We start from the raw sequence: 72089 nt of genomic DNA on the forward strand, positions 1-72089 counted from the left end.
CATAACTTTCCTTCCAAGGAGCAAAGGTCTTTTAATTTCATGGCTGCAATCACCATCTGCAGTGATTTTGTAGCCCAAAAAAATAATCTCTGACACTGCTTTCACTGTTTCCCCATCTATTTCCCATGAAGTGATGGGACCAGATGCCATGCTCTTAGTTTTCTGAATATTGAGCTTCAAGCCAACCTTTTAACTCTCCTCTTTCACTATCATCAAGAGGCTTTTTAGTTCCCCTTCACTTTCTGCCATAAGGGTGGTGTCATCTGCATATCTGAGGTTACTGATATTTCTCCCAGCAATCTTGATTCCATGCTCCAAGGCCAAATTTGTCAGTTACTCCAGGTGTTCCTTGACTTCCTACTTTTGCATTCCAGTCTTCCAATCACAAAGAAAGGCAATGCCAAAAAATGCTCAAACAACTGCACAATTGCACTCATCTCACACGCGAGTAAAGTCATGCTCAAAATTCTCCAAGCCAGGCTTCAGCAATATGTGAACTGTGAACTTCCAGATGTTCAAGCAGGTTTTGAAAAGGCAGAGACACCAGAGATCAAATTGCCAACATCTGCTGAATCATGAAGAAAGCAAGAGAGTTCCAGAAAAACATCTATTTCTGTTTCATTGGCTATGCCAAAGCCTTTGACTGTGTGGATCACAATAAACTGTGGAAAGTTCTGAAAGAGACGGGATAAAAGACCACCTGAGCTGCCTCTCAAGAAACCTGTATGCAGGTCAAGAAGCAAGAGTTAGAACTGGACATGGAACAACAGACTGGTTACAAACAGAAAAAGGAGTACGTCAAGGTTGTATATTGTCACCCTGCTTATTTAACTTCTATGCAGAGTACATCATGAGGAACGCTGGGCTGGAAGAAGCACAAGCTAGGATCAAGATTGCTGGGAGAAATATCAATAAGCTCAGATATGCAGATGACACCACCCTTATGGCAGAAAGTGAAGAGGAACTAAAACGCCTCTTGATGAAAGTGAAAGAGGAGAGTGAAAAGGTTGGCTTGAAGCTCAACATTCAGAAAACAAAGATCATGGCATCTGGTCCCATCACTTCATGGGAAATAGATGGGAAAACAGTGGAAACAGTGTCAGACTTTATTTTTGGGGGCTCTAAAATCACTGCAGATGCTAATTTCAGCCATGAAATTAAAAGACGATTTCTCCTTGGCAGGAAAGTTATGACCAATCTAGATAGTATTTAAAAAGCAGAGGCATTACTTTGCCAACAAAGGTCTGCCTAGTCAAGGCTACGGTTTTTCCCATGGTCATGTATGGATGTGAGAGTTGGACAGTGAGGAAAGCTGATCGCCAAAGAATTGATGTTTTTGAACTGTGGTGCTGGAGAAGACTCTTGAGAGTCCCCTGGACTGCAAAGAGATCCAACCAGTCCATTCTAAAGGAGATCAATCCTGGGTGTTCATTGGAAGGACTGATGCTAAAGCTGAAACTCCAATACTTTGGCCACTTCATGCGATGAGTTAACTTGGAAAAGACTCTGATGCTGGTAAGGATTGGGGGCGGGAGGAGAAGGGGACGACAGAGAATGAGATGGCTGGATGGCATCACCAACTCGATGGACATGAGTTTGAGTGAGCTCCGGTATTTGGTTATGGACAGGGAGGCCTGGCGTGCTGCGATTCATGGGTTCGCAAAGAATCGGACATGACTGAGCGACTGAACTGAACTGAATCTTGATTCCAGCTTCTGTTTCTTCCAGCCCAGCATTCCTCATGATGCACTCTGCATATAAGTTAAATAAACAGGGTGACAATATACAACCTTGACATACTCTTATTCCTGTTTGGAGCCAATCTGTTGTTCCATGTCCAGTTCTAACTGTTGCTTCCTGACCTGCATACAGGTTTCTCAAGAGGCAGCTCAGGTGGTCTGGTATCCCATCTCATTCAGAATTTTCCACAGTTTATGGTGATCCACACAGTCAAAGGCTTTGGAATAGTCAATAAAGCAGAGATAGATGCTTTCCTGGAACTCTCTTGCTTTCTCCATGATCCAGCAGATGTTGCCAATTTGATCTCTGGTGCCTCTGCCTTTTCTAAAACCTGCTTGAACATCTGGAAGTTCATGGTTCACATATTGCTGAAGCCTGGCTTGGAGAATTTTGAGCATGTCTTGACTAGCGTGTGAGATGAGTGCAATTGTTCGGTAGTTTGAGCATTCTTTGGCATTGCGTTTCTTTGGGATTGGAATGAAGACTGACCTTTTCCAGTCCTGTGGCCACTGCTGAGTTTTCCAAATTTGCTGGCATATTGAGTGCAGCACTTTCACAGCATCATCTTTCAGGATATCAAGTAGCTCAACTGGAATTCCATCACCTCCCTGTTTTGTTCGTAGTGATGCTCTCTAAGGCCCACTCGACTTCACATTCCAAAATGTCTGACTCTAGGTGAGTGATCATGCCATCGTTATTATCTTGGTCATGACGATCTTTTTTGTACAGTTCTTCTGTGTATTCTTGACACCTCTTCTTAATATCTTCTGCTTCTCTTAGGTCCATACCATTTCTGTCCCTTATCGAGCCCATCTTTGCATTAAATGTTCCCTTGATATCTCTAATTTTCTTGAAAAGATCTCTTGTTTTTCCTATTCTGTTGTTCTCCTCTGTTTCCTTGCATTGATCACTGAGGAAGGCTTTCTTATCTCTCCTTGCTATCCTTTGGAACTCTGCATTCAGATGCTTATATCTTTCCTTTTCTCCTTTGCTTTTCTCTCCTCTTCTTTTCACAGCTATTTGTAAGGCCTCCTCAGACAGCCATTTTGCTTTTTTGCATTTCTTTTCCATGGGGATGGTCTTGGTCCTTGTCTCCTGTACAATGTCATGAACCTCCATCCATAGTTCATCAGGCGCTCTATCAATCAGATCTAGTCCCTTAAATCTATTTCTCACTTCCACTGTATAATCATAAGGCATTTGATTTAGGTCATATCTGAATGGTCTAGTGGTTTTCCCTACTTTCTTCAATTTAAGTCTGAGTTTGGCAATAAGGAGTTCATGATCTGAGCCACAGTCAGCTCCCAGTCTTGTTTTTGCTAATTATATAGAGCTTCTCCATCTTTGGCTGCAAAGAATATAATCAATTTGATTTTGGTGTTGATCATCTGGTGATGACGATGTGTAGAATCTTCTCTTATGTTGTTGGAAGAGGGTGTTTGCTATGACTAGTGCGTTCTCTTGGTAAAACTCTATTAGCCTTTGCCCTGCTTCATTCTGTGTTCCAATGCCAAATTTGCCTGTTACTCCAGGTGTTTCTTGACTTCCTACTTTTGCATTCCAGTCCCCTATAATGAAAAGGACATCTTTTTTGGATGTTAGTTCTAAAAGGTCTTGTAGGTCATCATGGAATCATTCAACTTCGGTTTCTTCAGCATCACTGGTTGGGGCATAGCCCTGGATTACTGTCCTGTCTAAACTCATCTGCTTTCATTTCCTGAAACAAGGCTTCCTCCTTACTGCTTTAAGATCTTCAAACATACTGTTGTCTCTTTCTGGAAAAGTAGTTTTTCTTTATTTTTAGTCTGACTTGAGCATTTTCATCCTCCAAGTTTAATTTTATTGCCATTCCCACAAATGAATTTTTTCCTTAACTCAGGACCCTATCTCAATTCAATTCTCTCATAATATCATGTGCTAATTTGTTTTCCTTCTCTATAATTATTAAATTTTACACTTGGAATTTTCTTGTGTGATTATGTTCTTAATATGAGGAGTCATATCTGCTTTATTTAAAGTAGCAGACTCTATATACTATAATGTCAAATATAGTAAATATTCATTAAATATTTGACATATATGACTGACTAAATGGGTTGAATAACTAAACTTGCTCAGAGACACTGAATAACTTGCCCAAAGTAGAACATGTACCAATTAGACAGTTGCAGACCTGGGAATGAACTTGTCATTTATCTGACTATCTAAGCCATGCTATCTCCTTTATATTACCATTAGAATGAAATAATTACCTTTTTTCTCTTTGTCTAAAATGTTCTCATTTTTTCTCAATTTATTTCTCCCTAAAAGAGTCTGATGCTAGGAGGGATTGGGGGTGGGATGAGACGGGGACGACAGAGAATGAGATGGCTGGATGGCATCACTGACTCGATGGACATGAGTTTGAGTGAACGCCGGGAGTTGGTGATGGACAGGGAGGCCTGGCGTGCTGTGATTCATGGGGTCACAAAGAGTCGTACATGACTGAACGACTGAACTGAACTTACTGAACTGATATATCAATATTCATCCAATTTTTTTTACTGGCTTTTCTGATCTGTTTGAGTCTTGAAATATCGGAATTTTTGCTTCTTCAGTCCCATATTCTTCTGCATACAGTTTGAACATATTCATCAAAGTTTCCATTCCATTTTTTAAAAATTCATCTTTTTAGTTACCAAGTCTTTTTTAACTTTGAATTATATGAACCTTTAAAGGTCATGGCTTCTCTTAGATTTAATTGAATACTATGCTACTTATCGGAGAAGGCACTGGCAACCCACTCCTGTACTCTTGCCTGGAAAATCCCATGGATGGAGGAGCCTGGTAGGGTGCAGTCCATAGGGTCGTGAAGAGTCGGATAAGACTGAGTGACTTCACTTTCACTTTTCACTTTCATGCATTGGAGAAGGAAATGGCAACCCACTCCAGTGTTCTTGCCTGGAGAAACCCAGGGACAGGGGAGCCTGGTGGGCTGCCGTCTATGGGGTCGCACAGAGTTGGACATGACTGATGTAACTTAGCAGCATGCTACTTATGGGAGCACTGGCTTGTGCCACTCAGATCTCCCTTCAAGAAAGTGCTTGTAATTCGGCTGCAAGGAAACAATTAACTAGCAGCATTCCGCTATTAACATCTTCTGGAGCTGCTTCAGCTTTCAAGCCAAGGGTGCACTGTTCCCAGGCAACATTCAGCCAATGACTGAGCAGCCATTCCTCCAAAGCTGGAATCCTCGTGTGCACCATGCTTGATCTTGAACCCTCCTGTTGGTTTGTTGACACTGTCAGATCTGTTTGAAACTGAGCCTCTCCAGGCCCAATCTCGCATCTCTCTTTCCTTTCATGGGTTTCAGATATGCTTTATGGTCATAAGGCTTTCTCTGCTCAATAAAATTCTTCCATTCCATCTCAGTGTCCACTTCCAGGAGGACTCAAATCACAGATGAGTAAAAGATTACACTTCTATGCCACTGGGCAACTCATTTTGATCCAATTCAATAAGTATTTATTGAGTACCTATGTGCAAATGAAGTGAACCCATCTTGTTTTAGCAGCTTACTGTGAGCAGAACTTATATGCTAGTTTTGCAAATCTTTACAATAACTTATTGGAAGTGGTCAAACAGGAGATGGCAAGAGTGAACGTAGACATTCTAGGAATCAGTGAACTAAATTGGACTGGAATGTGTGAATTTAACTCAGATGACCATTATATCTACTACTGTGGGCAGGAATCCATTAGAAGAAATGGAGTAGACATCATGGTCAACAGAAGAGTCCGAAATGCAGTACTTGGATGCAATCTCAAAAAAGACAGAATGATCTCTGTTCGTTTCCAAGGCAAACCATTCAATATTACAGTAATCCAGGCCTATGCCCCAACCAGTAACGCTGAAGAAGCCGAAGTAGAACAGTTCTATGAAGACCTACAAGACCTTTTAGACCTAACACCCAAAACAGATGTCCTTTTCATTATGGGGGACTGGAATGCAAAAGTAGGAAGTCAAGAAACACCTGGAGTAACAGGCAAATTTGGCCCTGGAGCACGAAATGAAGCAGGGCAAAGGCTAATAAAGTTTTGCCAAGAGAACGCACTAGTCATAGCAAACACCCTCTTCCAACAACACAAGAGAAGACTACACATGGACATCACCAGATGGTCAACACCAAAATCAGATTGATTATATTCTTTGCAGTCAAAAATGGAGAAGCTCTATACAGTTAGCAAAAACAAGACCGGGAGCTGACTGTGGCTCAGATCATGAACTGCTTATTGCCAAATTCAGACTTAAATTGAAGAAAGTAGGGAAAACCACTAGACCATTCAGATATGACCTAAATCAAATCCCTTATGATTATATAGTGGAAGTGAGAAATAGATTTATGGGACTAGATCTGATAGATAGAGTACCTGATGAACTCTGGACGGAGGTTTGTGACATTGTACACGAGACAGGGACCAAGACCATCCCCATGGAAAAGAAATGAAAAAAAATTCAAAATGGCTGTCTGAGGAGGCCTTACAAATAGCTGTGAAAAGAAGAGAAGCTAAAAGCAAAGGAGAAAAGGAATGATGTAAGCATCTGAATACAGAGTTCCAAAGAATAGCAAGGAGAGATAAGAAAGCCTTCCTCAGTGATCAATGCAAAGAGATAGAGGAAACAATAGAACAGGAAAGACAAGAGATCTCTTAAAGAAAATTAGAGATACCAAGGGAACATTTCATGCAAAGATGGGCTCAATAAACGACAGAAATTGTATGGACCTAACAGAAGCAGACAATATTAAGAGGTGGTAGCAAGAATACACAGAAGAACTGTACAAAAAAGATCTTCATGACCAAGATAATCACGATGGTATGATAACTCACCTAGAGTCAGACATTTTGGAATGTGAAGTCAAGTGAGCCTTAGAAAACATCACTACGAAGAAAGCTAGTGGAGGTGATGGAATTCCAGTTGAGCTGTTTCAAATCCTGAAAGATGATGCCGTGAAAATGCTGCACTCAATATGCCAGCAAATTTGGAAAGCTCTGCAGTGACCACAGGACTGGAAAAGGTCAGTTTTCCTTCCAATCCCAAAGAAAGGCAATGCCAAAGAATGCTCAAACTATCACACAATTGCACTCATCTCACACGCTAGTTAAGTCATTCTCAAAATTCTCCAAGCCAGGCTTCAGCAATACGTGAACCGCGAACTTCCAGATGTTCAAGCTGGTTTTAGAACAGGCCGAGGAACCAGAAATCAAACTGCCAACATCCACTGGATCATGGAAAAAGGAAGACAGTTCTAGAGAAACATCTATTTCTTCTTTATTGACTATACCAAAGCCTCAGACTGTGTGGATCAGAATAAACTGTGGAAAATTCTGAAAGACATGGGAATACCTGACCACTTGGTCTGCCTCTTGAGAAACCTGTATGCAGGTCAGGAAGCAACAGTTAGAACTGGACATGGAACAACAAACTGGTTCCAAATAGGAAAAAGAGTACATCAAGGCTCTATATCGTCACCCTGCTTATGTAACTTATGTGCAGAGTACATCATGAGTAACGCTGGGCTGGAAGAAGCATAAACTGGAATCAAGATTTCAGAGAGAAATATCAATAACCTCAGGTATGCAGATGACACCACCCTTATGGCAGAAAGTAAATAGGAACTCAAAAGCCTCTTGATGAAAGTGAAAGAGGAGAGTGAAAAAGTTAGCTCGAAGCTCAACATTCAGAAAGCTAAGATCAAGGCAACCGGTCCCATCACTTCATGGGAAATAGATGGGGAAATAGTGGAAAGAGTGTCAAACTTTATTTTTCTGCGCTCCAAAATCACTGCAGAAGCTGATTGCAGCCACGAAATTAAAAAACGCTTACTCCTTGGAAGGAAAGTTATGACCAACCTAGATAGCATATTAAAAAGCAGAGACATTACTTTGCCAACGAAGGTCCATTTCAGTGGTCATGTATGAATATGAGAATTGGACTGTGAAGAAAGCTGATCGCCAAAGAATTGATGTTTTTCAACTGTGGTGTTGGAGAAGACTCTTGAGAGTCCCAGGACTGCAAGGAGATCCAACCAGTCCATTCTAGAGGAGATCAATCCTGGGTGTTCATTGGAAGGACTGATCCTAAAGCTGAAACTCCAATACTTTGGCCACCTCATGCGACGAGTTGACTCACTGGAAAAGACTCTGATGCTGGGAGGGAATGTGGGCAGGAGGAGAAGGGGTCGACAGAGACTGAGATGGCTGGATGGCGTCACCGACTCAATGGACATGAGTTTGAGTGAACTCCGGGAGCTGGTGATGGACAGGGAGGCCTGGTGTGCTGTGATTCATGGGGTTGCAAAAAGTCGGACACGACCAAGCGACTGAACTGAACTGAACTGAACTCATGAGGTAGGTATTAGTCTCATTTTAGAGAGAGGGAAACTGAACTTTAAATATGTTAAGTACTTTGTCATTTTCACCTAGGAAGTCAGTAGCAGAGTTATGGATGAAACAAATCGCTATGTCAGGTCAAAATCAGGGACTCTGGGTATTATACAGAAGATCCTCACAGTAAGGTAAGATTTAAGTCACTATGAATGATACAAGAATTTCAAGATACTGTGCCCTCAAGCACTTGCAACACCACCGTTCTAAAAGGGTATGATTCTGTGAAACATAAATTGAATGCTCTTTTATTGTGGATAAGACCCAGGAAGCTGTAGGAACCTCCATGTTTAACAGAATGCCTTTTTCTATATCAGCCTTACAGAAGGAGTTCGCCAAAATATATCCCAGATTTTAAATTGAATGTCAAATTTAATTTGCCTGTGGAAGCCTGAAACTCAGAGTCTATCACAGATCAGAGCTAGACCTGACAGCTGCCTGATGAATCAGCCTGATAAAGAGGATAGGGGAATGGATGATAAATCACTGTTTAGGGCATTCTTGCCTCATATTTCCCTCATCCCCTAAACAGCTTAGCATACCATTTGTAAGGATTTTGTCTCACTAACATAAACACCAAGAAAATGTACCATTCCAGATAATGAAAAAGGCTCAGCCCACAGACTTCCAGTTCCATGGGTTCTCATTACCATTTCCCAGTCTTTCCAAAGATTTATTTTAGAAAGTTTGATTTCAATCTTACCTATAAGAGGAATGCTCATTTCACTATTTAGCCTTCATTGATCTCTCTTTTTTCTTAATCCAGAACTACTTAAAATTTGATAATGAATATTAATATTTTATTCTTCCATTCTTTTATTCAACACACACCAACAAGATCACCTGTTATTGCCAACCCTTAGCAATCATGAGGGCAGACAGACAGAGACAAAAGCATCTGCCATCAGAACTTGAAATCTAGTTGAGGCAGCATAAATTCAAATAACCTAAGGAAGCATGAACTACAAGAGCTTGGATTTAGATTCAACCTTGCCAGTTACTGTTAAGAGATGAATGAGCTAGGCTGTCTTTCTAGCTAACGTTTCTTGAAATATAAAAGACAGAAAACAAAACACCTTCAGGCTCAAATGAAATAATATATATAAATATTCTTTTGAATAGTAAATTTCTTTACAGTTGTTGTTTAGTCACTAAGTCATGCCCAAGTCTTCTATGACCCCAAGAAATGTTCCCCACCTAGTTCTTCTGTCCATGGGATTTCCCACAAGAATACTAGAATGGGTTGCCATTTCCTTCTCCAGGGGATCTTCCTGACCCAGGGGTTGAACCTGCATCTCCTGTATTGCAGGCAGATTTTTTACCCCTTGATCCACTAGAGAAACCCCTTACATTCTTAGCTGCTTATAATAATGGATTATTAATAAATTATCATAAGACAAAAGAAAATAAGTGACATGGTAGAGATACAAGTGAAGTATCATTTGAGTACAGCTGATGGTTTGTGAAAATAATATTTAAATTAAGCTGATAAAGATGAGTAAGATTTTGGTTTTAGAGAATGGAAAGGTGGGCAATAAAGATTCAGAGAGTATTACAATTAACTCTAAGGCTATGTGAAAATGTGGCAAGCTTAAGCAGTAAGTAAACAGATGGGTTTGGACTATTTTATGTAGGGATAAATATCAGAGAAAGCAATAACCCACTCCAGTACTCTTGCCTGGAAAATTCCATGGATGTAGGAGGCTGGTAGGCTGCAGTCCATAGGATCACTAAGAGTTGGACACGACTGAGTGACTTCACTTTCACTTTTCACTTTCCTGCATTGGAGAAGGAAATAGCAGCCCACTCCAGTGTTCTTGCCCAGAGAATCCCAGGGAACGGGGAGCCTGGTGGGCTGCCATTTATGGGTCGCACAGGTCGGACATGACTGAAGTGACTTAGCAGCAGCAGCAGCAGGTATAAATATGCTACATATTATTTTAAGACTAAAAAATAAGATTTGAAAGGTAGGATAAGGATTTCTCATAGAGAGCTTTGATCGTCCTGCTGAAAAGTGTGAACTATGTTCTGCTGAGATATTCTTCTGGCAGACTTGGCATGTGTTTCGTTCTGTAGCTTTCATTGTTTTTCAAACAAGTTTTGTTTGCTCAACATCCATCCCCTATGCCATGGCCTTGTTAGATTTTTAGCCATAAGAACATTCCTGCTAACCTCAGTGGTAGTCATACAACTCAAACTAAGGTGTCTTGGCCTAGAAATATACATTTTGGAGAGAACCCTACAGGGACTGATTATGATTGGAGCTGAGTAATTCAAACACAAGTTCTAGATAAGTCCCAGTTCTCGGATCTTTATCCCTGCTCTGACTCTTCTTCTCTCTGGGGTCTAATCCTTCAGCTTTATTTTGATACATTGCTACTGCTGGTGTTAGCCAGAGCCAGCTTCTACTGCAGGTCACCACACACCTCCCATACAGCAAGGACAAACTCTGAGGAGATTAGTATGATAGGACTGCAGTCAGAGTTTGTAGGATAAGTGATTTTTTCAGGGAAAATTCATATTAGGAAACTATCATAACAGTGAGGCTCTAGAATGATTCCAACGTGTTCACTCTAGTTTAACCGTTCAGCACATTTCCATCCAGGACTCTCCCCTGCTTAAAATCCTTCAGAAAACACGTAAAACACAGGAAAATAAAAATTCTTTGGCAAAACATGCAAGTTTATCAGTTCTGACTGTAGCTTTCATTCCCAGTAGTAGTTCATTATTCTTTTTCAGGTATCCTAATTTCTGGCCTCTTGGAAACTACTCATTAATACTTAAACCTTGATTTTTCTGCCTATATGCCTTACTGAACTTCCAGAGATCTGACCATTCGATATAGTTATAAGAACATAGTTCTGGAAAAAAAGGGTGAAGGGAGAAAGCCTATTTTGTTCTCAAGCAATAGGATATAAACATTTCACCCTAATAGCCTGCCCATTTATGTCTCTCTGAATGGCACCTGCATATTTATTAGCAATCTGGGCACCTCAGAGCAACAATGACATTATCATGTTAATGTCTTGGAAGGTAAAACAGTTGACTTTGTTCTGTTCTGAAGGTGCTGCCCTTTCTGTTTTAATGGCAGGGTTTCTCTACTGCGTCAAGCAGATTACCTCTGTAAATCTTATTACCAATGATGGCACTGTTGAGAAGCTCTAGATTGGCTCTTCTAGGGCCTCCTCAAGCAGCTCTCAGTGTAAGCCAGTGGGATGACACGTTTGATGCCCCAGGCGGGTAGCAAGCCTCTGGGAAAATGTGGGCAAGAGGTAATTACTTTCTAGTATTGGTTGGTGGCATTTATTGAGCACCCACTCTGTGGAGAGGCTTTTGGACTGTCAGTAATTTAAGAGGAAATTTGTCTCGTGACCTTGGGAAGTTTGTGAACTAATTGAAGGTTTGGAATATTCATACATGAAGAGAAAGTGAATTAGGATCTATTAAGTACTATTGTCTATTATCTCTTAGCACTTGTCTCCCTGAACTCTAATTAACATTTGCCTGCCTGTCTTCTCCACTAGACTTTAAACTCCTACCTGATTTATAGCTATAACCTGCCCTTTTGGACATTACATATCACAGATTAAAATTCAATCCTGAAACATTAAAAAATGAAATTGATGTTGTTTGCTGCAAGAATTATATTTATTTTAAAGGAAGGTTAAGAGAGAAAATTGTGGAATATGGTTTCAGTGTGGCCCCTCTTAAGATAATATCAACATCTTAGCTTTAAAATTTGAGGGGCAATATTTGGCTCTGACGCTCTGCTTCATAAGGTAAAGAAAGGAAGAAATCTTTGTTCTCTTCTCCTCTAGCCCACTGGTACATTTTTAATGTATATAATTAGTAAAAGTAAACCATCTACACATTTTTCTTTCAACATTCAGACTTCTCTGTTTAAAGTAATAAAAATTTTAAATTTCAGTTTAGTTTTAAGAGACTGTACATTACTAAAAAGAACATAGAGAGTCACAGTATTTCCATGTTTGGATTTTTAACAAAAATGTAAGAAATATTTTTGAAAATAAATAATATAAAGTGTATATGTGTCCACATGTTATGTGTGTACCTATGGATATTCTTGATCTCATCACCAGTAGTTTTGAAATAATAAACAAAATCATAAGGTCCTTCGAGTATTTAGCTATTTAAAAGTATGTAGACCACCCTACATTTAAGTGCAATCATTCAAAATATACTTATTGGCATCATCAGTATATATAGAACCAAAATACAAAATGCTTCCTGCTCTCTAGAAACTTAATAGTAGTGAGGAAGAAATACACATAAATAAGAAATTTCAATATCACTTACAATATGGCAAGTGTAATGTTGGAAATTTACCTAGGATACTGTAGAAACACAAAAAAGAAATACTTCAGTTTTTTGCCCAGTATGTCTGAGTGTATGTGCTTTTGTCTTGGAAGGAGCAGAGTGCAAAGATTTTATAAATTGAATCTGAAAGAAAATAGGATTTACTGAACTCAAAAAATGTAGGCAGAGAATCATTTCTAGCATCATGAAGACATGAACCAAGATCCTGACCTGTGTGTTCAGTTCAGCTCAGTTCAGTCGTTCAGTCATGTCCAACTCTCCACGACCCCATGAATCACAGCACGCCAGGCCTCCCTGTCCATCACCAACTCCTGGAGTAGCAAACTGAAAATCCTTTTTAAAGCTATTCAGTGTACCCTGTAAGACTAGGGACAACACAAAAGTGTTTCCTTTAAGTATTATTATTAAGCATTGGGTTGGCCGAAAAGTGTTTTTTCAGTTTTTAAATAAAAGACACATTTTTTTTTCATTTTCACCAAGAACTTTTCTGAACAATGTATTCACCCTTTTGTTCCACTACCTTCTGCCATTTTTCAGACAACTTCATAATTCTATGTTTCTAAAACAGTTTACCTTTTGAGCAAACAACTGTTTCAGGTGCCTTTTACTGTTTTCCAGGGAATGGGAAATTTTTCCATTAAAAGAATTATTTCAAAAGACTGAAATAAATGGAAATCCAAAGGAGCAATGCCTTTTGAATATGGTGGATGAATCAGAATTTCCAGGTCAAGTTGCAACAGTTTTTGCCAGGTCTTCAAAGAAATGTGCAGTCTTCCACTATCTTGATGGAAGATTACACACTTACTATTGACTGCTTTCAGATGCTTTTTGTCAAATACTGCTTAAAGTTTGTCTAATCGGGAGCAGTGCTTGTTGGAATTAATCATTTCATTTTCCAGAAGGAGTTCATAATAGAGGACTCCTCTCTAGTCCCACTATATAAACAACATCATCTTTGAATTGGTGGTGGTGGTTCATTTCACTTGCCCCACAATCTCTTCCTTTCTACCTTATTGTACAATACCCACTTTTCATCACAATTTATTTTTAAAAATAAAGTGTTTTCATTTTGTTTAAGTAGTGAACTGCATGTGCAAATATAATCAAGAAGGCTTTTTCACTTAACTTATGTGGAATCCAAACATCAAAGCGACTAACAACCAAACTAGTACAAATAGTTTTAAAGTTTCAACTTTGATATTATGAGTGTGTCTGCTATCTCCCACATGGTATAACATTGATTGTTCTCAATGTCTCAGTTTGATCACTATAAATTTCAATCTGTCTACCCAAATGTGGAGCATCATCCAGTGAGAAATCTGCAGTATAAACTTTGCAAATCACTTTTGATACGTTTGATCAGTTATAACACATTCTCCATGAAGCTGTTGCTGTTTAGTCACTAAGCCATATCAGACCTTTGCAACCCCATGGACTGCAACACGCCAGGCTTTCCTGTCCTTCACTGACTCCTGCAGTTTGTTCAGATCCATGTCCATTGAGTAGATGATGACATCTCTAAGAAATAAAAGCTTAAAGTGGTCCATTTTTAAGGACAACTAGTCTAGAGTAACAACCTGATGATGCAATAGCCATTAGGATACATGCGTGGGAAAATCCAAAGGGAAAGTAATAAATCCAAGTGACCTTCTCGGGAAGATTGTTAATACCATAGTACTCAGCCAAAGAGAAACTGGGGGAGGGGCTTGTGTGCTTAGAGGATAAAAACCCCATTGCAACAACTCTGGATGTGGCTGCCCTCTAGACACTCCATCTTGCAAGACCGTCATTAAAATCTCACTTATCACTGCACCTTGTGTCTCCAATCCATTCCTTGGGTTTGCCCCAGTGGAGAGCTTCAGCATCAGTCATTGCAATGAGTATTCTGGGATGATTTCCTTTAGGACTGACTGGTTTGGTATCTTTGCTGTCCAAGGGACTCTCAAGAGTCTTCTCCAGCACCACAATTTGAATGTATCAGGTCTTCAGTGCTCAGAGTTCTTTATGGTCCAACTCTCACATCCATACATGGCTACTGGAAAAACAATAGCTTTGATTATATGGATGTTTGTAGGCAACATGATGTTCCTACTTTTGAATACACTGTCTAGGTTTGTCATAGCTTTCCTTCCAAGGAGCAAGCATCTTTTAATTTCATAGCTACAGTCACCATCCGAAGTGATTTGGAGTCCAAATCTATCTCTTGGATATCCAAGTGATAAAGTCTATCACTGCTTTCACTGTTTCCCCATCTATCATGAAGTGATGGGAATGGATGCCATGGTCTTAGTTTCCTGAATGTTGAGTTTTAGGCAATATTTTTCACTCTCCTTGTTCACATACATCAAGGTGCTCTTTAATTCCTCTTCACTTTCTGCCATTAGAGTGATATCATCTTAATACACTGGACAGATTTTTTTCTGCATTTTGTTTACATTATCTTTCCTGAGATAATAAAGCATGATATCCCCAAAATGTTGCTTTTTTCTTCCATCTTCAATATTTAAAAGACTATACCAAAATTAAATTTCACCAATTTTGATAAGTTTTTTAAAATACATGCTGATATGACAACGGTGTCACATACAATCTAACCAAATTGTTTCAAATGAAGTTAAAACCAACTAAGGGCTACTAGAGCCATCTTACAGGAAAAAAACACGGATGAACCTTCTGGCCAATCCAACATTAGTTGTTGTTGTTGTTGTTTAGTTTCTATGTCCAACTCTTTTTGACCACATGGACTGTATCCTGCCAGACTCCTTTATCTGTGGGATTTCCCAGACAATAATACTGGAGTAGGTTGTGATTTCCTTCTCCAGCCATCTTATATATTTCAATGATGTTAGTAGTGAACATTTACTTAGTACATATGATGTGCTAGACATAATTTTAAATACTTTGTATGTATTAAATTAACAGATTGTACTAGTCTGTTCAGGTTGCTAAAACAAAATTCCATAGACTGGGTGGCTTAAATAGAAATTTTTATCTCACAGTTCTGGATGCGGTAAAGTCTAAGATCAAAGTGCTGATAAGTTTTCTTGATGTGTAGCTGGCCACCATCTTGCTATGTGTTCACATGACCTCTTCATGTGTGCCTGAAGAAAGAGAAAGATTTATCTCTTTCTTTGGAGCTTCTCATAAAGGCACCAATCCTATTAGATTAGGGCCCCACACTTATGGCCTAATTTAACCTTCAGTTCAGTTCAGTTCAGTCGTGTCCAACTCTTTGCGACCCCATGAATCACAGCACGCCAGGACTCCCTGTCCATCACCAACTCCCAGAGTTCACTCAAACTCATGTCCATCGAGTCGGTGATGCCATCCAGCCATCTCATTCTCTGTCGTCCCTTCTCCTCCTGCCCCCAATTCCTCCCAGCATCAGAGTCTTTTCCAGTGAGTCAACTCTTCGCATAAGGTGGCCAAAGTATTGCCTATAACTTGTCCTTAATTCTTTATTACCTTGCTGTGGGCAGAGATTCTTAAAGGGTGCTTGTGGACCAGCAGAATTAACATCACTTGGGAACTTGCTAGAAATGCAATTTCTTGAACTACGACCGAGATCAACCAAATTACAAACTCTAGTTCCAGGAAAAAGCAGTGTGCTTTAACAAGCTCTCTTAGTGATACTGACGCATACTAGAGTTTGAGAACTACTGCACAAGTGCATTAATGATGCTTTACAATAATTCCTTGCAAATCCTATTATCCTTATACCAAAAATTTTCTCCATATATCTCAATTGTATATTATACCTGCTAGTGCATTTCCATCCTTTATTGTTATTGTCAATCAGTCTATAAACTGTGTTCAACTCTGAAATCCCATGAACTGAAACAAATGAGGCTTCCCTGTCCTTCACTATCTCCTGGAGTTTGCCCAAACTCATGTACATTGAGTCAGTGATTCCATCCAACCTTTTCATCCTCTGTTACCCCCTTCTCCTGCTCTCAATCTTTCCCAGCATTGTGGTCTTTTCCAATGAGTCAGTTTTACCCTTCAGGTGACCAAAGTATTGGAGCTTCAGCTTTAGCAACAGTCCTTCAAATGAATATTCAGGGTTGATATCCTTTAAGATTGACTAGTTTAATCTTCTTGTTGTACAAGGGACTCTCAAGAGTCTTCCCCAGCATCACATTTTGAAGGCATTAATTCCTTGGCATTCAGCCTTCTTTATGGTCCAACTCTCACATCTGTATTTAAGTACTGGAAAATCATAGCTTTGACTATATGGACCTGTGTTGGCAAAGTACTGTGTTTGCTTTTTAATACACTGTCTAGGTTTTTCATAGTTTTCCTTCCAAAGAGCAAGTGTCTTTTAATTTCATGGCTGCAGTCACTGTCTGCAGGGATTAGGGAGCCAAAGAAAATAAAATCTGTCACAGATTCCACTTTTCCCCCTTATATTTGCCTTGAAGTGATGGGACCAGATATCATGATCTTAGTTTTCTTAATGTTGAGTTTCAAGTCAACTTTTTCACTCTCCTCTTTCACCCTCATTAAGAAGCTCTTTTAGTTCATCTTCACTTTCTGCCATTAAAGTAGTATCATCTGCATATCTCAGGTTGTTGATATTTCTCCGGGCAATCTCGATTCCAGATGGTGATTCATCCAGTCTGGCATTTCCATGATGTACTCTACATAGAAGTTAAATATGCAGGGTGACAATATACAGCTTTGACGTACTACTTTCCCAATTTTGAACCAGTCCCTTGTTCCATGTCTGGTTCTAACACTTGCTTCTTGATCTACATACAGGTTTCTCAGGAGACAGAGATGGTCTGTTATTCCCATCTCTTTAAGAATTTTCCACAGTCTGTTGTGATCCACACAGTCAAAGGCTTTACCATAGTCAATGAAGCAGAAGTAGATGTTTTTATGAAATTCACTCACTTTTTCTATGATCCACCAGATGCTGACAATTTGATATCTGTTTCCTCTGCCTTTTCTAAATCCAGTTTAGAGAGGAACAAGATGGCAGAGGGATAAGACGGCGAGACCACTCTCTCCTCCACAAATTCATCAAAAGAACATTTGAACGCAGAGTAAAGTCCAAAAAACAACTTCTGAATGCTGGCAGAGGACATCAGGCACCCAGAAAAGCAGCCCATTGTCTTCGAAAGGAGATTTTTTAAAATCCCACAGATTACCTGCCAAACGGTAACTCCCAGCGGAGAAGCAGCGCAGATGCCTGCAGACACCATTAGCAAGCCGGGGCTGGGCAGGGAGGAGCCGGCTGAACTGCTTAGAGAAAGGACTGGGCTTGAATGTCCTGAGGGCAATCTGAGAGACCTGGGGGTAGCAAAGCAGACTGTGGGAGAGCTTCCCCGCAAAAAGGCAGAAAGCTCTAACCTAAGACTCCGCCAGCCCCACTCGCAGAACAAAGGACTGAGCAGAGCGAGCCGGCTGTGGTCAGCCCATCCCCCATCCCCCGCCGAGACAGGCAGGGAGGGCAGCCAGAGCCAGAGGGGGCAACCGTGGCCCAGAAAAGCATTCGATACAAACTTGGCAGGCTTGTTGATAATCAAGACTTCTTGCGCTCGGGCCGGTCGATATCCGCCTGAGAAGGTGTGCAAGTTGTACACCCAGAAAACCGAGTCGCAGGGACTTGTGAGGCGATAAGTCGCAGTGACCACGCTCGCCAAACACCTGGTCACCTGAGCTGCTCGGACCGGGGAAGGCACAAAACGCAGACGCAACCAAGTCTGCGTCTTTGTGGAATATCCAAGAACCTGAACTTGAGCTGCTCAGACCTGGGAAGTGCATACAACCCAGCGCCGGCCTCTGACAGTTCCTGGCAGAGCAACCTAGAGCCTGTGCAGTGTAGACTGGGACAGCACACGCGCTGTGAGTGGGGGCACACCCAGTGTGGCCGAGACGCTGCCAGCACTCCCCACAGATGCCAGAGATATTTGTCTGCAGCGTTCCTCCCTTCCCAGAACAGGACTGAACAACTGAGCCTTAAAAAGTGTCCACCCGCACCCTAGTGTCAGGGCAGAAATTAGACACTGAAGAGACCAGCAAACAGAAGTTAAAACAGGGGGAACCACCTTGGAAATGACAGATAGAGTAGTCTACAGGCTACTCTAAGAATAAGACCAAAAACCAGAGGCAAGAGGCTTAAACCCGAATCTTGAGAACACCAGAGATCTCCTGACTCCAGGGAACATTAATCGATAGGAGCTCATCAAATGCCTCCATACCTACACTAAAACCAAGCATCACCCAAGGGTCAACAAGTTCCAGAGCAAGACATACCATGCAAATTCTCCAGCAACACAGGAAAATAGCCCTGAGCTTCAATATACAGGCTGCCCAAAGTCACTCCAAACCCACTGACATCTCAAAACTCATTACTGGACACTTCATTGTACTCCAGAGAGAAGAAATCCAGCTCCACCCACCAGAACACTGACACAAGCTTCCCTAAACAGGGAATCCGGACAAGTCACCCATCCAACCCCACACACAGCGAAGAAACTACATAATAAAGAGAACTCCACAAACGACCAGAAGAGGGAAAGGCCACCCCAAGCAAAGCAATATAAGCAAGATGAAGAGGCAGAGAAATACCCAGCAAGTAAAGGAACAAGATAAATGCCCACCAACACAAACAAAAGAGGAAGATATAAGAAATCTACCTGATAAAGAATTTCGAATTTTGATGGTGAAAATGATTCAAAATCTTGAAAGCAAAATGGAGTTACAGATAAATAACCTGGAGAAAAGGATTGAGAAGATGGAAGAAAGGTTTAATAAGGACTTGGAGGAAATAAAAAAGAGTCAATATACAATGAATAATGCAATAGATGAGATCAGAAACACTCTGGAGGGAACAAACAGTAGAATAACAGAGGCAGAAGACAGGATAAGCGAGCTAGAAGATAGAATTGTAGAAATAAATGAAACAGAGAGGAAAAAAGAAAACCGAATTAAAAGAAATGAGGACAATATTAGAGACCTCTGGGACAATGTTAAATGCTCCAATAGTCGAATCATAGGAGTCCCAGAAGAAGAAGACAAAAAGAAAGACCATGAGAGAATACTTGAGGAGATAATAGTTGAAAACTTCCCTAAAATAGGGAAAGAAATAATCCCCCAAGCCCAAGAAACCCAGAGTCCCCAACAGGATAAACCCAAGGCGAAATACTCCAAGGCACATATTAATCAAATTAACAAAGATCAAACACAAAGAACAAATATTAAAAGCAGCAAGGGAAAAGCAGCAAATAACACACAAGGGGATTCCCATAAGGATAACAGCTGATCTTTCAGCAGAAACTCTTCAGGCCAGGAGGGAATGGCAAGACATACTTAAAGTGATGAAAGAAAATAACTGACAGCCCAGATTATTGTACCCAACAAGGATCTCATTCAAATATGAAGGAGAAATCAAAAGCTTTACAGACAAGCAAAAGCTGAGAGAATTCAGCATCACCAAACCAGCTCTCCAACAAATGCTAAAGGATCTTCTCTAGACAGGAAACACAGAAAGAGTGTATAAACTCGAACCCAAAGCAATAAAGAAAATGGCTACGGGATCGTACTTATCAATAATTACCTTAAACGTAAATGGGTTGTATGCCCCAAACAAAAGACAAAGGCTGGCTGAATGGATACAAAAGCAAGACCCCCATATATGTTGTCTACAAGAGACCCACCTCAAAACGAGGGACACATACAGACTGAAAGTGAAGGGCTGGAAAAAGTTATTCCATGCAAATAGAGACCAAAAGAAAGCAGGAGTAGCAATACTCATATCAGATAAAATAGACTTTAAAACAAAGGCTGTGAAAAGAGACAAAGAAGGAAACTACATAATGATCAAAGGATCAATCCAAGAAGAAGATATAACAATTATAAATATTTATTGACCCAACATAGGAGCACCGCAATATGTAAGACAATTACTAACAAGTATGAAAGGGGAAATTAACAATAACACAATAATAGTGAGAGATTTTAATACCCCACTTACATCTATGGACAGATCAACTAAACAGAAAATTAACAAGGAAACACAAACTTTAAATGATACAATAGACCAGTTAGACTTAATAGACATCTATAGGACATTTCACCCCAAAACAATGAATTTCACCTTTTTCTCAAGGGCACACGGAACCTTTTCCAGGATAGATCACATCCTGGGCCATAAATCTAGCCTTGGTAAATTCAAAAAAATTGAAATCATTCCAAACATCTTTCCTGACCACAATGCAGTAAGATTAGATCTCAATTACAGGAGAAAAACTATTAAAAATGCCAACATATGGAGACTGAACAACAAGCTGCTGAATAATGAACAAATCATAGAAGAAATCAAAAGAGAAATCAAAATATGCAGAGAAATGAATGAAAATGAAAACACAAAAACCCAAAACCTTGGGACACTGTAAAAGCAGTGCTAAGGGGGAAGTTCATAGCAATACAGGCACACCTCAAAAAGTCAACTCAATAACCTAAATCTACATCTAAAGAAACTAGTAAAGGAAGAAATGAAGAACCCCAGGGTTAGTAGAAGGAAAGAAATCATAAAAATTAGGGCAGAGATAAATGCAAAAGAAACAAAAGAGACCATAGCGAAAATCAACAAAGCCAAAAGCTGGTTCTTTGAGAAGGTAAATAAAATTGACAAACCACTAGCCAGACTCATCAAGAAACAAAGGGAGAAGAACCAAATCAATAAAATTAGAAACGAAAATGGAGAGATCACAACCGACAACACAGAAATACAAAGGATTATTAGAGAATACTATCAGCAATTATATGGCAATAAAATGAATAACCGGGAAGAAATGGACAAATTCCTAGAAAAGTACAACTTTCCAAAACTGAACCAGGAAGAAATAGAAAATCTGAACAAACCCATCACAAGCACGGAAGTTGAAACTGTAATCAGAAATCTTCCAGCAAACAAAAGCCCAGGTCCAGACGGATTCACAGCTGAATTCTACCAAAAATTTAGAGAAGAGCTAACACCTATTCTACTCTAACTCTTCCAGAAAATTGCTGAGGAAGGGAAACTTCCAAACTCTTTCTATGAGGCCACCATCACCCTAATCCCAAAACCTGGTAAAAACCCCACAAAAAAAGAAAACTACAGGCCAATATCACTGATGAACATAGATGCAAAAATCCTTAAAAAGATTCTAGCAATCAGAATCCAACAATATATTAAGAAGATCATACATCATGACCAAGTGGGGTTTATCCCAGGAATGCAAGGATTCTTCAATATCCGCAAATCAATCAATATAATCCACCACATTAACAAACTGAAAAATAAAAATCATATGATTATCTCAATAGATGCAGAGAAAGCTTTTGACAAAATGCAACATCCATTTATGATAAAAACCCTCCAGAAAGTGGGAATAGAAGGGACATACCTCAACAAAATAAAATCTATATATGACAAACCCACAGCAAACATTATCCTCAATGGTGAAAAACTGAAAGAATTTCCCCTAAAGTCAGGAACACGACAAGGGTGCCCACTCTCACCACTACTCTTCAACATAGTTCTGGAAGTTTTGGCCACAGCAATCAGAGCAGAAAAAGATATAAAAGGAATACAAATTGGAAAAGAAGAAGTAAAACTTTCACTGTTCGCTGATGACATGATCCTCTACACAGAAAACCCTAAAGACTCTACCAGAAAACTACTAGAGCTAATCAATGATTACAGTAAAGTGGCAGGATATAAAATCAACACACAGAAATCCCTTGCATTCCTATACACTAATAATGAGAAAATAGAAAGAGAAATTAAGGAAACTATTCCATTCACTGTTGCAACGAAAAGAATTAAATACTTAGGAATATATCTACCTAAGGAAACAAAAGACTTGTACATAGAAAACTATAAAACACTACTGAAAGTAATCAAAGAGGACACTGATAGATGGAGAAATATACCGTGTTCGTGGATTGGAAGAATAAATATTGTAAAAATGAGTATACTACTCAAAGTAATTTATACATTCAATGCAATCCCTATCAAGCTACCAACAATATTTTTCACAGAACTGGAACAAATAATCTCACAATTTGTATGGAAATACAAAAAACCTCGACTAGCCAAAGCAATCTTGAGGAAGACGAATGGAACTGGGGGAATAAACCTGCCAGACTTCAGGCTCTACTACAAAGCCACAGTCATCAAGACAGTATGGTACTGGCATAAAGACAGAAATATAGATCAATGGAACAAAATAGAAAGCCCAGAGATAAATCCATGCACCTATGGACACCTTATCTTTGACAAAGGAGGCAAGAATATAAAATGGAGAAAAGACAGTCTCTTTAACAAGTGGTTCCGGGAAAACTGGTCAGCCACTTGTAAAAGAATGAAACTAGAACACTTCCTAACACCATACACCAAAATAAACTCAAAATGGATTAGAGAGCTAAATGTAAGACCAGATTCTATAAAACTCCTAGAGGTAAACGTAGGCAAAACACTCTCCGACATAAATCACAGCAGGATCCTCCAAGACCCACCTCCCAGAATATTGGAAATAAAAGCAAAAATAAACAAATGGGGCCTAATTAAAATCAAAAGCTTCTGCATAGCAAAGGAAACTATAAGTAAGGTGAAAAGACAGCCTTCAGAATGGGAGAAAATAATAGCAAATGAAGCAACTGATAAATGATTAATCTCCAAAATATATAAGCAGCTCCTGCAGCTCAATTCCAGAAAACTAAGTGACCCAATCAAAAAATGGGCCAAAGAACTAAACAGACATTTCTCCAAAGAAGACATAAAGATGGCTAACAAACACATGAAAAAATGCTCAACATCCCTCATAATCAGAGAAATGCAAATCAAAACCGCAATGAGATACCATTTCACACCAGTCAGAATGGCTGCTATCCAAAAGTCTACATGCAATAAATGCTGGAGAGGGAGTGGAGAGAAGGGAACCCTCTTACACTGTTGGTGGGAATGCAAACTAATACAGCCACTTTCAGAACAGTGTGGAGATTCCTCAAAAAACTGGAAATAGAACTGCCCTATGATCCAGCAATCGCACTCCTGGGCATACACACCGAGGAAACCAGAATTGAAAGAGACACATGTACTACAATGTTCATTGCAGCACTATTTATAATAGCCAGGACATGGAAGAAACCTAGATGTCCATCTTCAGACGAATGGATAAGAAAGCTTTGGTACATATACACAATGGAGTATTATTCAGTCACTAAAAAGAATGCATTTGAATCAGTTCTAATGAGGTGGATGAAACCGGAGCCTATTATACAGAGTGAAGTAAGCCAGAAAGAAAAACACCAATACAGTGTACTAAGGCATATATATGGAATTTGGAAAGATGGAAATATAATCCTGTATACGAGACAGCAAAAGAGACACAGATGTATCGAACAGTCTTTGGGACTCTGTGGGAGAGGGTGAGGGTGGGATGATTTGAGAGAATGGCATTGAAACATTTATGTTGTCATATGTGAAACGAATCAGCAGTTCAGGGTCGATGCATGTTACAGGATACTCGGGGCTCGTGTGCGGGGATAACCCAGAGGGAGGATAAAGGGAGGAGGGAGGTGGGAGAGGGGTTCAGGAGGGAGAACTCATGTACACCCGGGGCAGATTCATGTCAATGTATGGCAAAACCAACCAATATAATATTGTAAAATAATTAGCCTCCAATAAAAATAAATTAATTAATTTTAAAAATAAATAAATAAATCCAGTTTATACATCTGGAAGTTGTCAGCTGACGTACTACTGAAGCCTAGCTTGAAGGATTTTGATAATTACCTTGCTAACATGTGAAATGAGCACAACTGGATCATAGTTTGAACATTTTTTGGCATTGTCTTTCTTTGGGATTGGAATGAAAATTGGAATGAAAATTTTACCTGTCCTGGGACCACTTCTGAGTTTTTCAAATTTGCTGACATATTGAGTGCAGCACTTTCACAACCTCATCTTTTAGGATTTGAAATAGTTCAACTGGGATTCCATCACCTCCACTAGCTTTGTTCTTTGTAATGCTTCCTAAGGTCTACCTGACTTCACACTCCAGGGTGTCTGGCTCTAGGTGAATGACTGTACCATATTGGTTATCTGGGTCCTTCAGAACTTTTTGTTTAGTTCTGTGTATTCTTGCCACCTCTTTTCAATATCTTCTGCTTTTGTTAGGTCCTTGCCATTTCTGTCCTTTATTGAGCCCATCTTTGCATGAAATTTCCCGTTTGTATCTACAGTTTTCTTGAAGAGGTCTCTAGTCATTTCCATTCTACTGTTTCCCCCTTTTATTTGCACTCCATCCTCTATATTCCCTCCTAACTCACCATTGCTGAATATTTTAATAGACCACTGTCTTGAGCCAGAGACCTCTGTTTACATTGATCATCTGTTGACCTGTAGAAGCAGGAGAAAGCCTCATCGTTAGCCAGGTGCTGGCAATCAAGCTCCCAAAACTTCATTATCATCTCGCTTTCTCAGACCACTTCTTATACTGTCCCAGATCTGGTTCTCCAGAAGCAGAGCTTGAGAGAGAGTTTGGAGTGTCAATAACTTGTTAGAGATAAACACTAATAAGGAAAATAGGAAGGAAGCAGTACTGAACAGAAAAATAATTTGATGATGCAGGGTTGACAAAGCCTTTACCACCTTGGCCAAGAATTCTTAAGCTAACAATGCCCATCAGAATGTCCCATGTTGGGCAAGAATGGCCAGTCCTTTAAAACCCTTCCCTGCACAGTCACTAGGTCCAAACTGAACCAGGAAAGACAAAATGGACCCCACAGCTGATGACTGACCCTTGAAAGAGATGAGAGCTGAAGTTTACCTTTAAACCACACCCTCTACAACTGAGCATCTAATCCTTCCTCAAAGAGGGAGCTGAATGGAAGTCCTCCCAAACCTACTACAGTTAGTAATTCACCTAAATTCACATTGTAAGAAATTAGTAGAACCAGACTGTGAAGCCAGTTAGCCTGGTTCAAAGGTCCATGTTTGGTCATTATTTACTCCAGCACCTAACAGCTATTGCTGAGTGCATCCATTGAATAACTTTAAAAAGATGACAAGAATAGATTTAATTCTTAGATTTTATATTGGTAGGTATCAATATCTTGAGATTCCGTCCATTTATTAGGTTTTATTAAATTTATTCTCCCCATATAAAAAGGCCATTTCTCTCTGTGAGATGACTCTTCAATGAGATAAACCCAGGACGTTCACAGTTTCTCTTTGGAAGGAATATCCCTGGAGTAGGAAAGGCCCTCACTCTATTGCTCTGCATTGCTCTGCATTTCATGTTTTCTTCTGATTCTCTCACTTTGATTGAGAACACTTCTTTTTTGAACTGTACCTCAGAAGTTCTCAGTTTCACCTTAGTCAAGAAGTATAGACTTTCTTAAGATGGCTTCACGAATATGACCATCTGAAAAGAGAGTCGAGAAGAAAGACATTTGTTGATTTCTTCATAACAACAGAGACAGAGTATTTTCCTTTTAAAGATCCCTTTAAAGAGGGTTTACACTACAGGGAAAATATTAGAAATAGTTTAATAAAAACAGTAATTCAGCCACTAGATTTATTGTTAGTCTAAATCCTTACTCTTACCCAAAGTAAATGCATAAAAAGTATTTATTGAATGAATTAATTAATCAATATTATCATCCAGTGTATCTTATACTTTGGGTTATCTTTCCAGTCTTAAAAATGATTGTCATAGAGAATGTGACAAACATATACCTTCATGGAGAGGCGGCTGTGTCGCACTGGAGCAACTGTGAGGAGATACCCCATGTCCAAGGGCAGAGAAGCCCCAGCAAAACATCTTCTGCTTTATTGACTATGTCAAAGCCTTTGCCTGTGTGGATCGCAAAAAACTGTGGAAAATACTTAAAGAGATGGGAATATTAGACCCCCTGTCCTGCCACTTGACAAATCCGTGCTCAGGTCAAGAAGCAACAGTTAGAACTAGACATGGAACAACAGACTGGTTCCAAATAGGTAAAGGAGTACATCAAGGCTGTATATTGTCACCCTGCTTATTTAACTCATATGCAGAGTACATCATGAGAAATGTTGGGCTGGATGGAGCACAGGCTGAAATCAAGATTGCCAGGGGAGATATCAATAACCTTAGGTATGCAGATGACACTACCCTTATGGCAGAAAGCAAAGAACTAAAGAGCTTCTTGATGAAAGTGAAAGAGGAGAGTGAAAAAGCTGGCTTAAAACTCAACATTCAGAAAACAAGATCATGGTGTCTTATCCCACCACTTCATTGTAAATAGATGGGGAAAGAGTGGAAACAGTGTCAGACTTTATTTTGGGGGGCTCCAAAATCACTGCGGATGCTGATTGCAGCCATGAAATTAAAAGACGCTTACTCCTTGGAAGGAAAGTTGTGACCAACCTAGACAGGATATTGAAAAGCAGAGACATTACTTTGCCAACAAAGGTCCGTCTAGTCAAAGCTATGGTTTTTCCCGTGGTCATGTATGGATGTGAGAGTTGGACTGTGAAGAAAGCTGATCGCCGAAGAATTGATGCTTTTGTACTGTGGTGTTGGAGGAGACTCTTGAGAGTCCCTTGGACTGCAAGGAGATCCAACCAGTCCATCCTAAAGGATGTCAGTCCTGAAGGAAGGACTGATGCTGAAGCTGAAACTCCAATATTTTGGTCACCTGATGCGAAGAACTGGCTTATTAGAAAAGACCCTGATGCTCAGAAAGATTGAAGCTGGGAGGAGAAGGACACAACAGAGGATGGGATGATTGGATGGCATTACCAACTCAATGGACATGAGTTTAAATAAACTCCAGGAATTGGTGATGAACAAGAAGGCCTGGTTTGCTGCAGTCCATGGGGTCACAAAGAGTTGGACACAGCTGAGTGACTGAACTGAATTGAAGAGTATGTGAACTTTCTTACCAGTAAATCATAGTGGCATGAAACAGAAGCCAAAATATTCTTACTTTCTTAGTTTCCCCTTAAACTTTCTTCCATGCTTCTATATTCATTTATTCTGACTGTGATTTTTTCAAGTTATACCATATTTAAGAGGAAAGCATAAAAAACAAGCATACAATTAAACTGTGTAGTTGCTTTTGTTCAGTTCTGCCTTGGTTTACTATTATCAACTCTTTCTGAGCTGAGTTCCAGCAGGAAGTAGATAACACATTTAAATCAGGGGAATTTAATAAAAAGAAAAATTTTAAACACGTAGGGAAAGTTTTGGGGGCCCTCCAGGAATGGTACATTACTTGGTTTAGTAGCAATTCAGTTCCCTATAATCCTAGAATAGAAGCTGTGAAGAGATGGTGTGGGCTCCAGGACCCACAGAGGGGGCTTGTGCAGAGGAGTGTGTCTAGACCTGAGACCTTTTGTTAAGTGACCCAGCCTACCCATGGCAAACAGTTCTTTTCTGTGTGGTTTTAAAAACACACTGTCCTAATGCATTGAATGAATCATGAAATTTCTAGCTGTAATAGCTTTGTAATGATACTAATAGTAAAATCAAGAAGACTTTGCAAGTAAAAACTTATCAGTGATTATTATAAGTTAATGAGTTAGCTTTGTATATTCAGAGATTGACAATATTTTATATAAAGAGCCAGATAATAAATACTTTTGGCTTGACAAGCCATATAGTCTCTGTCATAGTTATTCAACTCTGTCGCTGTAGCCTCAAAACAGCCATAAATAAATGGACATGACTGTGTCCTAATAAAATTCTATTCACAGAAATAGAGGTCTGACTGGATCCTGAATTTACTGATCAAAGGAAAGAGCAATTATTTTGAACAGACAGATGTGGGTCTCAGTACCGGTTACTATACTCTTAGAAGAATGAACCTGAACAAATGGCTTATGATCTGATCAAATTCTTTACCTCATAGAATCAATGAAAAATATAAGTGACGTAGGTGAAGAAAAAGAAAGTGTTAGTTGCTCCGTTGTGTCAGGCTTTTCGACCCATGGACTATAGCCCACTAGGCTCCTCTATCCATGGTGTTCTCCAGGAAAGAATAATGGCTTAGGTAGATATTCCCTTCTCCAGGGGATCTTCCTGACTTGAGGATCAAACTGTGATCTCTTGCACTGCAGGCAAATTCTTTACTGTCTGAGCCACCAGGGAAGCACAAGGTGAAGTATAAACAAGCAACTCACTACGTGGCATTTTCCTCCCTTTCAACATGTTACTAAAAAAAACACTGAAACTGAATAAGTGGATTTGGCTTCCGTATATTGAGCTGCTTTCAAAATAGGTCAAAAGGTCTCTAGGGAAAAGTTGGAGAATATATTGTCTAAATAAATTTCATGGAGAAAGATACCACATAAAAGTGCCAGAGTTTTAATTTTTAAAATGAGCAGCTTAATATCTTGAGCAGAGTTTGGTGGATTTAAAGAACAAGCTGCATTATTATTGCCAGCGGGGGACTAGCTAATTGGAAGTCCATCATCCACAATAGAAAACGCAGCAGGAACCCAATCAGCTCACGGTGAACAAGAAAAGACCGCGCAGTAGGGGTGGGGAAGATAAGAAAATGTTTGTCCAGAGCGAGAGAGAGGAGACAATAAAAAGACACAGCTCCAAATGGAGCTTTCAGCATCGAACCTTGGAAGCATATTATAAATCCGAGTTTCCCAAAGGTATGTAGTGATTTACTCACAACCCTTCACCTCCATCTCCTCTCTGCCAATAGTCATAAGGTTTCAGCAAACTCAAAATAAATTTTCATCAAAAAAGGAAGAAAGGAAATGACAGACACCTTTGATCTCATGCTGGCCAGTGCATTTCTCTCCAAATCAGGCATTAATACCTTCAGAAACTTCCTCATTGCCCAAGGCAGGATAAATCCTCTGTCCTACACATTCTTCAGCACACTGCTTTATCCCTATGGCAGAAAAGCATGGCCTTCTTATTTCTCTGTCTCTTCCATTTGTCCACAAGCTGCTAAAAAGTGAGACTCTTTGTACCATCATTTACAACTAAAGTCACAAGACCTCGTTTAAAATTCTCAAATAGTTTGGGAAATATTTGTTGAATGAAGACTAAATAGGTGAATGTTGACTAAAGAGCTCTTCTTTGTCTTTTAAGATATTTCTACCTTCCTTCAGTAGTAAACAAATTGTGACCTTTCCATATGTAATCTCTAATTCCCATTTTCTTGATATATGAAATACTTCACTTTCTTGTTGAGGTCTGAATTGTACAATATGTGAAGAACTTATCACAGAGTCTGGCAGTTTGAGTTTATTCCATGCATATTAGTTATTTCCTCAATTTTGTGCTACTAACATCAATTATTTTTTAATGAAACATTTGCCTGCAGTTGTATTTGCTTTTGCCATCTTATTTTTAATTTTTTTACAATAGAATGAAGAAAACTAACTTTAAATAGGACTGAACAATCTTTATATTTTTCCCCAGTTCACATCAATGTTTTATGCATTCTAGACCAGGTTAAAATTAACTTTGCTTCACCTGAAGTTACACTCAAAAGCAATTTAGGCCGTTGAAATGCATTGTTTTTCAATGGCCTAAATTGCTTTTGAATGTGTATACATTGGACATGGGGTAACTCCTCTCAGCTGCTCGCTGCTCCAGTGCCATGCACTGTGGCTCACCACTTCAGTGTCCAAGGTCAGGATCAGGGGCCATGAGGAAATACCCAACGTCCAAGGTCAGGAGCAATGGCTGCACTTTGCTAGAGCAGCCATGAAGAGATACCCAAATACAAGGTAAGAGAAACCCCAGTAAGATGATAGGCAATAAGAGAGGGCATCAGAGGGCAGACAGACTGAAACCACAATCACAGAAAACTAGCCAATCTGACTCAATGAACCTAAGCCATGCCATGTAGGGCCACACAAGATGGATGGGTCATGGTAGAGAGTTCTGACAAAATGTGGTCCACTGGAGAAGGGAATGGCAAACCACTTCAGTATTCCTGCCTTGAGAACCCCATGAACATTATGAAAAGGCAAAAAGATATGACACTGAAAGATGACCTCCCCAGGTCAGTGGGTGCCCAATATGCGACTGGAGATCAGTGGAGAAATAACTCTAGAAAGAATGAAGGGATGGAGACAAAGAAAAAACAGCACACAGTTGTGGATGTGACTGGTGATAGAAGCAAGGTCTGATGCTGTAAGAGCAATATTGCATAGGAACCTCGAATGTCAGGTCCATGAATCAAGGAAAATTGGAAGTGGTCAAACAGGAGATGGAAAGAGTGAATGTAGACATTCTAGGAATCAATGAACTAAGATGGCCTGGAATGGGTGAATTTAACTCAGATGACCATTATATCTACTACTGCGGACAGGAATCCCTTAGAAGAAATGGAGTAGCCATCATAGACAACAAAAGAGTCCAAAATGCAGTACTTGGATGCAATCTCAAAAATGACACAATTATCTCTGTTCATTTCCAAGGCAAACCATTCAATATCACGGTAATCCAAGTCTATGCTGACCACTAATGCTGAAGAAGCTGAAGTTGAATGGTACTATGAAGACCTACAAGACCTTTTAGAACTAATACCCAACAAAGATGTCCTTTTGATTATAGCAGACTGGAATGCAAAAGTAAGAAGTCAAGAAACACCTGGAGTAACAGACATATTTCACCTTGGAGTACAGAGTGAAGCAGGGCAAAGTCTAATAGAGTTTTGCCAAGAGAACGCACTGGTCATAGCAAACACCCTCTTCCAACAATACACGAGAAGCCTCTATACATGAACATCACCAGATGGCCAACACTGATATCAGATTAATTATATTCTTTGCAGCCAAAGATGGAGAAGCTCTCTACAGTCAGCAAAAATAAGACTGGGAGCTGACTGTGGCTCAAATCATGAACTCCTTATTGCCAAATTCAGACTTAAATTGAACAAAGTGGGGAATACCCCTAGACCATTCAGGTATGATATAAATCAAATCCCTTATGGTTATACAGTGGAAGTGAGAAATATATTTAAGGGACTAGATCTGATAGACAGAGTGCCTGATGAACTATGGATGGAGGTTCGTGACATTGTACAGAAGATAAGGATCAAGACCATCCCCAACAAAAAGAAATGCAAAAAAGCAAAATGGCTGTCTGAGGAGGCCTTACAAATAGCTGTGAAAAGAAGGAAAGGGGAAAGCAAAGGAGAAAAGGAAAGATATAAGCATCTGAATGCAGAGTTCCAAAGAATAGCAAGGAGAGATAAGAAAGCCTTCCTCAGCGATCAATGCAAAGAAATAGAGGAAAACAACAGAATAGGAAAAACAAGAGATCCCTTCAAGAAAATTAGAGATACAAAGGGAACATTTCATGCAAAGATGGGCTCAATAAAGGACAGAAATGGTATGGACCTAACAGAAGCAGAAGATATTAAGAAGAGGTGGCAAGAATATATGGAATAACTGTACAAAAAACATCTTCACGACCAAGATAATCACAATGGTGTGATCACTCACCTAGAGCCAGACAGCCTGGAATGTGGAGTCAAGTGGGTCTCTGGAAGAATCACTACGAACAAAGCTGGTGGAGGTGATGGAATTTCAGTTGAGCTATTTCAAATCCTGCAAGATGATGCTGTAAAAGTGTTGCACTCAATATGCCAGCAAATTTGGAAAACTCAGCAGTGGCCGCAGGACTGGAAAAGGTCAGTTTTCATTCCAATCCCAAAGAAAGGCAACTGCAAAGAATGCTCAAACTATTCCACAATTGCATTCATATCACACACTAGCAAAGTAATGCTCAAAATTCTTAAAGCCAGGATTCAGCAATACGTGAACCATGAACTTCCAGATGTTCAAGTTGGTTTTAGAACAGGCAGAGGAACCAGAGATCATATTGCCAACATCCACTGGATGAAGAAAAAAGCAAGAGAGTTTAAGAAAAACATCTATTTCTGCTTTATTGACCATGCCAAAATTTTGACTATGTGGATCACAATAAGCTGTGGAAAATTCTGAAAGAGATGGGAATACCAAACCATCTTACCTGCCTCTTGAGAAGTCTGTTTGCAGGTCAGGAAGCAACAGTTAGGACTGGACATGGAACAACGAACTAGTTCCAAATAGGAAAAGGAGTCCGTCAAGGCTGTATATTGACACCCTGCTTATTCAACTTATATGCAGAGTACATCATGAGAAACTCTGGGTTGGATGAAGCACAAGCTAGAATCAAGTTTTCTGGGAGAAATATCAGTAACCTCAGATATGCAGATGACACCACCCTTATGGCAGAAAGTGAAGAAGAACTAAAGAGCCTCTTGATGAAAATGAAAGAGGAGAGTGAAAATGTTGGATTAAATCTCAACATTCAGATAGCAAGATCATGGCATCCAGTCCCATCGTTTCATGGCAAATAGATGGGGAAACAGTGGGTGGCTTTATTTTTTTGTGCTCCAAAACCACTGAACATGGTGAGTGCAGCCATGAAATTAAAAGACACTTGCTCCTTGAAAGGAAAGTTATGACCAACCTAGACAGCATATTAAAAAGCAGAAGCATTATTTTGTCAACAAAGATTCGTCTAGTCAAGGCTATGGTTTTTCCAGTGGTCATGTATGGATGTGAGAGTTGGACTATAAAGAAAGCTGAGTGTTGAAGAATTGATGCTATTGAGCTGCGATGTTGGAGAAGATTCTTGAGAGTCCCTTGGACTGCAAGGAGATCCAACCAGTTCATTCTAAAGGAGATCATTCCTGGGCGTTCATTGGGAGGACTAATATTGAAGCTGAAACTCCAATACTTTGTCCACCTGATGCGAAGAGCTGACTTAATTGAAAAGACCCTGATGCTTGGAAAGATTGAGGGCAGGAAGAGAAGAAACAACAGAGGATGAGATGTTTGGATGGTATCACCGACTCAATGGACATGAGTTTGTGTAAACTCCAGGAGTTTGTGTTGGACAGGAAGGCCTGGTGTGCTGCAGTCCATGGGGTCACAAAGAGTCGGACATAACTGAGTAAATAAATGAACTGAATGTGTATACTAACTCTGTCATCCCGTGGACATGCAGCATACTTCAGTCCATGGAGCTGCAAAGATTTGGACACATCTTAGAGACTGAACAATAACAACAACTGTGTATACCAAGTATAGAGTTCTCATAGTATCGATAAACATTATTCCAGCTACTCACATATAGATTTACAGTAGTAGCAGAGTCAAGTGGATAATTTTCAGCAACAGGTGTTCAAATTCTGATTTACCAAGATTAGCCTCTAAAATATAGGAAGTAATACTACACAAATCATAGGGTCATTGTAAGGATTGAATTAATTAATATAGAGAAATCACTTATAGTAATGCCAGAGTAGCTATCATGATTATGTTAAACATTGTTACTATTAATATCATGTGGATCACCAAGAAGAAGTATGAGAAGTTTCTGAAATGTGGATCTATAATGAAAATTACATGTTACTGGAACACTTTTCCATTTTAGAGTGCTTTCTTATTGCAAACTTTTACCGGGACAACTTTATTTAGTCTATATCACTCTCCATATTGTATACGGAAAATAGATGTACATAATGTACCATTTCCAAGGCAAAGCATTCAACATCACAGTAATCCACTAAGTCTATGCCCCAACCACTAATGCTGAAGAAGATGAAGTGAATGGGTCTATGAAGACTTACAAGATGTTCTAGAACTAACACCAAATAAAGATGTCCTTTGAATCATAGGACACTGGAATGTAAAAGTAGAAAGTCAAGAGATACATAGAGTAATAGGCAAGTTTGACTTTGGAGTGCAAAATGAAGCAGAGCAAAAACTAACAGAATTTTGCTAAGAGAATATACTGGTCATTGCCAAAACCTTCTTCCAACAACACAAGAGATGACTCTACAGAGGGACATAACCAGATGTTCAATACTGAACCAGAGGATCATATTCTTTGCAGCCAAAGATGGAGAAACTCCATACAGTCAGCAAGAACAAGACTGGAAACTGACTGTGGCTCAGATAATGAATTTCTTCTTGCAAAATTTAAACTTAAATTGAAGAAAATAGGGAAAATCACTAGGTCATTCAGGTATGACCTAAATCAAATCCCTTATGATTATACAGTGGAGGTGATGAATAGATTCAAGGAATTAGATCTGATAGATAGAGTGCTTGAAGAACCATGGTTGGAGGTAACATTATACAGGAGGTGATGATCAAAACCATCCCCAAGAAAAAGAAATGCAAAAATAGCAAAACGGTTGCCTGAGGAAGCCTTACAAATAGCTGAGAAATGAAGAGAAGTGAAAGGAAAGGAGAAAAGGAGAGATATAGTTATCTGAATGCAGAGTTCCAAAGACTAGCAAGAAGTAACAAGGAAGCCTTTTTAAATGAACAATGCAAGAATAGAGGAAAATGATAGAATGGGAAAAACTAGAGATCTCTTCAAGAAAATTAGAGATACCAAGGGAATATTTTCATGCAAAGACTGACACAACAAAGGACAGAAATGGCAAGGACCTAACAAAGCAGAAGAGATTAAAACAAGGTGGCAAGAATACATAGAAGAACTGTACAATAAAATCTATGTGACTCAGATAACCACGACAGTGTGATCACTCACCTAAAGCCATATTCCTGGACTGTGAAGTCAAATGGGCCTCAGGAAACATTACTAACAAAGCTAGTGGTAATGGAATTCCAGTAGAGCTATTTCAAATTCCAAAAGATGATGCTGTGAAAGTGCTGCACTCAATATGCCAGCAAATTTGGAGAACTCAGCAGTGGCCACAGGACTGGAAAAGGTCAGTTTTCATTCCAATCCCAAAGAAAAACAATGCCAAAGAATGTTCAAACTACCACACAATTGCACTCATTTCACATGTTAGCAAGGTAATGCTCAAAATAATCCAAGTTAGACTTCAACAGTGCATGAACTGAGAACTTTCTGATGTACAAACTGGATTTAGAAAAGGCAGAGGAGCCAGAGATCAAATCGCCAATATCTATTGGATAATGGAAAAAGCAAGTAAATTCCAGAAAAGCATCTACTTCTGCTTGACTATGTTAAAGACTTTGACTGTGTGGATCACAACAAACTGGAAAATTCTTAAACGAATGGGATTACCAGACCAACTTACCTGTCTCCTGAGAAATCTGTGTGCTGACCAAGAAGCAACAGCTAGGACCAGACATGGAACAATGGACTGGTCCATAATTGGGAAAGGCTATATATTGTCATCCTGCTTATATAACTTACATGCAGAATACATCATGTGAAATGCTGGGCTGCAGAGGTCAAGCTGGGATCAAGATTGCTGAGAGAAATATCAATAACCTCAGATATGAAGATGACAGCACCCTAATTGCAGAAAGCTAAGAGAACTGTGGTGCTGGAGAAGACTCTTGAGAGTCCCTTGGACTGCAAGGAGATCCAACCAGTCCATTCTCAAGGAGATCAATCCTGGGTGTTCATTGGAAGGACTGATGCTAAAGCTGAAACTCCAATACTTTGGCTACCTCATGCGATGAGTTGACTCTCTGGAAAAGACTCTGATGCTGGGAAGGATTGGGGGCAGGAGGAGAACGGGATGACAGAGAATGAGATGTCTGGATGGCATCACCGACTCGATGGACATGAGTTTGAGTGAACTCCGGGAGTTGGTGATGGACAGGGAGGCCTGGCATGTTGTTATTCATGGAGTCGCAAAGAGTTGGACACAACTGAGCGACTGAACTGAACTGAAGAGAAACTAAAGAGCCTCTAATAAAGATGAAAGAGGAGAGTGAAAAACCTGGCTTAAAATCTGTCATTCAAAAAACTAATATCATGTCATCTGGTCCTATCAGTTCATGGCAAATATATAGAGGAAGAAATGTAAACAGTGACAGAGTTTATTTTCTTGGGCTCCAATATCACTGCAGATGGTGACTGAAGCCATGAAATTTAAAAAAAAAAAAAAAAAGCAAGCAAACACTTTCTCCTTGGAAGAAAAGCTATGACAATCTTAGACAGCATATTAAAAAGCAGAGACATCACTTTGTGGACAAAAGTATGTATTGTCAAAGCTGTGGTTTTTCCAGTAGTCTTGTATGCAATAGCTGTGCCATAAAGAAGGCTGAGCACTGAATAATTGAACCGTTTGAACTGTGGTGCTAGAGAAGACTCCTTAGAATTCTTTGGACTGAAAGGAGATCAAACTAGTCAGTCCGAATGGAAATCAACCCTGAATATTCATTGGAAGGACTGATGCTGAAGCTGAAGCACCAATACTTTGGCCACCTGATGCGAAGAACTGACTCTTTGGAAAAGATCCTGATGCTGGGAAAGATTGAATGTGGGAGGAGAAGGGGACAACAGAGGATGAGATGGTTGGATGGTATCACCAACTCAATGGACATGAGTTTGAGAAAATTTGGGGAGGGCAGTGAAGGACAGGGAAGCCTGGTGTGCTGCAGTTCTTGGGGTCGCAATAAGCTGGTTATGACTGAGGGATTTAACAACAATAGGAAGAGAATAGTTAAATTATTCCCAGATCTTTTTATTGTATAATGAGTAAATGCCAGTCTATAAGCCCAAATCTGTTCCATGTTCAGTATTCATCCATCACCCCACAAAAAGGGGAATTCTAAACATGAGAAACTGGTGGAAAAAAACCTAAATCACAGTCTGGCTACAGTGAGATAATTCACAATCGTTTGCAGTTTTGGCTGGATATTCTCTTATACATCTTATCTCTTAGAGGTCAGACTGTGTACGTAAGCATTGCAAACCCACTCAGCTCAACATTTCATTTGAAAGATCAAAATGTCACCATGTGTAGATCACTGAGAAGAATTAATTTTAGTATGGCTCAAAATGTGGTAATACACCTGTGAAGCATTTGTGACACTCTGGTTAGAAAGAATTGACCAACATCATAGCACTTAATTTTGCATTGGTTTCCATTCCTTCTTCATCAAAAACTATGGCTTATTTATTCATTTGCTCTTTTTATTACACCATGTTACTTCTCTAGAAATATTTAAATATTGAGTAAGGAAAACTGTTTAAAAAAACTATAAGCATTCATAAAGATGTGCTGGTGAATAAATTTCTATTAATGCATAACTTCATTTCCTACAGTTGTCTTTTAATTTTGTATTAATTGAATAGCATGTGTGATCTTCTCTGATAGGAACTGGTGGTTTGCCATTAAATGATGATGTGCTGACTGTCATAAACTTCAGTAACACACTTTAATTCATTTCATATTAATAGACCCCACTACATCTTTCCACATTTTTTGAAGATTTCTTTTTTCTATAAAATGTGATAAACACTGGTGTGACATTTAGGTCTGCTATTAACTGTTAATCATGTATATATTAAAAACAAGATGGCATCATCAGGCAGATGAATAATATCAATGCAGGTCTATTAAGCTCCAAGTATGGTGATGGGATGTTGCTAATTGACAAGCACAGATACATTCTATATTAGGAATGCAGACGGCTTCATCCAATCTCCTGCAAAATTCGAAAGAAACCAGTGCATTTTGATGAAATCTTCAAATTCTATTCTATAAAATAACCCAGAGATGAAAAGCCATGTGACAAATCTTGGTTCAAAGGACCTCTTTTGTACTGTCATTGCTTCTTTGTTATTTATGCTCTTCAATTTTCATTCTTAGTTGCAACTTACTCATTTTATCCTTTCAGTCAATAAGTAATCTTTATGCAACATCTTCTGATGTGGCATCAACTACCTCTATGTCAGTGACCACCACATCTTTAACTTTGAACTTTCTTCCATGATCCCAGCTATATAGCACACTGAATCTCTTTCTTGGGGATTCCACCAGTACCTTGGCATTATAAACAGAACTGCTTTCCTCTGACACATCCAAATATGCTTCTTTTCTCAGTTTTTATTCCCACTTTCATCTCAGACCCACCTTTGCTTCTTTTCTCTTTTCAAAACCCATCTTAAGCTAAAACCTGTCAAGTCTATCTCAGAAATGTCACTCAAATGTTTGCTTCTATCTCCATTGCTAACACTTTCCTTCAAGCCTCCCGTCTCTTTGTTCTTTCACTGGGCTGGTAGCTGAACCATTTATCTTCACATATCCTGTCACTTCCTCTTCTAAATCATTCCTTACATTGTGTTTCTAAGACAAAGATCTAATACTGTCATTTTTCTCTTCCTAAATAGCCTTTCTCCCCTTCCTAGCCAGAAAATGTCTCCTCAATCTTTTAAGACCAAAGTCAACTGTTACAATTCCTCTACATTCTTTCTTGACCTCCCCAGGCAGATTTAGTTTCTCTTGTCTGAATTCTATTTGCCCTTTTAAAAGTATCTGTTATCGTGTTGTTGCTTCCTTTACATATTGAAGTGACCAGGATAATAGAGACTTTGAGAAGTGCCACAAATGACAGTATTTAGAAATTTTCAGGATCACAGTCTCAGACCCACAGTATTGTTGTCCTTTCCTAGGTACTGAGATTTCCACTGTTAGTCATTGATAGAATGCAACTTCTTGAGAACACAGAATTAGTTTGTGTAAGGTGGTAAGACCTTTTCTACAATTCTATACCAAGAGTTGTAAGCCCCAAGCTTAAAGTGCATTGTGTTGTATGTCTATGTGTATCTGTATGTCTGCACATGAACACCAGACCTAAAACCTTAGAATAGATTTCTCTGGATTTACTTAATCTCATTTTCCCTTGTTGAGCTAGATCCCACAGAGTGTATCTCCTCAGACATTTTCACTCTTAGGTCATCAACTTCTGAAAGCTATTAATTAATTTTGACCTTGTCCACATCTCACTTTTCTGTCCCTTGTCCCATTTCTTTCTTTATAACTAATGTAAGTGGCTGTATCCTCTGTAGGTACCAAAAGAGAGTGATGGTCTCTCTTTAATTATTTTATTTTAAAGAAAGCATTTTTAATCTTACAACACATGGACTAACTTATGTGACTGGACATGCAAATGCATGTTCGCATCTTCGAAAGTTCACAACTTGAAGGTTCTTATGTAGAAGACTGACTGAATATCAGGGACCATTTACACAGGAGTGCGGCATTCATCTGAGAAAATCACTTAGATCGTTTTCTTCACATCTTCATTTTGGCTTCTTTACTACGTACACTGAATACACTCTCATATAATAATTCATTAAAAAAATGGCTAGAGTATGAGTACCTTCAGGCCAAAACATACTCTCATCTGTCATGGGGACTCTTTAGAAAGTACTACAATTTTCAATAAATCACTGAGAAAAACGGATTCTTTACTGAAAAAGAATTTTTTTTTTCTGAAAAAAAAAAAAAAAAAACAAAACAGCTTTGCTCAATTGCAATGCACATGGTTATTTTGAGTACTTTTTTAAAAATTTATTTATTTTAATTGGAGACTACTTCACAATATTGTGGTGGTTTTTGACATACGTTGACATGAATCAGCCACAGGTGTACATGTGTCCCACGATCCTGAACCCCCCTCTCACCTTCCTCCCCATCCCATCCCTCAGGGTTGTCCCAGTGCACCAGCTTTGAGTGCCCTGTTTCATGAATTCAACTTGGACTGGTGATCTATTTCACATACAGTAATATACATGTTTCAATGCTATTCTCTCAAATCGTCCCACCCTCACCTTCTCCCACAGAGTCTAAAAGTCTGTTCTTTATATCTGTGCCTCTTGTGCTGTCTCATGTATAAGATCATTGTTACCATCTTTCTAAATTCCATATATATGTGTTAATATACTGTATTAGTATTTTCCTTTATGACTTACTTCACTCTGTATAACAGGCTGCAGTTTCATCCACTTTATTAGAACTGATTCAATGTGTGTGTGATTTTTAATGTGCTCTTTTAAATAGCTGAGTAATATTCCACTGTGTATACCACAATTTTCTTATCCATTCATCTGCTGATGGACATCTAGGTTGCTTCCATGTCCTGGCTATTGTAAACAGTGCTGCGGTGAACATTGGGGTACATGTGTCTCTTTCAATTCTGGTTTCCTCGGTGTGTATGCCCAGGAGTGGGATTGCTGGGTCGTATGGGAGTTCTATTCCCAGTTTTTTAAGGAATATCCACACTGTTCTCCATAGTGACTGTACTAGTTTGCATTCCCACCAACAGTGTAAGAGGGTGCCCTTTTCTCCACACTCTCTCCAGTATTTATTGTTTGTAGACTTTTTGATAGTAGCCGTTCTGACTGGAATGAGATTGTACCTCATTGTGGTTTTGATTTGCATTTTTCTGATAATGGGTGATATTGAGCATCTTTTCATGTGTTTATTAGCCATCCAGATGTCTTCTTTAGAGAAATGTCTGCTTAGTTCTTTGGCCCATTTTTTGATTGGGTCATTTATTTTTCTGGTATTGAGCTGAATGAGCTACTTGTATATTTTTGAAATTAACTCCTTGTCAGTCGTTTCATTTGCTATTATTTTCTCCCATTCTGAAGGCTGTCCTTTCAGCTTGCTTATAGTTTCCTTTACTGTGCAAAAGCTATTAAGTTTAATTAGGTCCCATTTGTTTATTTTTGCTTTTATTTCCATTATTTTGGGTGGTGGGTCATAGAGGATCTTTCTGTGATTTATGTCAGAGAGTGTTTTGCCTGTTTTCTTCTAGGAGTTTTATAGTTTCTGGTCTTATATTTAGATCTTTAATTAATTTTGAGTTTATTTTGAGTTTGGTGTTAGAAAGTGTTCTAGTTTCATTCTTTTACAGGTGGTTGACCAGTTTTCCCAGCACCACTTGTTAAAGAGATTGTCTTTTCTCCATTGTATACTTTTGCCTCTTTTGTCAAAGATAAGGTGTCCCTAGGTGTGTGGGTCTATCTCTGGGCTTTCTATTTTGTTCCTTTGATCTATATTTCTGTTTTTGTGCCAGTACAATACTGTTTTGATGACTCTAGCTTGGTAGTATAGTCTGAACTCAGGCAGGTTGATTCCTCTGGTTCCATTCTTCTTTCTTCTTTTCGACGTTTTTTGTATTTCCATACAAATTGTGAAATTATATGTTTTAATTCTCTGAAAAATACCATTGGTAGCTTGATAGGGCTGTATTGAATCTGTAGATTGCTTTGGGTAGTATACTCATTTTCACTATGCTGATCAGCACTATGTTGATCAGTTGATTTCACACTGATTGATGAGCATGGTATATTTCTCTATTTGTGTCATCTTTGATTTCTTTCATCAATGTTTTATAGTTTTCTATTTATATGTTTTTTTTCTTAGGTAGATTTATCCCTAAGTATTTTATTCTTTTCATCACAATGGTGAATGAGATTGTTTCCTTAATTTTTCTTTCTATGTTCTCATTGTCAATGTATTGGAATGCAAAGGATTTTATATCCTGCAACTTTACTGTATTCATTGATTAGCTCTAGCAATTTTCTGGTGGTGTCTTTAGGGTTTTCTATGTAAAGGATCATGTCATCTGCAAACAGTGAAAGTTTTACTTCTTTTCCAATCTGGATTCCTTTTATTTCTTTTTCTTTGATTGCTGTGGCTAAAACTTCCAAAGCTATGTTGAATAGTAGTGGTGAGAGTGGGCACCCTTGTCTTGTTCCTGTCTTTAGGGGAAATACTTTCAATTATTTGCCATTGAGGATAACATTTGTTGTGGGTTTATCTTATATGGCTTTTATTATGTTGAGGTATGTTCCTCCTATGCCTGCTTTCTGGAGAACTTTTATAGTAAATGGGTGTTGAATTTTGTCAAAGACTTTCTCTGCATCTATTGAGATAATCACATGGTTTTTATCTTTCAATTTGTTAATGTGGTGTATCACATTGATTGACTAGTGAATATTGAAGAATCCTTGCATCCCGGGGATAAAGCCCACTTGGTCATGATGTGTGATCTTTTTCATATGTTGTTGCATTCTGTTTGCTAGAATTTTGTTGTGGATTTTTGCATTTATATTCATCAGTAAATTGGCCTGTAGTTTTCTTTTTTTGTGGCATCTTTGTCTGATTTTGGTATTAGGGTGATGATGGCCTCATAGAATGAGTTTGGGAGTTTCCATTCCTCTGCAATTTTCTGGAAGAGGTTGAGTATGATAGGTGTTAGCTCTTCTCTAAATTTTTGGTAGAATTCACCTATAAAGACATCTGATCCTGGGCTTTTGTTTGTTGGAAGATTTTTTATTATAGTTTTGATTTCTGTGCTTGTGATGGGTCTGTTAAGACTTTCTATTACTTCCTGGTTCAGCTTTGGAAGATTATACTTTTCTAAGAATTCATACATTTCTTCCAAGTTGTCCATTTTATTGGCATATAGTTGCTGATAGTAGTCTATTATGATCCTTTGCATTTCTGTGTTCTCTGTTGTGATTTCTCCATTTTTATTTCTAATTTCATTGATTTGATTCTTCTCCCTTTTTTTCTTGATGAGTCTGGCTAATGGTTTGCTTATTTTATTTATATTTTCAAAGAACCAGTTTTTAGTTTTGTTGATTTTTTGCTATAGTCTCCTTTGTTTCTTTTTCATTTATTTCTGTTATAATTTTTATAATTTCTTTCCTTCTACTAACCCTGGGGTTCTTCATTTCTTCTTTTTCTAGTTGCTTTCAGTGTAAAATTAGGATATTTATTTGATTTTTCTCTTGTTTCCTGCAGTAAGCCTGTATTTCTATGAACCTTCCAATTAGCACAGCTTTTACAGTGTCCCGTAGGTTTCAGGTGGTTTTGTTGTCATTTTCATTCATTTCTCTGCATATTTTTATTTCCTTTTTGATTTCTTTCATGACTTTGTTAGTTATACAGAAATGTGTTGTTTAGCCTCCATGTGTTTTTATTTTAATAGTTTTTTTTTTTTCCTGTAGTTGACATCTAATCTTACCACATTGTGATCAGAAAAGATGCTTGAAATGATTTCATTTTTTTTTTTTTAATTTACCAAGGCTAGATTTATGGCCCAGGATGTGACATATCTTGGAGAAGGTTCTGTGTGCACTTGAGAAAAAGATGAAATTCATTGTTTGTGGGAAATGTCCTACAGCTATCAATCATTTCTAACTGGTCCATTGTATCATATAAAGTTTGTGTTTCCTTGTTAATTGTCTTTTGGTTGATCTATCCATAGGTGTGAGTGGGGTATTAAAGTCTCCCAATATTATTGTGTTATTGCTAATTTTCCCTTTTATAATTGTTAGCATTTGCCTTACACACTGAGGTTCTCCTATGTTGAGTGCATATATATTTATAATTGCTATATCTTCTTCTTGGATTGATACTTTGATCATTATTTAGTGTCCTTCTTTGTCTCTTATCACAATCTTTATTTCAAACTCTATTTTACCTGATATGAGTATTGCTATTCCTACTTTCTTTTGGTCTCCATTTGCATGAAATATCTTTTCCCAGCCCTTCACTTTCAGTCTGTATGTGTCCCTTGTTTTGAGGTAGGTCTCTTGTAGACAGCATGTATAGGGGTCTTGTTTTTGTATCCATTCAGCCAGTCTTTGTCTTTTGGTTGGGGCATTCAACTCATTTACATTTAAGATGATTCTTGATAAGTATGATCCCATTGCCATTATCTTTGTTGTTTTCGGTTCGAGTTTATAATCCTTTTTAGTGTATCCAGTCTAGAGAAGATCCTTTAGTATTTATTGGAAAGTTGGTTTGGTGGTGCTGAATTCTCTCAGCTTTTGCTTGTCTGTAAAGCTTTTGAATGGTCTAGTGGTTTTCCCTACTTTCTTCAATTTCAGTCTGAATTTGGCAATAAGGAGTTCATGATCTGAGCCACAGTCAGGTCCTGGTCTGTTTTTTGTTATCTGTATAGAGCTTCTCCATCTTTGGCTGTAAGAATATAATCAATCTGATTTCGGTGTTGACCATCTGGTGATGTCCATGTGTAGAGTCTTCTCTTGTGTTGTTGGAAGAGGATATTTGCTATGACCACTGCATTCTCTTGGCAAAACTCTATTAGCCTTTGCCCTGCTTTATTCCGTGCTCCAAGGCCAAGTTTGCCTGTCACTCCAGGTGTTTCTTGACTTCCTACTTTTGCATTCCAGTCCCCTATAATGAAAACGACAACTTTTTTGGGTGTTAGTTCTAAAAGGTCTTGTAGGTCTTCATAGAACCGTTCAACTTCGGCTTCTTCAGCATTACTGGTTGGGGCATAGACTTGGATTACTGTAATATTGAATGGTTTGCCTTGGAAACGAACAGAAATCATTCTGTCGTTTTTAAGATTTCATCCAAGTACTGCATTTCAGACTCTTTTGTTGACCATGATGGTTACTCCATTTCTTCTAAGGGATTCCTGCCCACAGTAGTAGATATAATGGTCATCTGAGTTAAATTCACCCATTCCAGTCCATTTTAGTTCACTAATTCCTAGAATGTCTACGTTCACTCTTGTCATCTCCTGTTTGACCACTTCCAATTTGCCTTGATTCATGGACCTAACATTCCAGGTTCCTATGCAATATTGCTCTTTACAGCACCGGACCTTGCTTCTATCACCAGTCACATCCACAACTGGGTATTTGTTTTGCTTTGGCTCCATCCCTTCATTTTTTCAGGAGTTATTTCTCCACTGATCTCCAGGAGCATACTGGGCACCTATCGACCTGGGGAATTCCTCATTCAGTATCCTATCATTTTGCCTTTGATACCATTTATGGGGTTCTCAAGGCATGTATACTGAAGTGGTTTGCCACTCCCTTCTCCAGTGGACCACATGCTGTCAGACCTCTCCACCATGACCCGTCAGTCTTGGGTGGCCCCGCACGGCATGGCTTAGTTTCACTGAGTTAGACAGGGCTGTGGTCCATGTGATCAGATCAACTAGTTTTCTGTGATTATGATTTCAATGTGTCTGCCCTCTGATGCCCCCTTGCAATATCTACCGTCTTTTCAGGTTTCTCTTACCTTGGTAGTGAGATATCTCTTCACAGCCACTCCAGCAAAGCGCAGCCGCTGTACCTTACCTTGGATGTGGGGTAGCTCCTCTCGGCCACACTTCTGCGTGTGGTCGGTTGAGCCAGGGCCGGCGTCTCTCGCGTCTGCATATCTGCAGAATGTGTGCATTTGCTTGTTGGCATTAATTTCATTTCTGTGCTTATTTGAAAACTCATATATTCTGGGAAGGGTAGATGTGATTCAGTCCTTCGTATTTCTTTCATATAGACAGAAACAGAGAAATATAGACTGTATGGTCCCAACTCCATCTAAATCCTCCAGAAAGTCTGGACAGTAATTCAACAGTAATTCGAGCCGCAGTAATTCAACACGTATTCCCTTCATAGACCTCCATGGACCCAGCACAGCATGGTCAGCACCCCACAGGATCACTAGAGAGTAGGACCCACCCAATCAGCCACAGGTGATGTCCTGGATATTCATCCCCTTGGCCACTAAGTGCTCCAGCTCAACAAGACTGCAAGCCAGTATGACCGAATCCAAACCTCAAGTTTACTTGGGAAAGAAGCAGAACCGAGAGACCCAGTAAGATTTACTCATGTATGGCAGGGAAAGGCTTCATCTAGCAGCGCCAACTCTAAAGGTGACGGGAGAGAATTTAGGAGGGTGTACAGAAGCGTAGCCCAGTCCTAAGCTATGGGTGGGGGAGGTACTGAACCTTTTGTCATTTGCTGAGTGAACTCTGGGAGTTGGTGATGGATAGGGAGGCCTGGCGTGCTGTGATTCATGGGGTTGCAAAGAGTCAGACACGACTGAGCAACTGAACTGAACTGAACTGAAAGCTTTTGATTTCTCTTTCATATTTGAATGAGATCCTTGCTGGGTATAGTTATCTGGGTTGTAGGTTTTTCTCTTTCATCACTTTAAGTATGTCCTGTCATTCCCTCCTGGCCTGAAGAGTTTCTATTGAAAGATCAGCTGTTATGCTTATGGGGATCCCCTTGTGTGTTTATCTTCCACCTCACTTATCCTCTCTTCTGCCTTAGTTATTCTACTTCTGGTTCCCTCCAGAGTGCTTTTGATCTCAGTTATTGCATTATTCATTATTGATTGAACCTTTTTTATTTCTTCTCGTTCCTTGTTAAACATTTCTTGCATCTTCTCAATCCTTGTCTCTAGTCTATTTATCTGTAACTCCATTTTGTTTTCAATATTTTGGATCTTCTTTAGTCTGAATTTTTTTTCATTATTATGAATTATTCTGAATTATTTTTCAGGTAAACTCCCTATCTCTTCCTCTTTGTTTGGTTTGGTGGGAATTTATCATGATCCCTTGCCTGATGAATACTTCTCTGCCTTTTCATTTTGTTTAGATTGCTGTGTTTGGGGTGCCCTTTCTGTAGGCTGGAGGTTCATGGCTCCTCTTTATTATGGAGCCTGCTGCCTGAAGAGCGAAATGGCTGTCTGAGGAGGCCTTACAAATAGCTGTAAAAAGAAGAGAGGCGAAAAGCAAAGGAGAAAAGGAAAGATATAAGCATCTGAATGCAGAGTTCCAAAGAATAGCAAGGAGAGATAAGAAAGCCTTCCTCAGTGATCAATGCAAAGAAATAGAGGAAAACAACAGAATAGGAAAAACAAGAGACCTCTTCAAGAAAATTAGAGATTCCAAGGGAACTTTTCATGCAAAGATGGGCTCGATAAAGGACAGAAATGGTATGGACCTAACAGAAGCAGAAGATATTAAGAAGAGGTGGCAGGAATACACAGAAGAACTGTACAAAAAAGATCTTCACGACCAAGATAGTCACGATAATGTGATCACTGACCTAGAGCCAGACATCTTGGAATGTGAAGTCAAGTGGGCCTTGGAAAGCATCACTACGAACAAAGCTAGTGGTGGTGATGGAATTCCAGTTGAGCTATTTCAAGTCTTGAAAGATGATGCTGTGAAAGTGCTGCACTCAATATGCCAGCAGATTTGGAAAACTCAGCGGTGGCCACAGGACTGGAAGAGGTCAGTCTTCATTCCAATCCCAAAGAAAGGCAATGCCAAAGAATGCTCAAACTACCGCACAATTGCACTCATCTCACACGCTAGTAAAGTCATGCTCAAAATTCTCCAAGCCAGGCTTCAGCAGTATGTAAACCGTGAACTCCCAGATGTTCAAGCAGGTTTTAGAAAAGGCAGAGGCACCAGAGATCAAATTGCCAACATCCGCTGGATCATGGAGAAAGCAAGAGAGTTTCAGAAAAACATCTGTTTCTGCTTCATTGACTATGCCAAAGCCTTTGACTGTGTGGATCACAATAAACTGTGGAACATTCTGAAAGAGATGGGAATCCCAGACCACCTGACCTGCCTCTTGAGAAACCTGTATGCAGGTCAGGAAGCAACAGTTAGAACCGGTCATGGAACAACAGACTGGTTCCAAATAGGAAAAGGAGTGCGTCAAGGTTGTATATTGTCACCTTGCTTATTTAACTTATATGCAGAGTACATCATGAGGAACGCTGGGCTGGAAGAAGCACAAGCTGGAATCAAGATTGCTGGGAGAAATATCAATAACCTCAGATATGCAGATGACACTACCCTTATGGCAGAAAGTGAAGAGGAACTCAAAAGCCTCTTGATGAAAGTGAAAGAGGAGAGTGAAAAGGTTGGCTTGAAGCTCAACATTCAGAAAACAAAGATCATGGCATCTGGTCCCATCACTTCATGGGAAATAGATGGAAAAACAGTGGAAACAGTGTCAGACTTTGTTTTTTTGGGCTCCAAAATCACTGCAGATGCTGATTGCAGCCATGAAATTAAAAGACGCTTGCTCCTTGGAAGGAAAGTTATGACCAACCTTGATAGTATATTAAAAAGCAGAGACATTACTTTGCCGACCAAGGTCCGTCTAGTCAAGGCTATGGTTTTTCCCGTGGTCATGTATGGATGTGAGAGTTGGACTGTGAAGAAAGCTGATCGCCGAAGAATCGATGCTTTTGAACTGTGGTGTTGGAGAAGACTCTTGAGAGTCCCTTATACTGCAAGGAGATCCAACCAGTCCATTCTAAAGGAGATCAATCCTGGATGTTCATTGGAGGGACTGATGCTAAAGCTGAAACTCCAATACTTTGGCCACCTCATGAGACGAGTTGACTCACTGGAAAAGACTCTGATGCTGGGAAAGGTTGGGGGCGGGAGGAGAAGGGGACGACGGAGAATGAGATGGCTGGATGGCATCACCGACTCTGTGGACATGAGTTTGAGTGTACTCCGGGAGTTGGTGATGGACAGGGAGGCCTGGCGTGCTGTGATTCATGGGGTCGCGGAGAGTCGGACACGACTGAGCGACTGAACTGAACTGAACTGCTGCCTGTAGGTGGGGTTGGACTAGTGGCTTATCAGGGTTTCCTGGTTAGGGGAGATTGCATCTGTGTTCTGGTGGGTGGAACTGGATCTCTTTGCTCTGTAGTGCATTGAAGTATCCAGTAGTGAGTTTTGGGGTGTCTATGGGGTTGGCATGGCTTTGGGGAGCCTGTCTTTTAATGTTCAGTGCTGTGTTTCTACTTTTCTGGAGAATTAGTGTGGTATACCTAGCTATGGAACTTGTTGGCTCTTGGGTGGAGCTTGGTTTCAGTGTAGGCATGGAGGCTTTCAATGAGCTCTTGTCTATTAATGTTCCCTGGAATCAGGAGTTCTCTGATGTTCTCAAGTTTTGGAGTTAAGCTTCCTGCCTCTGGCTTTCAGTCTTATTCTTACAGTAGCCTCAAGACTTCTCCATCCATACAGTACAGATGATAAAACATCTAGGTTAATGGTGAAATAATTCTCCACAGCAAGGGACACCCAGAAAGGTTCACAGAGTTACATGGAGAAGAGACGAGGGAGGAGGGAGAGAGAGGTGACCAGGAGGAGAAGAGGGGGAGTCAAAAGGGGAGAGAGTGATCTAGCCAGTAATCACTTCCCTAAGTATTCTCCACAGCCTGGAACACCCAGAAAGATTCACAGAGTTACATGGAGAAGAGAAGGGGGAAGGAGGAGATAGAGGTGACCTGGGAGGGGGAGGGGAAGTAATCACACCCCTAAATGAAAATGGATACTGAGGATTAGATTCTTAAAGGTAGAAAATTGATAACAAATACCAAAACGCAAAGATTAAAAATCTAGAGTAGAAGTTACACTCTCAAAAATAATAAAAATACAAAACAAAAATCAATCACAAATATATATATATGAAATTTGCTTTAAAACTAGGGTCTTATTTTTGCAAGATAATAAGCTATAAAAATGAAAATTAAAGGAGTAACAACTTAAAAATTCATGTACACCCGGGGTGGATTCATGTCAATATATGGCAAAACCAACCAATATAATATTGTGAAATAATTAGCCACCAATAAAAAATAAAATAAAATAAAAATGTGACAACAGTAAAAATATATCTAGAAAGTTCTCTGTAGCTGTTGTGGGCAGTGTGGGGTCAGTTCAGTTTCAGATAATTCCTTGTTACAGCTTGTTCTTGTTCTCAAGGTCTATAGGCCTCTTCCAATACTTAGTCAATGTTATCTACAGGGTTTTAATCTGTTGCCCCTGTCACTTCCAGAGTAGTTCCGTCTTCTTTGTTTATTTTGGTTTCCTCTGTTTGCAAGTCTCTTCAGTGTCTAATTTTCACCCTGACACTAGGGGGCAAAGATGGTCACTTATTTAGGCTCTCTTGTTCAGTTGTGTTGTGAGGAGGGAGGGATACTGCAAACAAATATTGCTGGTGTGTGTCAGGAGTGCTCAGTGTATGGACCACATTGGGTTTGCCCCAGATGAAGGTGGCATGTGCTTCCTGGGTCTACACTGCTCAGATCCTGGGGTGCTCTGCAGGGGAACTGTCCAAAGCAGGCCCTGCATTTCGTGCACTTCCCAGGTCTAAGCCGCTCATGTTCTCAGGTACTCTACAAGGGCACAGACCCGGTTGGGTGTGTGTTTTGTGCCAGGTCTGAATTTTGTTCCCAGGTCTGAGCAGCTCAGGCAACCAGGTGTTTGGCAAGTGCATTGTCCCAGGTGGATTGTGCATCTTAATCACCTCCCCAATCTTGGCCACTCGGTTTCCTGGGTACACTGCAAGAGCACCACCTCAGGGGTAGGGTGCTGTGAGTCTCCTCTGGGGAGCTGACCTCAGGCTGTGACCCTCCTGGCAGATGTCAACCATCCAGGATCCCAGGAAGACGTGGTTAGCAGCTGGGAGCCTACTAGTTTGGTGGAGGATGCCAGTGTCTGGGGCCCAGATTGTAGCATCCCCTTGCCTTCCAGCTCTGGCTGCTGCCCACCTGGCTCTTTGCCTCCTTTGGGGGGAAGGGGCCCGTATGCAGCCGGTCAGTTCTCCTTTGGTGTTTGCTCAATCCTTTGTTCTGTGAGCGGGCCAGGCTGAGCCTTAAAGCCTTTCACAGGAAAGTTCTCTCTCTCTCTCTTTCTCTCTCTCTCTTTTTCTCTCTCTCTGGCTATCCCACAGTTTGGGTTGCTATCTCACATTAGCTCCCTCAGATTGTCCTCAGGGCGTTCAAGCCTGGTCCTTACTCTAAGCACCGATTATGCAGCCAGCGCCTCCCTGTCCAGTCCCTGATCGCTGGTGGCGGATCCAAGCATCTGGGCTACTTCTCTGCTGGCAGCCATTAGGAGCATATTCTGTGTTTGTTTGTTTTTATTCTTTTCTTCTCCTGGTTATGTTGACCTCTGAGATTCCAAAACTCCCCATAGACCCGTCTGTGAGACGATTTCCTACTGTTTGGAAATTTTCCTCCTTCATGACTCCCTCCCCAGGACAGGTCTCTGTCCCTAAATCTTTTGTCTCTCTTTTTTCTTTTATATTTTGTCCTACTTCCTTTTGAAGGTGATGGATTGCCTTTCTGGGTGCCTGGTGTCCTCTGCCAGCATTCAAAAGTTATTTTGTGGAAGTTACTCGGCATTCAAATGATCTTTTGATGAATTCATAGGGGAGAAAGTGGTCTTCTCATCCTATTCCTCCATCTGGGACTGCACCCCCCTCTCCGTTTCATTTTAACTGTCTGGATAACAGTGAATAAGGGCTTTATCTCCATTATTCCATGGAGTTGCAAAAGAGTTGGACACTATTTGACAACTGAACAACAACAAACTCTAATGGAAAATACGTGTAAACAAAGTACTGTCCATTCTGAGTGTTGAAAGAGGCTTTTCAGAGAAAAATAAGTCACTTTGGCCTGAGAGTTGACCTCTGGAGAAGAGTAGGATATATGAAGCAATATGAATTGTTTTATATTTATTAAAGAAATATAATCATCTATATATTTATTAAAATAATTTATTAAATTATTTACTCATCCAGTCGTGTGCTTCACAGATGTTTAGTAAACATTTAGCATATGAGATGTTTATGCTGTGCTCAGTTGCTAAGCATTTCAGCTGAGCATTCAATCATTTTAGTCGTGACTGACTCTGCAACCCAATAGACTGTAACCTACCAGGCTCCTCTGTCCACGAGATTCTCCAAGCAAGAATACTGGAGTCAGTTGTCATGCCCTCCTCCAGGGCATCTGCCTGACTCAGGGACTGAAACTGCATCCCTTATATCTCCTGTGTTGGAAGGCAGATCCTTTACTGCTAGTGCCCACTTAGGAGCACTGAGATGCTTATGAAACAGAGATAAGGAGAAATATATGAAAGGTATCCATTCTTTAAGAATGGAGAGTAACAGGAAATTTCTGGGGCTTCAATGCAGCAAGAAGACCACTCTCCTTGAAATGAATGGAGATCTTGAAGGTCTTGTGAGGGAATTTCTAGTGCTAGCCATTATCCCAGACTGGATCTTGGAGGGCCAAATTTGGGTATAGAGATACTAAAACGTATAGAGAAATTTTGAGGAATGAGACTGAGAAATAATTACTCCTCTCTGTGAAGAATCAAACCAGAAAAACCAAGGTGAATGAGAGGTCAAAGGGCAGGAGTGTCACTCAGAATGGGTCTAGGAATCCAAGCCCAAAGCATCAAGTGAGGACTGGAGGAGGTGAGTTATGAACTGAGTCTAAAGGACGACTACAGGAAAATCACAGCTGCTCCTCCAGAAGCCTATTAGGGCTTGTATTAGAAGCTGGAAGCAAAAGGGGGTGGAGGAAAATAAAATAGAAGGAGTTGGTGCAAAGCTGAAATGACTGTTAATAATCTTTTCAGGCTGTCTTTATCCCCAAGTTAGAATTGAAGAGAAGACCCACTCCACTTGGATTAGGAAAATAAACACAATTTGGAAATTCTAGAGTGGAAAATTCTAAGTGTGTAAGCCAGAGCCAAGATAATTACAAAAACTTTGTTCAAATAAGAGTAAGACCTAATTTCCAGAAAATGAATCTTGTGATAAAAATATGAGAAAAAGACCTCATCCAATTGTGAATGTACATACCAGAGATTCCCTTCAAGTACACAGTACCTTATAAGAACAGAGAAATTTTATGTGTCCAAATGAATGGAAATAAAAGAGACTTTTTCTCCCCTGGAATTATAGGATGGGAACATGAGTCACTGATTCATTACAAAAGTGTTGGCATGCCTGTCTTTGGCATAAGTATTAATATCCAATTCTACTGGTTTAGTTTGTTAAGACCCTAAATGCTGATCAAATGGCATTTTATCTTATAATTATCTTTTTGTATGAATTTTCATTCATCTCATTCACTAGATTAGTGGTTTCTAATCCTCGTGCACATTAAATAAACTGCATACTTTTGTTTCATTTAAAAAACTAAATATCTAGAACTCTACCTGCAGAAATTGTGACTTAATTGACCTAGCATGGACTCTAATATTTTTTAAGCTTTCCTAGGTAATTACAATGTGTAATCAGAGTTAAAATTTTCATAGCACATTAAAATATCATTAACTAGTAATAAGAATCCTCAGTGGATTATTTGAGATGGTTGAAAAATGTAAAGCTAAAAGTAAGAATCATTGCTTTTTAAAGATTATCTTAGAATGAAAATAAAGATACTTTAAAGTGTTTTAAATTTTTCCTCAAAGATAATAGGAGTCTTCTGCATTGAGTTATCTGAGAATAATCATTACTTCCTTCTTCCTCAAACTCCAAAAGAAATAATGGGGATTAAAGACTCTGAGGAGACTCCTGTTCACATGCCAAAAAAATTAAAAAATTTCTGGAAAATTAAAAGATGTGATAAAGAAATTGAGATCTATGCGGACATGGCCAATGAAAAAGTACATTTTCACCCATAAAATCATGGAATAACAATAGATAAAAAGCAGCAGAAAATAGTAAGAGCCAGAAGGGAGGATTCAGCAAGTATTTAATTAAAGGACTGCAAAATTGCAACTCTGAATTTGGCTCCCAGAGCATCTGGCAATAAGAGGTGTTAAGAGAAAAATGGAGTAATAAGAACAAAGTGCTTGGAAAGTAATGAAAATAAATTTATTTTATAGAAAAAGAATGTATAAAATACACATGAACAGTTTAAGAATAATTACAAGTGAATACTCATGTATTCAGCACCCCAGTTAAGAACAAAACATTGCTAGTACCTTAGAATTTCTCTCCTGATAATTTTCATTTTCTCCCCCACTGAATTTGATGATCATCTTTTGTTTTCTTACCCTTTAGAAAATAGTTTACTATCTATGATCACAACTATAACAATACACTTTCTTTTGTCTCTTTTTGAGCTCAGTATAAATGGATAGTATATATGATTCTTCTGTGACTTGCATTTTTGACTCAACAGTGTATTTATGACTCAAACTCGTTGATGTCTGTGTGTAGTTGTAAGTCATTCCTTTTCCCTGCTAGATAGTATTCCACTTTATACATTTGTCACTATTTTTTAGACACATACTGTTGAAAAACATATGGATTGCCTCCATCTTTTGAAGTTGTTTTATGAACAGTTCTGCTATGAATATTTTTGTAATAATGCTTGATGCACATGTGTAGAACATTGCCCTTTGCTGTTCACTTAGGAGTAATGTTCATCTATTCCACTCTCCTAGAGCATGCCACAGTACTTGAACCAATTTACACTTCTACAATAAGTATATGAAAGACTGTGCTGCGTTGTATTCTTAAATTTCCTACATGGTCAAAGTTTTAAATTCTAATCTTGTGTGTGTGTCCGGTGGCTAAGCAGAAAAGAATCCACCTATAATGCAGTAGTTGCAGGAGCTGCAAGTTTGATCCCTGGATCAGAAAGATCCCCTAGAGGAGGGCATGGCAAGGCACTTCAGTATTCTTACCTGAAGAATCCCATGGAGAGAGGAGCCTAGTGGGTTACAATCCATAAGGATGCAAGGAATTGGACACTACTGAAGCAACTGAGCATGCACACATGCACAGGCCATATCAAAATAGAAATGAGGAAGATAGTATTGGGAAATTGAAACCTTCATCATCTTATGATAGACAGAGATCCCTTCCTGACCTACCCTGACATGTAACATGAGCAAACAATTTGTTGTATTATCCTATTGAGATTTACAAGTTGTTCCTCACTACATCATCACCTATTTATCTTGCCTGATACAGACAAAATGTGAGAAGCAAATAAAAATGCCACTTGTATAATCTTGGTGAATGGAGTCCTTAAGGAAAGCAGAAAAAATCAGAAATTCTTAAAGAAGAGAACAAATTTCATTACATAAAAATTAGAAACTCTGTATAGAAAAGGCACTATGAAGAAATATAAAATACACACAACACATTGTGACAAAATTGTTTATATAGACAAAGAACATTATGTTATTGAAACAGAGACAAAGGCTATGGAAAGGCAATTTACAAATATCTGTATTTAGTAATATAAAAGAATATTCACAACGCTACAAAATATATGTGTATATATATATATCATAACAAAGTACATTTTTAAAAAATATTTGTTTGGCTGTGTTAGGTCTTAGTTGAGGCAAGTGTGGATCTTTAGGTGTGACATGAGAACTCTTAGCTGCTGCATGTGGGACCTAGTTTCCCAAGGAGGGATAAAACCTGGGTTCCCTGCATTGGGAGCATGGAGTTTTAGCCCCTGGACCACCAAGGAATTCCTCTAGATACATTCTGAGTATATATATGTTGTATATGAATTAACATGCAAATATACTCATACACATTTTATTTGTATGTGTAAAGAAAAGAATTTGGAAAAATGTGTAGCCACCTTTCAACTGTTAGAGTTTCAGAATTTTTTTAGTTGTTGTTGCTGTTCATACACTAAGTCATGTCTGACTCTTTGCAACCCCACAGACAGAAGGATATGTGGCTTCCCTGTCTTTCATTATCTCCCAGATGTTGCTCAAACTAAGTTCCTTAATTGTATGAAACATTTTTAAAACCATCAATGTATAATATTTTTGTAGATGTACCATCAGTACTTAAAATCGTTTGTTTCTTCAGTCTTGATTCTGTTGTTCTACAAATGACAGTAAGTTCAGGTTGTTTCATGATATTGTTCAAAGCTTCTTTATACTGATTGAGCTGCGTGCTCTATAAGTTACTGAGCGGGGAATATTAGAACTTCAAACAATGTGGATTTGCCTGTATTTTCCTTTGGTCCTGTCAATTTTTTTTTTTTTATGTATTTCAAACTATGCAATTATGTATATACAAATTTAAGTTTGTTATATATTTCCTTGAATAAAGCACGTATTTATTTATTTGTTTATATATATTATGGAATGCCCATTTACTTTGTCTGATAGTCTTGTAGCCACACCAGCGTTCTTTTGCTTTTTATTTCCTGGTATATCTTTTCTGTCCCTTTATCTTTAACCTATCTACATTTTTATTTCAAGTCTGTTTCTTGTAAACAGAATATAAATGAATCTATTTAAAATCTACTCTGACAGATTTTGTCTTGATACACTTAAATAATCCTTAAGCACATGAAAAGTTGTGCAGCATCATTAGTAACATGAAAATGCATTTTAAATAATTTGATGCCTCTACAAAGCCAGAAGAATGGTTACATTTTAAAGAATGTCAGATGTGCACATTTACTGTGTATATTATGATCAGAAAAAAGAAAAATATTAAGTTCCTGTTTACTTTTTCCTTTCTTAAAAATGTAATTACTTTTAATTGGAAGATAATTGCTTTACAATATTGCGTTGGTTTCTGGCATATATCAACACATCCCACTCCTCTAGGTTGTCCAAGAGAACCAAATTCGAGCTCCTTGCATCATATACCAAATTTTCCCTGACTCTCTGATTTTACACATAGGAATTAATATATTTCAATGATACTTTCTCAGTTTGTCCCACCCTCTCCTTCCCCTACTGTGTCCACAAGTCTGTTCTCTATGCCTGCATCTCCATTGCTGCCCTGCAGATAGGTTCATCAGGACCATCTTTCTAGATTCCATATCAGTTCAGTTCAGTTCAGTCGCTCAGTCATGTCCGATTCTTTGCAACCCCATGAATCACAGCACGCCAGGCCTCCCTGTCCATCACCAACTCCTGGAGTTCACTCAAACTTATGTCCATCGAGTCAGTGATGCCATCCAGCCATGTCATTCTCTGTCGTCCCCTTCTCCTCCCACCCCCAATCCCTCCCAGCATCAGAGTCTTTTCTAGTGAGTTAACTCGTCGCATGAGGTGGCCAAAGTATTGGAGCTTCAGCTTCAGCATCAGTCCTTCCAATGAACACCCAGGATTGATCTCCTTTAGAATGGACTGGTTTGATCTCCTTGCAGTCCAAGGGACTCTCAAGAGTCTTCTCCAACACCACAGTTCAAAAGCATCATTTCTTCGGCGATCAGCTTTCTTTATAGTCCATCTCTCACATCCATACATGACCACGGGAAAAACCACAGCCTTGACTAGACATGTGATTCATGGGGTCACGGAGAGTCGGACACGACTGAGCGACTGAACTGAACTGACTAGACAGACCTTTGTCGGCAAAGTAATGTCTCTGCTTTTTCATATGCTGTCTAGGTTGGTCATAATTTTCCTTCCAAAGAGTAAGGGTCTTTTAATCTCTTGACTGCAACCACCATCTGCAGGAGCCCAGAAAAATTAAGTCAGCCACTGTTTCCACTGTTTCCCCATCTATTTGCCATGAAGTTATAGGACCAGATGCCATGATCTTAGTTTTCCGAACATTGAGCTTTAAGTGAGAAATAGATTTAAGGGACTAGATCTAATAGACAGAGATTCCATATATATATGCATTAAATTTTGATATTTGTCTTTCTCTTTCTGACTTGTTTCACTTTTCACAATAAGCTCTAGGTTTATCCACCTCATTATAACTGAGTCAAATGTGTTCCTTTTTATGGATGAGTAGTATTCTACTGTGTGTATGAACCACAACTTCTTTATCCATGCATCTGTCAGTGAATATCTAGGTTACTTTCATGTTCTAGCTATTGTAAATAGTGCTGCAATGAACACTGGAGTGCATGTGTCTTTCTTAATTATGGTTTCCTCAGGGTATATGCCCATTAGCGTGATTCTTGGATCATATGGTAGTTTCATTTCCACTTTTTAAGAACTCTCCATACTGTACTCCGTAATGTTTGTGTCAATTTGCATTCCCATCAGCAGTGTAAGAGGGTTCCCTTTTCTCCACACACTACCAGTGTGTATTTTTTGTAGACTTTTTGATGATGACCATTCTGACCAATGTGAGGTGATAACTCAATGTAATTCTAATTTGCATTTCTCTAATAATGAGCAAATAGCTGAGAAAAGAAGAGAAGTGGAAGGCAAAGAAGAAAAGTAAAGATATACACATCTGAATGCAGAGTTTGAAAGAATAGCAAGGAGAAATAAGAAAGCCTTCCTAAGTGAACAATGCAAATAAATAGAGGAAAACAATAAATGGTAAAGACTAGAGATCTCTTCAAGAAAATTAGAGATACTAAGGGAACATTTCATGCAAAGGTGGGCACAATAAAGACAGAAATGGTATGGACCTAACAGAAGCAGAAGATATTAAGAAGAGATGGCAAGAATACCCAGAACTATACAAAAAGATCTTAATGATAGCCATTAAGATCTTAATGATGGTGTGATCACTCATCTAAAGCCAGACATCCTGAAGTGTGAAGTCAAATGGGCCTTAGGAAGCATCACTATTAACAAAGCTAGTGGAGATGATGGGATGCCAGCTGAGCTATTTCAAATCCTAAAAGATGATGCTGTGAAAGTGCTGCCCTCAGTATGCCAGTAAATTTGGAAAGCTCAGTAGTGACCACAAGACTGGAAAATGTCAGTTTTCATTTCAGTCCCAAAGAATGGCAATGCCAAACACTGTTCAAACTATTGCACAATTGCACTCATTTCACATGCTACCAAAGTAATGGTCAAAATACTCAAAGCTAGGCTTCAACAGTACATGAACTGAAAACTTCCAGATGTTCAAGTTGGATTTATAAAAGGCAGAGGAACCAGACATCAAATTGTCAACATCTGTTGGATCATCAAAAAAGCAAGAGAATTCCAGAAAAAAAAATCTACTTCTGCTTAAGTGACTATGGTAAAGCCTTTGACTGTGTGGATCACAACAAACTGTTGGAAATTCTTCAAGATACTGGAATACCAGACCACCTTACCTGGCTCCTCCAAAACCCGTATGCAGTTCAAAAAGCAAGAGTTAGAACCAGACATGGTACAATGGACTCATTCAAAATTGGGAAGAAGGATGTCAAGACTGTATATTGTCACCCTGCTTATTTAATGTCTATGCAGAGCACATCATGTGAAATGCTGGGCTGGATGAAGAACAAGCTGGAATTAAGATTGCTGGGAGAAATATCAGTAACCTGAGATACCACCCAATAGCAGATTGTATAGGAACTAAAGAGCCTCTTTATGAAGGTGAAACATGAGAGTGAAAAAGCTAGATTAAAACTCAACATTTAAAAGACTAACATCATGGCATCCAGTCTCATCACTTCATGGCAAACAGATGGAGAAACAGTGGAAACAGTGACAGACTTTACTTTCTTCAAAATCACTGCAGATGGTAAATGCTGCAATGAAATTAAAAGATGCTAGCTCTTGCAGAAGATATTAAGAAGAGGTGGCAAGAATACACAGAAGAACTGTACAAAAAAGATCTGCACGACCAAGATAGTCACGATAACGTGATCACTGACCTAGAGCCAGACAGCTTGGAATGTGAAGTCAAGTGGGCCTTAGAAAGCATCACTACAAACAAAGCTAGTGGAGGTGATGAAATTCCAGTTGACCTATTTCAAATCTTGAAAGATGATGCTGTGAAAGTGCTGCACTCAATATGCCAGCAAATTTGGAAAACTCAGCAGTGGCCACAGGACTGGAAAAGGTCAGTCTTCATTCCAATCCCAAAGAAAGGCAATGCCAAAAAATGCTCAAACTAATGCACAATTGCACTCATCTCACACGCTAGTAAAGTCATGCTCAAAATTCTCCAAGCCAGGCTTCAGCAATATGTGAACCGTGAACTCCCAGATGTTCAAGCAGGTTTTAGAAAAGGCAGAGGCACCAGAGATCAAATTGCCAACATCCACTGGATCATGGAGAAAGTAAGAGAGTTCCAGAAAACCATCTATTTCTGCTTCATTGACTATGCCAAAGTCTTTGACTGTGTGGATCACAATAAACTGTGGAACATTCTGAAAGAGATGGGAATACCAGACCACCTGACCTGCCTCTTGAGAAACCTGTATGCAGGTCAGGAAGCAACAGTCAGAACTGTACATGGAACAACAGACTGGTTCCAAATAGGAAAAGGAGTATGTCAAGGCTGTATATTGTCACCTTGCTTATTTAACTTCTATGCAGAGTACATCATGAGGAATGCTGGGCTGGAAGAAGCACCAGCTGGAATCAAGATTGCTGGGAGAAATATCAATAACCTCAGATATGCAGATGACACCACCCTTATGGCAGAAAGTGAAGAGGAACTCAAAAGCCTCTTGATGAAAGTGAAAGAGGAAAGTGAAAGGTTGGCTTGAAGTTCAACATTCACAAAACTAAGATCATGGCATCTGGTCCCATCACTTCATGGGAAATAGATGGAAAAACAGTGGAAACAGTGTCAGACTTTATTTTTGGGGGCTCCAAAATCACTGCAGATGCTGATTGCAGCCAGGAAATTAAAAGACGCTTTCTCCTTGGAAGGAAAGTTATGACCAACCTTGATAGTATATTAAAAAACAGAGACATTACTTTGCCAACAAAGGTCCATCTAGTCAAGGCTATGGTTTTTCCCGTGGTGATGTATGGATGTGAGAGTTGAACTGTGAAGAAAGTTGATTGCCGAAGAATTAATGCTTTTGAACTGTGGTGTTGGAGAAGACTCTTGAGAGTCCCTTGAACTGCAAGGAGATCCAACCAGTCCATTCTAAAGGAGATCAATCCTGGGTGTTCATTGGAAGGACTGATGCTAAAGCTGAAACTGCAATACTTTGGCCACCTCATGCGACGAGTTGACTCACTGCAAAAGACTCTGATGCTAGGAAAGGTTGGGGGCGGGAGGAGAAGGGGACGACGGTGAATAAGATGGCTGGATGGCATCACCGACTCTGTGGACATGAGTTTGAGTGAACTCCGGCAGTTGGTGATGGACAGGGAGGCCTGGCGTTTTGTGATTCATGGGGTCGCAGAGAGTCGGACACGACTGAGCGACTAAACTGAACTGAGCCCTTGCAGGAAAAGCTATGACCAATCTATACAGTATATTAAAAACTGAGGTATTACTTTTCCAACAAAGGTTCATATAGTCAAATATGATTTCTCCAGTAGTTATGTATGGATGTGAGAATTGGACTATAAAGTTGAGCACTGAAGAATTGATGCTTTTGGACCGTGGTGTTGGAGAAGACTCTTGAGAGTCCTTTGGACTGCAAGGAGATCCAATCAGTCAGTCCTGAAGGAAATCAGTCCTGAATATTCATTGGAAGGATTGATATTGAAGCTTAAGCTCCAATATTTTGGCAACCTGTTGTGAAAAGCTGACTCTTTAGAAAAGACCCTGATGCTAGGAAAGATTGAAGGCAGGAGGAGAAGGGGATGACAGAATATGAGATGGTGGGATGACATCACCGACTCAATGGACATGAGTTTGAGTAAGCTCTGGGAGATGGTGAAGGACAGGGAAGCCTGGCGTGCTGCAGTCCATGGGGTCACAAAGAGTCAGACACGACTGAGTGACTGAACAACAACGCTAATGAGCAATGTTGAGCATCTTTTGTGTTTATTAGCCATCTGTATATCTTCTTTGGATAAATGCCTGCTTAGTTCTTCTGCTCAGTTTTTCATTGTTTTGGTGTTTTTGTTTTGTTTTTCCTGGTATCGAACTGAATGAGTTCCTTGCATATTTTGGAGATTAGTCTTTTGTCAATGATTTCATTTGCTATCATTTATTCTTTCCCTTTCTGAGGGTTGTTTTTACACCTTGCTTAGAGTTGCCTTCACTATGCAAAAGCTTTCAAGTTTAATTAGGTCCCATTCATTTATTTTTGTTTTTATATCCATTACTTTAGGAGATGGGTCATAGAAGATCTTGCTGTGATTTATGTAAGAGAGTGTTCTGTCAATGATTTCCTCTAAGAGTTTTATATTTTCCAGTCTTACATTTAGGTCTTTAATCCATTTTGAGTTTATTTTTATGTATGGTGTTAGAAAGTGTTCTCATTTCACTCTTTTACACATAGCTGTCCAGTTTTCCCAAAACCACTTATTGAAGAGACTGTCTTTTCTCCATTGTATATTCTTGACTCCTTTGTAGTAGATAAGGTGCTCATAAGTGTGTGGGTTTATCCCTGGGCCTTCTGTAATCCCCAGATCAGTACATATGAAGTAATTTAGGATGTGCTAGTTTGGATTTTATGTTATCTCCCCATATTGTAAGGTTGGATAAAGTGAGTTACTTCGTATACTACTGCTCAGCAGTGCACACATGTTTTGGGTGGTCTTGTTTCCAAGGTTTTGAACAATGAAGTTAATTCTTTGATCCTTATGGAGGGTTGTGCTTCTGCTGCTACTCAGTCGCTTCAGTCGTGTCTAACTCTTAGTGATGCCACGGACCACAGCCCACCAGTCTTCTCTGGCCTTAGGATTTTCCTGGCAAGAATACTGGAGTGGGTTGCCATGCCCTCCTCCAGGGGATCTTCCCGACACAGGGATCAAACCAGTGTCTCCTGCACTGGAGGTGGATTCTTTACTGCTGAGTCACTGAGAAAGCACAGAGGTTTGTGCTAAGACAACTTAATGAGGTAGAATGAGAAGGAATCATCAAAGTGCTTTTTGCCCTTTCTTCTCTAGAAAGGATTTGTCCAGATGATTTATTAAGAATGATAATTTTTGTTTATACTCTCAATTTTGTTGCCAGTTCTTTCTGTCACTTTTGATATGGCCAACTAATAATAATGATTTTTGGAAGTATTGTGATCATACAATAGAGTAGCAGTTATTTTCATGCTGATGAAATGTGTTAATATTTTGTTTAAAGATGCGATGTCATTTGTTCTTTTCCATAAACCCTGAAGTTTCTTTGAAAGCTAAGCTAAACACACACTATCTTATGAAATATCACTTCTTCTAGAAAGAAGACATTTGGCACCTCTGAGACAGTTAAGCAGATGAGGTGTGAGAACATAGGCTGCTGTTTTAATGATTTTTTTTGAGCTCTATGGGATTATTATGCCAAGTATTCTGCTTGTCTGAGTTTGATCTCACAGTGGATAATTTTGAGAATGAATACTGGCAATAGTCCGTCTTGGCAGCATATAAGCAACTTAGTACAGATTCGAGAGTACCTGGGCTGGAGGCAGACTGCTCAGGTTCAAATGCTGTCTTCATCAGTTCTGTGCTGTGAAGACACAGGCAATTGACTTCAGCTCTCTGAGTCTGTTTCCTCATCTGCAGAAGTGGGGGTAATAGTACATTCCACAGAGGCTTATCGTGAAGACTAAATAAAACAGCTTATGTGAATGCATCTGAGGAAAAAACAGAGGCTCTGGAGAGTTTTTTTGTTTTGTTTTGTTTTCTTTTTTCAGCCATTTGTTTACACTTTGTATGCACAGCAAGAAGTAGGAGAGGTACAGAATCCAGCTGGAACTGAAATGCTGTATAGTGGATTTGATTAACCGAAACAATTGGTATAAATTGTTTAGACTAGTACCTGGCACACAATATTTCATTAGCTCTCATTTATTGGCACTTTGAAAAAACAGGTTCATGTTTGCAATCTAGACATATCTTAATCATTGAGTAGATTCAGAAAACATACTGATTTATTTTTAATCTCTTTATTATTCATTGATGACAAGGCTTTAGAGGGGAGATTCAAAAATCACTTGTTGATGAGGAACAAGAGATGCTTTCTCCACTTTAATTTTTCTTATGTGGGTTCTCTGTAAAAATCTGTGCCATGCACAATCAGACTACATGATTCCCTGTTTCTCACATGGCAGAAAGCTGTTGTTGTACAGTCACGAAGTCATGTTCGATTCTTTATGACCCCATAGGCTGTAGCGTGCCAGGGCCCTCTGTCCACTGTCTTCTGGAGCTTGCTCAAATTCATGTGCATTGATTGGTAATTCTATATAATCATCTCATCCTTTGCCACCCTCTTCTTTTGCTTTCAGTCTTTCCCAGCATCAGGGTCTTTTCTAATGAGTTGGCTCTTCATATCAGGTGGTCAAAGTATTGGAACTTTAGCTTCAGCATTAGTCTTTCCAATGAATATTCAGGGTTGATTTCCTTTAGGATTGATTGGTTTGATCTCCTTGCTGTCCAAGGGACTCACAAAAGTATTCTCCAGCACCACAGTTCAAAAGCATCAATTCTTTGGTGGTCAGTCTTCTTTATGGTTCAACTCTCACATCTAGGGATGACTATTGGAAAAACCAAAGCTTTGACTGTATGGGCCTTTGTGCACAAAGTGATGTCTCTGCTTCTTAATATGCTGTCTAGGTTCTTCATAGCTCTCCTTCCAAGAAGCAAGTGTATTTTAACTTCATGGCTTCAGTCACCATCCACAGTGATTTTGGAGTCCAAGAAAATAAAATCTGACGTTTCTTCTACTTTTTCCCCATCTATTTGCTATGAAGCAATTGGACTGGGTGCCATGATCTTAGTTTTTTAAATGCTGAGTTTTAAGCCAGACTTTTCATTCTCCTCTTTTACCCTTTTCAAGAGACTCTTTAGATCCTCTTCACTTTCTGCCCTTAGAGTGATATCATCCGCATATTTGAGGTTGTTGATATTTCTCCCAGTAATCTTAATTCCAGCTACTGACTCATCCAGGCCAGCATTTTGCACGATGTACTCAGCATAGAATTTAAATAAGCAGGGTGACAATAAATATACAGCTTGTCATATCCCTTTCTCGCTTTGAACCAGTCAATCTTTCCATGTCCGGCTCTAACTTTTGCTTCTTGACCAGCATACAGGTTTCTCAGGAGAAAGGTAAAGTGGTCTGTTACTCCCATCTAAGAATTTTCCAGGAGAGACGCCCGGCTCCCGGCGGCGCAGACGCGAGAGACGCCCGGCTCCCGGCGGCGCAGACGCGAGAGACGCCCGGCTACCGGCGCAACCGACCACGTGCAGAATCGTGGCTGAGAGGAGCTGCCCCACGCCCAGGGTTAGGGCGGTGGCCGAGAGGAGCTGTACCACGTCCAGGAGGCGGTGGCTGCTTGGGCACCGGAGGGCCGAGAGGAGCTGATCCACATTCAAAGCAGGAGAGGCGGCCTTGAGGAGATACCCCTCGTCCAAGGTAAGGTACAGCGGCTGCGCCTTGCTGGAGCAGCTGGGAAGAGATACTCCACGACCAAGTGGAATATAAGAATCCAGTGTTCTGGGGAGGAAGGAACAAGATGGCGGAGGGATAAGACGGCGAGACCACTTTCTTCCCCACAAATTCATCAAAAGAACATTTGAATGCGGACTAAAGTCCACAAAACAACATCTGAATACTGGCAGAGGACATCAGGCTCCCAGAAAAGCAGCCACTGTCTTCTAAAGGAAAGAGAAGAAATCAAGCTCCACCCACCAGAACACTGACACATGCCTCCCTAACCAGGGAACCCGGACAAGTCACCCGTCCAACCCCACACACAGCGAAGAAACTACATAATAAAGAGAACTCCACAGACTGCAAGAAGAGGGAAAGGCCACCCCAAGCAAAGCAATATAAGCAAGATGAAGAGGCAGAGAAATACCCAGCAAGTAAAGGAACAAGATAATTGCCCACCAACACAAACAAAAGAAGATAAAGGGAATCTACCTGATAAAGAATTTCGAATTTTGATGGTGAAAATGATTCAAAATCTTGAAAGCAAAATGGAGTTACAGATAAATAACCTGGAGAAAAGTATTGAGAAGATGGAAGAAAGATTTAATAAGGACTTAGAAGAAATAAAAAAGAGTCAGTATACAATGAATAATGCAATAGATGAGATCAGAAACACTCTGGAGGGAACAAACAATAGAATAACAGAGGCAGAAGACAGGATTAGCGAACTAGAAGATAAAATTGTAGAAATAAATGAAACAGAGAGGAAAAAAGAAAAACGAATTAAAAGAAATGAGGACAATATTAGAGACCTCTGGGACAATGTTAAATGCTCCAACATTCGAATCATAGGAGTCCCAGAAGAAGAAGACAAAAAGAAAGACCATGAGAGAATACTTGAGGAGATAATAGTTGAAAACTTCCCTAAAATAGGGAAAGAAATAATCACCCAAGTCCAAGAAACCCAGAGAGTCCCCAACAGGATAAACCCAAGGCGAAATACTCCAAGACACATATTAATCAAATTAACAAAGATCAAACACAAAGAACAAATATTAAAAGCAGCAAGGGAAAAGCAGCAAATAACACATAAGGGCATTCCCATAAGGATAACAGCTGATCTTTCAACAGAAACTCTTCAGGCCAGAAGGGAGTGGCAAGACATACTTAAAGTGATGAAAGAAAATACACTACAGCCCAGATTATTATACCCAGCAAGGATCTCATTCAAATATGAAGGAGAAATCAAAAGCTTTACAGACAAGCAAAAGCTGAGGGAATTCAGCATCACCAAACCAGCTCTCCAACAAATGCTAAAGGATCTTCTCTAGACAGGAAACACAGAAAGAGTGTATAAACTTGAACCCAAAGTAATAAAGAAAATGGCTACGGGATCGTACTTATCAATAATTACCTTAAACGTAAATGGGTTGAAATTTTCAAAAAGGCTAGGAAACAATTCTCATAGCCATCAATAGTTCAGTGTTGAGTTCATGAATAGTTTTTAAAGTTTGGGACAGACTGTAGTATTTGCTATTTAAAGTACTATTTGTAATTGGCATATTACGATGTAACCTTGGTCTTCATTTCCAACTTAAAACGCCTAAAAATGCCTAACAGGTTTTTAGATTTGTGAATTTTAGTTGAAATGTATTTTACGATGTTACTAAACCTGCAGAAATATTGAAATATTTCAGAGAATTTATTCACTGTACATTTAATTTATTTTATTTATAAAAGTTATGAACTGTAGAAAGTTTTACTTGTTGGGTCAAATGCTTGTTGCTTCAAATGCTTGTTGCATTTGAAGTGCTAGTTACAAGAAAATCAAATACCTTCAATGTACAAATGCTATTAAGTTTTTAAAGGACTCTGGAGTATAAGTAAGTTTGTTTAAAGAAATTTAGTCTATTCAACCTGAATCAGCTCTGTCAAACATTAATTAAAAGCCTCATTTTAAAAAAATAAATAAATAAATAAATAATGGTGGTGGGAGGGAGGGTTGGGAAGCTGGCTGGAGGTGGAGGTGGTGAAGTTTATAAATCTAATTAAAAATGAAGTTGCATTTCCATTTTCCAAATCCACCCATCCACCAGCGTACTGTGTCACTAGACATTATGTACGATTTTACTTTGCGACAGAAACCATTACATTTAAAAATTCATTACAGCAAGGTGAGTTAGACACATGATGGATGCAGCTTTAATTCTGCCATATATTATTACAGTTAAAATGTAAATGATGAAAAATATTTTGTGCTTATCAGCATTTATGTGGAAATGTGTTTTACAGTGATATATGATGTTATATTTCTATTATTGTGATGAAAAAAAAAGCAATACAAAAAGACGAAGTGTTTATTAAAACATGAAATAAAAAAAAAGAAATAAATGGTTTTGCAGCACTGAAGAGATTATAGAAAGTAAATAAGCTAGATCAGACCTGTTTTATGTAGTAATTTTATAGTTTATTTTAATTATTTCAGTTGTAAAATATTGTTATACTGTTAATTAGTTCTGATTGTTCATATTAAACTATTGTAATGCAAATAAATAAATAAAATTTAAAAAAAAAAAAAAGAATTTTCCACAGTTTGCTGTGATCCACAGTGAAAGGTTCTAGTGTAGAACCTTTGTAGAACCATGTAAAACCTAATATGAAGCTGAAGTAGATGTTTTTCCGGAATTCTATTGCTTTCTGCATGATCCAACGAATGTTGGCAATTTGATCTCTGATTCCTCTGCCTCTTCAAAACCCAGCTTGTATATCTGGAACCTTGCTAGCATGTGAAATGAGTGCAGCTGTACAGCAGTAACATGAAATTGCTACTGTACATGGAAGAATAGGTGACCATTAGAATAGTCTGTAGTCCTACATATTATTTCTTATTCCACACTTGTAATTCTTTCTTTTTTTCAATTTAGTTTCAAGTTCCTTCAGATGAATTATAAATTTGTCCTCTGAATTCAAAAGAAGCTCCTATGTTGTATAATGCCCATGTGTTCCAACTTCTCAGGTATCTTGCAATTAATCTTTTCATTATCTTTCTGTAAAGGGTGGTGAATTTTTAGAGTCACAAATAAATTTAGCATCTTCTCAGAAACTCATTTTGCATTTTTAAAAAGCCACAGTAGCTGAATGAAAAATCCTCAAGGACTACACTTCATTTTTTTGCCTAGTGGCAAATGTTACTTGATTATGCTGGCAGTTAGGGTTTAACTTTCATTTAATTTTTCTGCAAAATGGCATGTAGCCCACTGTCTGTAGATGGATCTTAAAAGCCTGATTACAGGTAAACACCCTCCCTGTCCATCTGGGTGACTGACTAAATGCCAATCATTCAGGAATGCAAAAAGAGCTGAATGGGTTACTGAATTTTTACTTTTCCTCCAGCTTTACGCCTTTTTTCCTAAATTTTGTCCCTTTCACTGTTCTAATTTCCCTTCTGATTTACCTGTGATAGAAGCCTTTGGGCGTCCTTGAATTTTCTTTCAGAATGACAACATCTCTCACTATTCTGCCAAGAGTTTCATTCTCCGTTCTCCATAGGATTTATGTCAATTGAGGATTTAAGCAATTGACAAATTGTAACACACCCCTCGGAGAAGGCAATGGCACCCCACTACAGTACTCTTGCCTGGAAAACCCCATGGATGGAGGAGCCTGGTAGGCTGCAGTCCATGGGGTCGCTAAGAGTCCGACACCACTGAGCGACTTCACTTTCACTTTTCACTTTCATGCATTGGAGAAGGAAATGGCAACCCACTCCAGTGTTCTTGCCTGGAGAATCCCAGGGACAGGGAAGCCTGGTTGGAGGCTGTCTATGGGGTCACACAGAGTCGGACACGACTGAAGTGACTTAGCAGCAGCAGCAGCAACACACCCTTCACATATAATTGATGTTGATGTTCATTCAGGATTCTTCATGTGAGTTTGAGGTGTCAATGTAGCTTCCCAGTATAATACACTGTTTTCAAAGCTCTGAAGACACAGTCAGTTTCCCAGGTTAATGATATCTTTGGTGTTTTTAATCTTGATTAAAGAGAGAGATGATAATATGCAACTATCTTGAATTTAGATTCCTTGTCTCACATCCTACCTTGAATTTAGTTTTCTTATCTTCACATCTTGCTGTCTGTATAGACTTTGACATTTTTTAAAAAACACTCTGAGCTTTCTTTTTATACTCAGGAAAACCAAAATTTCCTGTGAAGTTTTCTGTGTGGACCAAATGAGATACCATAATCTGAGAAAGTGCGTTGGAAACTATCAAGGGATTTATCACTATAAAATATAGGGATGTACAATAGTATTTATTATGTTAAGAATGATGGCATCAGGTACTGAATACAAAGTGGAGACTTAAAAGCTTATAAGAACCTCAGTGACAGGAATTGTGCCTTTGTATTATTCTGTGCTCCATATATTGTCCGAAACGAGGTGCACCTCATAAATGTTTGCTAAATGAGAAAAAACAACAACTATAATTTTCAGGTCCTACTGCTGAACTCTAATAGATTCACTCTCTTGTAGAAAGTGACTGTTTTCAACATGCTGAAAATCAATCAATACTTATTTCTTAAGGGTTTACTATGTACCAGGCACTTGGCTCAAATCATGAGAAATGTAAACAAATTATTCAAAATCAAGGAGGGGGCATTCTGATTTAGAGTAGTGAGTTCAGGCTATGTGTTTAACTCTCTGATCCCCTTCACCCACAGTCCCTTCTAATTAGTAAATTTTATCAGCATCAGGAGGCAGAAATGGCAGGAAATGATAAAATTTTAGTAGAAATAAAACAGAGTTGAAAGGAAAGTTTTCCAACCTCCAAGTCACTAGATGCAAATAGAAAACTAATGTGTGTAAAAGGAACCCCAGAAGGTCTTAATGCAACCGAAGTCAGAGAGATGAGTTGTCTTTCTTGCTCTCTCCTCCACATATATTTGGGTATGCAAACATGCATTCACATACACATATCTCTATCTGAAGGAAAAACAGAACAGTGGAGGAGGTTAAAAAAAGAAGCCATTATAAAATTTAAAACTAAAATAAATTAAAAACAAGAATTTATATCATTCAAAGAAAGGTGATATAAGCATAAAAGGAAAATATCTCCATTACATTACATTGATCTAAATTCTATAATATATTAAAGCATGTATATATTATATAAAAATTCATGGTCATGTTAAAAATCTTACTGAAAAAGCTCTATTTCCAAGGAAAATGCTATATTATCAAAGCTGGCTTAAGAAGGTAAAGAAATTCAAGTAGATAAATAGTGCAATAGGGTTAAGAAACTGTGGAATAATATCACCCATGATATAACCATATGCAGATGAGGTACAGAATATTTCCATCAAACTTTAAGAAAAAAAAGTATGCATTTTCTGTGATCTTGAAACTATTTCTGAGCACTAAAAAAAAAACTTATCTAATTTATTCAATGAGAAAAGTAAAAACAAAATCCTAAAAATGAACACAGAATCATACAGGCCAATATAAGGTACTATTACTGTTGTGGCTATTCTAATTTTTTGCCTAATAAACTTGTGAGTCTTGTTCTTATATGTAAAAAATTATTTGAATTTTGATTGACATTTTATTTAAAATATAGATTGACCATTGAATAACAAATTCATTTACCTGAAGTAGTTGAATGACAAAATAAATATTCTGACAAAAATATTGAAGCAAGAGGAATTTTATTTTAAAAAATGTAAATATATAAAAATTCCAAAAATAAGTTTTCGTATCTGAATCATTTGATGTTAATGTGACCACTGAGTCTACTGCTTAAAACAGACTTTTTCACACCAGGACAGATGGACAACTGAGCACTTAAAAGGGTCACTTTGAACATCAGTCTTGTGTCTGTCCAGGGATGCTTGATAACAAACATCTCTAAAATCTCAGTACTTCCTGTGGCACAGATGCTTTTCTCAATTATCCTCTCAGCCCATAAGCTGGCTGAGGCTCTGTCCCACCCAATCTTTACTCTGGGTCCCAGGCTGATGGAGCATCACATGTCTGACCTATGGCTGGTGTAGTGGGTTGAACTGTGTTCTCCAAAAATTTCACGCTCACCTGGAACCTCAAAATGTGACCGTATTTGGAAACAAGGGCTTTGCAGACATAACTAGTTAAAAATATTGAGATAAAATGACCCTGGATTTAGGCTGGGCTCTAAATTCAATTCCTGATTCCCTTATAAGAAGAGGAAAGGGCACAGAGTCACAGAAAAGTAATGTGAAGATGGAGGCAGAGCTTGAGTGATGTATCTACAGGCAAATGCCAAGGGTTGCCAGCAGTCACCAGGATCTCACCCACAGGCATAGATGGAATAGTTTCTTCCTTAGAATCTCCAGAAGGAATGAAGCCTGACAACTCCTTGACTTTGTCCTTCTGGCCTCCTAAACTGTGAGATAATAAATTACTGTTGTTTTAAGCCACCCAATTCTGTGGTAATTTTTTATGACATTTCTAGGAAACTTATGTGGCAGGTAACTGAGGCCATGGGAAAGAGTGTTCTGGAGTGTCTCACTTTGGCATTAAAGGTTCAGCTGAAAGTGGTGTGTCTCCTTCCCACTCATAACTCACTAGCCAGAACTAGTCACACAGCCTCATGCAAGCTAGAAGGAGTCAAATGTAGTACTAAGAGGTACTGAAAAACAAAGAACCAGAAGTATTTGGCAATGACACTAAAGGCCATTCCTGAGCTCACTGTACTACTTTGCTTTCAGAGGCAGAAGTACAGGGGAAAAAAAGAACTTTGCAAATGTATGCTGATGAGAATAGATGGCACTCAAATCCTCTTCTTTTGTTACAAACAGAGATAGTTTGCCCCCCAAATCTCTGAAATGATGTTCCATATATTTTGTTGACAGCTACATCAAATTTGAATTCAAAAACTCCTCTTAAAATCTGGCAATGACTCAATGTTAGTAAGAAAAGGATTCCTCATAACCTCCTAAATAGCATTTTCAGGAACAACATCAGGAAAATATTGTCTGAGTTCATCCTGCAGAGA

The sequence above is a fragment of the Moschus berezovskii genome, chromosome 20 (genome assembly GCF_049115385.1).
Source record: "Moschus berezovskii isolate FMDL1 chromosome 20, NW_MosBer_1.0, whole genome shotgun sequence".
Taxonomy (NCBI): domain Eukaryota; kingdom Metazoa; phylum Chordata; class Mammalia; order Artiodactyla; family Moschidae; genus Moschus; species Moschus berezovskii.